This window comes from Rhincodon typus, chromosome 20 (assembly GCF_021869965.1).
Source record: "Rhincodon typus isolate 14 chromosome 20, sRhiTyp1.1, whole genome shotgun sequence".
Lineage (NCBI taxonomy): Eukaryota > Metazoa > Chordata > Chondrichthyes > Orectolobiformes > Rhincodontidae > Rhincodon > Rhincodon typus.
Window position 1 is genome coordinate 18,571,533 of NC_063351.1, and position 61,780 is coordinate 18,633,312.

The 61,780-nt window shown below is 39.6% G+C and overlaps 1 protein-coding gene and 1 long non-coding RNA gene across 2 annotated transcripts; one reads left to right on the forward strand and one right to left on the reverse strand.

The window, feature by feature from the left end:
- Positions 1-28,109: 28,109 nt before the first annotated feature.
- On the forward strand, positions 28,110-30,883 carry nkx6.2 (NK6 homeobox 2). Its single transcript, XM_020517485.2, has 3 exons — positions 28,110-28,700; positions 29,228-29,400; positions 30,155-30,883. Exons 1-3 carry the CDS (start codon positions 28,283-28,285, stop codon positions 30,404-30,406), a joined length of 843 nt encoding a protein of 280 aa, XP_020373074.1. The 5' UTR covers positions 28,110-28,282; the 3' UTR covers positions 30,407-30,883.
- A 3,191-nt stretch (positions 30,884-34,074) lies between these two features.
- On the reverse strand, positions 34,075-58,910 carry LOC125485566. Its single transcript, XR_007264275.1, has 4 exons — positions 58,795-58,910; positions 48,902-48,970; positions 35,774-35,861; positions 34,075-35,616 (listed from the first exon to the last, which is right to left on the reverse strand). It is a non-coding gene; the product is annotated as an uncharacterized LOC125485566 (long non-coding RNA).
- Positions 58,911-61,780: the final 2,870 nt, after the last annotated feature.

Consider the following 61,780-nt stretch of genomic DNA (forward strand, 5'->3'; position numbering starts at 1 on the left):
TCACTGGTCTCAATACACGCAGACAAAGAAGGACACGAATTCGACTGAGACGAAACATCCATAATAGCACAAGCCAAACAGAAACGTGCCAGGGAATTCCTGGAGGCCTGGCATTCCAACCAGAACTCCATGAACAAACACATTGAACTGAACCCGATATACACACCAGTGATAAACAAAACCGGAAGTGATACCAACAACGCCAGCAAACGTATATAAATAACACGCAGGACAGAACATCAATGCTTCACCGGAGGCGCACAGACGATGTTACCTAGCAGGGTGATGAAACATCTGCAATTAAACACACCGGCTCAGTGAGCAAGTCTACAACCTCATCCACAACATGAGCTACAAATCTTGTCAAAAACTTTGAGTTGATATATTATAGTTATTTGGTAACTTGATTGAAAGTAACAATAAATGAGTTTTCCATCTTAGTTTTGTCAGTGTGACTTTTTTTAAAAGGTCAGAATGTCATTTTAACTATGACTTCAAAACAGCATTCCAAGAAAGCCTGTGACTAAAGCTAAATGATTCAATAAGCTACATGGGGAGATAATTTCTGAAGTGTTTACTAGATGGAGTTCTTCCAACCCACAGAAACAGAGGCCACAGGCCAAAAGCAGGTCCCATTCAGAAGAAGAAAGAGACTAGCAGAAGAGTGGTTTACTTTTGGCAGTAGCCAAGTGTTCAGAGATGATAAGAAGTCTTAAGCTCTTTTAACAGTCCAAATAGATAATGCTTGAAAACGCTCTGAGACTTTCTTAGCACTCAGGAAGAAATGTCAGTGAGCTAGCCTGTGTCTGTGTGTCCCTGGGAAAGAATGATAGAATCACATCTGATGAATGTTTACAGTATTACTGAATGGAAGCTGATATAACCTCATCAGTTAAGTGAAAAATGTAAAAAACTGAAGGTAACAATGATGCTTCACCGGGCTCAAGTGTCTGTAAAGGATATTGCTGGGAAAATGAGTTGAATCTCTCTTTCTACTCTTGAGGAAAAAAATCTTTCCATATTGTTTGTTTGAATATATATGTTTGTTTTTCTTTACTTTCTTTTGTGAAGCAATTTTTTTTCTGTTAAAAGTACATTGGCAGCCTATTTCTGAAAATGTTCAGTGTGGACCCTCATGGGAACAAATTTCAAAAAATAAAACTTCTGATCTATCAAACCAGGTTTCATTCTGGAATCTGACTTGATAGCTGTTATAATTAGTTGAACAGGGTTGGTTAGCACAATTGGCTGGACACTGGCTTGCAAAGCAGTGATGCCATTCGGATATGTTCAGTTCCTGTACTGGCAGAGATCCAACATATCATTAATAAATATAACAGCTACTATGAGTGGTGATAGATTGGGAAAATGTGAGGGACAATAAGACCTGGGTGTCGTTGAACATCAGTTTATGAAAGTAAGCATTTAGGTGGTGAAGAAGGCAAATGGCATGTCGGCCTTATAGTGAGAGGATTTGAGTATGGAAGCAGCAATGCTTACTGCAAATGTACAAAGCCTTAGTGACACCATGTGTGGATTACTGTTTGCAGTTTCAGCTTCCTTATCTGAGGAAGGATGTTCTGGTTGTGGAGAGAGTGCAATGAAGGCTTACCAGACTGATTCCTGGGATGGCTTGACTGATATATGAAGAGAGACTGAATTGGTTAGTACTATATTGACTGGAGTCAATAGAAACCTACAAATTTCTAATGGGTTTAGACAGGGTAAACATAGGTAGGATAGGCGTGGGAGTCCAGAACCAGGGGTCGCAGATTAACGATGTGGTGTTGGCCATTTAGGACTGAGATAAGGAAATATTTCTTCATCCAGAGAGTGGTGAGTCTGTGGAATTCTCTGCTACAGAAAGTGATTGAGGCCTAAATAGTGAATATTTTCAAGAAGAGTTAGATATAGTTCTCAGGCCTGACAGGATTATCTCTTATAATAAAAACCTGAGGTACAAGTATAGATCCCTGTCAATGTGATGCATGCACCAAATGGAATTCATTCTCTTTATCCCTACTTTCTCTCATATACAAGAGCAATTACTATCTTATGCCCTTATATGAGGAACAAGAGGATAAAGTGAAAGAGTCAGAGGAGTGAAATAGCATGGTGGACAACCTCCTTCAATTCCATACTGTAATTTTATTTAAAACATCCTGTGTAGAACATTATCAAATGGCTTTTGGAAATTCATAAAGTTGATATCCAAATTAAACTACCTTGACCACATTGTTAATGTCATCAAAAAAAATCAACTTAAATATTATAGCATGACCTACCATCCTCAACCTATATTGACTCTATTTGGTCAGCTCATACTTGTTAAAATTCTTAATCACTATGTCCTGACGGGAAATTCCACTAACTGCACTAAAATAGATTAATGAATATATCCATCAACTTTTGATTTCTACAGTCTCCTGCCTTAAGTAATGGAGTGACAGTTGTAAGTTTCAAATTCAAAGACACAATTTCTGAATGCAGAGGTTTTTAGAAACTGATGACTGACCCCTCTGAAAGTTCCCCAAATTTTACAACTTCAAGCTGGCAACGAACTGATCCTAGAGATAAGTCTTAGGTCACATTATTTTCCCCTTTTTAATTTATGTTAGATCCACATAGTACTTTCCTTGACTTATATTTGGACCCTTGTGAACCAACCATGCTTTGTCCATTTCCAACACTTTGAAAGCAGCTACATGGCATTGATTTAACAAGTCTTCTATGCCTTTTATATCAACCATAATCAAAACCTGTGAAGAAGTTCTCAGCTTTTTTATGAGGAACACAGATTAGCCATGATCGCACTGAATGGCAAGCAGACTTAGTGAGTCAAATGTCTTATTTCTGTTCATTCTTCTCATGGTCTTATGGACTGGTTTGAAAATCATAGCAAAAGACTCAGAAATACCACAATTGAAGGAAAAAGGAGCACATCATTAAGTGTCTGAAGGCAGTGATGTATCAAAAAACTTGAGTCATAAAGAACCAATAACGGTTGGGAAGAACATGGGCATTCCACCAACTTACCAATAACAACAATATATAACATGGCAGGGGCAGATCCTAGCACAAATGCAGAACCACATTTCCCTCATCTGAGAAGAAGACCACATGTTGGAGTGTCAAGAAATCTGTAATCATGATTTCTTCAATAAAGGAATTTATAATGCAATTGAATTAATTACAAGAGAGTCTCATTGCTGCCTACTAAAAGGAAGATCATTGCAAAGATCTTCCACAACCACCTCCTCCCAAAGCTATGATACTGGTTTTTGCTGACTGAGAACTACTAAAGATGCAATTTTCATTGCATGGATAATCTTGGAAGAACAACAGCAAATGTTCTACATTGCCTGTGTGACCTCACGGAAGCCTTTGACTCCATCAATCATGAGAGCCATGGAGCATCCTCCTCAAATTTGACAGTTCTCAGCAATTTGTCACACCCCTTCACCTATCACATGGTTAGATGCAATCCATGATCCTTACTAACACAAGAATAGAAGACCTTATTTCAATGAAGACTCCTGTCAAATGAAGCTGCTTTGTGTCAAACCTTTACTTCACCTTTCCTGTTACAATTCTGCACCTCACCCCCAGCAAGCTCCCCACAGGATAAACAAGAGATTATTTAAGCTTTATCAACTTTACTCCACAACTAAGGTCCCTTCAGCATCACTCATTGAGCTTCAGTATGTAGTTAATGCTTGTGTTTGTATATCACTCAACGACTAGCTCCACGTCATCATTGATTCTTTACTTGAGTCCAAGTCACAGCAGACAACGGGACTTAGTTTAAACAATTGGAAATCTAATTTGCTTTTCCGACATGTTCCACAGCGCAATACCACCCTCTGTTGATCAAGATTCATAGAAAAAATGGATCACTTTCCATATCTTGAGCGAGTATAAAGAACAAAGAAAATTACAGCACAGGAACAGGCCCTTCTGCCCTCCAAACCTGCACCGAAATGCTGCCCGTCACAACTAAAGCCCAATACCCTTCCGGGGACTGTATCCCTCTATTCCCATCCTATTCATGTATTTGTCAAGACGCCCTTTAAAAGTCACTATCATATCTGCTTCCGTTACCTCCCCTGGCAGTGAATTCCAGGCACCCACCACCCTCTGTGTAAAAAACTTGCCTCGTACATCTACTTTAACCTTGCTCCTCACACCTTAAACCTACGCCTCCTAGTAACTGTCTTTTCCACCCTGGGAAAAATCTTCTGACTATCCATGCTCTTCATAATCTTGTAGACCTCTATCGGGTCGCCCCTCAACCTCCAGTGAGAACAACCCAATGATATCTCAATTATATCAATAATGAAATCCACCAAAATATCCAGTGTGCCAGTTTGTCCTTCAGTCAACTGAGGAAAAGAACATTGACTGATCAGAATTTTAAACTCAAGACTAAGGCTACAGCTAACTGTACAGCAGTTATCCCTACAACCCTCTATGCTTCAGTATCTTGGACAACTACGGATGACACCTTCAAGGCATTAGAGTAATACTTAACATTGTCTAAGCATATTCATTCATATTTGTTATCAGTATAAATTATCTACTTTTAGGAATCCCTCCTAAACCAACATTCCTAGCATTACAAGACAAAACCAGCTTCGTTGGGTAAGTTACATTGTTTGCATGTTCGACACCACACTCCTGAAATAACTGCTCCACTCCAAATTTCATTGCACCAGTAGGTTCCCAGGAGGAAAAAAAAGAGATCCAATACCCACATTATGGAAATCCCTGATCCCTGGCCACTTTAAATGGAGAAGAAGCATTCAGAAAGACACCAAAGAACCTCACTAATTAGAACAGTGGAGTCCAAGTCCCAGCATTGCAAGGAACCCATTTACCCATGCTTTCAAATACCACGTGCCCCTCTTGGGTAGAGTCTCCAGGTCACATCATTTTAAAATGGATTGTTCTGCAATGAAAGAGAATCATTCTTGATCATGATGAATTGCCAAAGAGAGATTATTCATGAACTAATTGCATCTGTATTTCATGGGCTGTTTGTTATTCACCCTTATCAATTTCTTTCACCTAAAACATTTCTGAAAATTGTTAGTTTTGAAACCTTTTAAATTTTTTGTTCATATTTTGATTTTGGTCCTCTTTTGCAACCCTTCATTCAGAGTTTTTAGACTGGAGGTCATGATCTTCATTGGGATCACACAATGAGATTTCGAGTTTGCCAATTTCGAGGTGGCAATGGCTATTGTGATAAATGGATTGAATACCAATAGCTGCAAGACCCTTTTAAGCCTTCCCTTGCTTTTTTTAACAGCAGTCATGACTTAAGGGACATGTCTTTGAGGCCCAATTCCTGCTGCAAAAAATGTCTGTGAAGAGTTGGTGTGGTCTTTTTTGTTGCAGTTGAAACACTTCCTGCCATATTCAACCTTATTCCCACCTCTCTTCCGCTCTACAGTTGAATACCACTTGCTCAACAACTCTCATATGCCCCAGATTTTCTCTCCAGGGCCACATGAAATCTGAGGCTATTAAAATGGTGTCACACAGGGGAATGGTTTGGTAAGCATTGCCTTAATTGCTTAACATCTGTTTGAGATAAAATAACAATTTTAAACTTTATACAAAGCTGCTAGCACCCAAACCTCCTGGAGACAGCGAGCAAGTCTATTGCATGTGTAACTTCCACAAGTTACTTCTTTTCAAGCTATCACACATTAAACTGTAATGTGTTGTGTGGGCAGTGACAGGGTAATTTCTTACAGCATGTTATATGTAATGTAAGCGTAAACCTAGTTATAAAAACAGGAATACAATCCTGGCATTCAAACTACTCACACTGCAAATCAATAATTATACTTATAATGGCACAGTAAAGATAGGCACACAGCTAAAACTGCTAAATAAAATTTATCAATGTACTTTATAGTAAAAGCTTGTTTATATGAAACCCATCACCAACCTGTAATTACACCTTACCACAGTGCTGACACTATTGTCCTCAACAGACAGTTGAGCAGGAATGTTCTTTCTACATCTTCTGGCAGCGACTGCATGTATTGCACATTAATATCGTTAACTCAGCCCATTAATGATCTTCGTACACTGTTCATCTTCCAGTTATCGTGCAGTTTGCACATTTTGAGTGAGAGTTAAAATCCGTATTCAATAATTTAGACAGCTATTGAACAATTTAATTCAACAGTAAAAAGCATTCACAGGAAAGAGCTTCTCTCCTCACAAAACACTAGAAAGTCTGGACTTGATGGTTGCTTGGTCAGGGACAAGGTAGCACTGCGTTAGGCTTGCACCCACCTAATTACTTTGATTTCATTTCGACCAAAATCCACCCAGTTCTTGTTAACTTAAAACTGGGCCCATGTTATTTGTACTGAATTTCCTGCTGATTCACATTCACAGAATTAAACTGCTTTAAAAAAGATTCCTTGGTTCAGAAGGAAATTAACTTAACAGATGTGATAAAGCAGGATATTAATCTGATACAGTTGTTTGAAAAAGGGTTCTGATGAAACTTTCAAGAGATCGTTCCAGATTTCCAAGTTTAACTGCTTGTGTGCAGGTGTTGGAAGTTGCTGACCAATTTATCTCATATTCAGTGAGTGCTGATCTGTTAAACTATTAACTTGTTACCTGGTTAATGGTTTAACCATTTAAGCTGGCCATTTCTGGTTAGTTTAGCTCAGTTGGCTGGATGGTTGGTTTGCAAAGGCAATGTGATGCTAAGAGTGTTGGTTCAATCCCCACACAAGCTGATGTTACCATGAAGAACTGTCCTTCTCCCCTCACCTGAGGTATGGTGGACCTCAGGTTAATTTGCCACCAGCCATCTCTCTCTAATCAGAGAACAGCCCTGCAGTGACTTGACTTGGTGGCTCGTGCTAAAACTAAAGCACATCTAACTCAGAATAAGTAGTGTCCTTACAACAACTTTCCAGAAGAGGGTGCTAAGATTCAGCTCAGAATTTTGTATTCTCCAAAATCAACTACTTTTAAATAGTGACAGAGTTGGTTTATGTATGAGTTCAACGTTTTCAATAATTAACCTATTGTGAATCTCTGATGTGGAAATCCAAAGCATTCTGTAAAAGTGTAATATTTCAAATATATTATTTTGATGTGCTTTGTTGCGGTGTGAGTTTGACATAGATTAAAGTGAATTTTCTCACTTCAGTGAAAAGCTAAAGGGGGTGAAATTTAACGTTGGTGGTAACGCAAAACAGACAGTATCTTACTCGCCACCTGTAATTTACTCTGCGCAATGTTCAATCCACTGACTTTGCTCAAACTGAATATTAGGCATAGCATACATTGGTGGCATCCATGATTCCCTTTTGCTTACGTACAATTACTATGGAAATGTCTTCTTGTGAGATGATGGTGAACTGGTAACAGTGAGGTCAACACTGAAACAAAACCAAATCTGGCCTATACAGTAACTATTCAGCTGATGGATCCAGGCACTCCTTCCATAACTAAATTCTTAAATGCCCTATGAAACTGGAGAGAGCTCCACTTCCTCGGACTTCAGCGTTAGATTCAGATCTATTGACCATGAGTCAGCAGGGTGTAAATCTCACGGAGTAACCTAGAAACAAAGTTGAAAGCAGAAAATGTTTGATACACTCAGCAAGTGAAACCACAACTGAGGAGAATGAGTTGGTAGCCAAATCTTGGCTCTTATCAAGATCTGAGCCCGTATTGTGAACCATCTGATATAGCAGGAAGAGTCACCAGCTACTAACTGAGCCACAGCATAATAAAAGGCTATTCAGCCCATCATTGCTGTTCTGGCCCTTTGGACAGGCATTGTTGATAGCCCTAGACCCTGGCTTTGAAAGTACTTTCCTTTCCATTGCTCATCCAATTCCCTTTTTAAAACCACAATTGAATCTGCCTTCATTCTACTTTCAAGCAGCAGATTCCAGATCACAACCAATCATTGTATTCAAAATGTGTTTCCAATTTAATCTCTTTCCTTTTCAACATCTCTGCCAATGGCTACTCAAATCAAATCACTCATTCTCTTGAACATCATATAGAGACTATCCTAAAATTTCTCCTTTCCAAGAACAATCCCAGTTTCTTCAACCTACCCACAAAACTGAAGCCCCTCAAAAATGGAGTCATTCTTGTAATTTTTTTCTGTACACTCTCTAAAGCCATCACACGTTTCCTAAACCCAATATTCCAGTTTAGATAAAACCAGTGTTTTATAAATATTCATCATAAATACTTTGCTTTTGTACACAATGCCCTGTTTATAATTTCCTGTTTGTGGAATCTTCCTGTGCGCTGTTTTATTTGTTTACATTAGATCAATGACTTCTGTTTAAAGAGATATTTCATAGGTTGTGGCATCCATAGGACATTCTGAAAATGTGAAAAGCACTACAATAATTTATCTATTTCTTCTTGGGTAGTTATTGTTTTCTGATATAGCATTATGGCCAATCAATGTGTACAGGAAGAGCTCAAACAGTGGAATCTAATCTTCTACACCAGGATTTCAGGTGCATTTTTATATACCACTAGTTACTTCCAAACAAAACATGGCAATCTATGCTGTGTTAATCATATGCCTGTATCTTTTTAAACCAATGACCATAGGTCAACCGCTTTTGATATCAGAATGACCAATGTTTTCTTGTCCACTCTTATCTGAAGATTAGTTATAATTATTTCTAAGACCATAACTTCCTACTTCCCCAATCATTGCATACTGACGTACAAGTAAGCAAGGTGAGGGGGGAGGAGGGTAGTTGCCCTTTTGATAAGGGAGAACATAACATAATAGAGAGGATATTATTAAGGGGGTCATCAAATGAGGCCATATGGTTAGAACTTAGAAACAAGAAGGGTTGGTCACTCTATTGTGACTGCATTATCGACGCTCAAACAGCCAGCAGGTACCAGAGTAGCAAATGTGTAGAGAGATTGCAGATACCTGCAGGAATAATAGAGTAGTACTGGTTGGAGATTTTAATTTCCCCTGTATTGACTGGGCCACCCAGAGTGTAAAAGGCCAGGACGAGGTGGAATTTGTCAATTGTGTCCAAGAAAGTTTCCTAAATCAATATGTAGAGGGCCCTACTTGGGAGGGTGCAACACTGGACCTCCTCTTAGGAAATGAAGTCGGGCAAGTGACTGAAGTGTCAGTCGGATAGCACTTTGGGTCCAGTGCCAATAACTCTCTCAGTTTTAACATAGTTATGGAAAAAGATCGGACAGGTAAACAGGTTATAGTGCTGAACTGGAGCAGGACCCATTTTGGGGCTATTAGGCAAGATCTAGCAGAGGTCAATTGGGTGAGTCTGTTTGAAGGAAAAGTAATGACTGACAAATGGGAGGCTTTTAAAAGTGTGATATCAAGAGTCCAGGGACATTATGTCCCTGTTAGGGTGAAGGGAAAAGCTGGTTGGTTTAGGGATCCCTGGCTTCCGAAGGATATTGAGGTTCTGGTCAGGAAAAAGAAGAAGGCATACATTGGATTTAAGCAATCAGGCTCAAGTGAATCTGTAGCTGACTATAAAAAGTAGGAGCACATTTAGGAGGGAAATCAGAAGAGCAAAAAGAAGGTATGAGATGAATCTGGCAGAAAAGGTTTAAAATAGGTTCTCTAGCTATATTAGGAGTAAGAGGGTAGCTAGGGACAGAATAGGTCCCCTTAAAGATCAGCATGTCTGTATATGTGTGGAGCCACAGGAGATGGGGGAGATTTTTAATAAATATTTCTCCTTGGTGCTTACTGAGGAGAGAATCAGGGATGCTAAGGAAATAAGGGAAACAAGTGGGGATGTTTTGGACCATATTCACATTACCAGAGAGGAAGTGTTTTCAGCCTTAAAGCACATTAAAGTGGATAAATCCCCTGGGCCTGATCAAGTCATTCTCGGATGTTGTGGGAGACTAGGGAAGAAATTGCAGAGGCCCTTACAGAGATTTTTGCTTCATCTTTAGCCACTGGTGAAGTTCCGAAAGGCTGGAGGGTGGCTAATGTTGTTCTATTGTTTCTGAAAAGTAGCAAAGACAAGCCAAAAAACTACAGGCCAGTGAACCTGACATCAGTAGTAGGCAAGTTATTGGAGAGAATACTGAGAGACAGGATCAACGAACGTTTGAATAGTCAAGTCCTGATTAGGGATAGTCAGCATAGATTTGTGTGTGGGAAGTCATGTCGGACAAATCTTTTAGAGTTTTTCGAAGAGATAGCCAAGATGATGGATGAGGGTAGGGTGGTGGATGTTGTTTATATGGATTTTAGTAAGGCCTTTGACAAGGTCCCTCACAGCAGGCTAGTCATGAAGGTTAGGTCACATGGGATCCAGAGAGAGTTAGCTAATTGGATTCATAATTGGCTCGATGGTAGGAAGTAAACAGCAATGGTTGAAGGTTATTTCTCGGACTGGAGGCTTGTGACTAGTGGTGTGCCACAGGGGTCAGTGCTGGGACTTTTGTTATTCATTATTTATCTAAATGATCTAGATGTGAATGTACAACACATGATTAGTAAGTTTGTGTATGATGAAAAGTTAGGAGGTATCATTGATAGTGAGGAAGATTATCAAAAATTACAGAGAGATCTTGATCAGATGTGTAAGTGGGCTGAGGATTGGCAAATACAATTCAATACAGATAAGTGTGAGGTATTGCACTTTGGAAAGTCAAACCAAGGTAGGACTTATACAGTAAAAGGTGAAGTCCTGAGGAGTGTTGTAGAACGGACAAACTTAACAGTACAAGTATATAGTTCATTGAAAGCAGTGTCACAGGTAGACAGGGTGGTGAAGAAGGCATTTAGCATGCTGGCCTTCATTGGTCGAGGCATTGTGTAGGAGTTGGAGTTGGGACACTATGTTACAGTTATGTAAGTTGTTAGTGAGGCCACACTTGGAGTCCTATGTACAGTTTTGGTCAGCTTGTTATAAGAAAGACATAGTTAAACTGGAAAGTGTGCAAAGAAGATTTACGAGGATGTTGCCAGGACTAATGAACCTGAGTTATAGGGAGAGGTTGGCCAGGATAGGACTTTATTCCTTGGAATGTAGGAGAATGAGGGGTGACTTAATTGAGGTATATAAAATCATTAGGGACATAAATAAGATGAATGCATAGTGTCTTTTTTCCCAAGGATGGGGATTTGAAAACTAGCGGGCAAAGGTTGAAGGTGAGAGGGGAATGATTTAAGAAGGACCTGAGGGGCAACTTCCTCGTGCAGAGACTGGTGCGTATGGAATGGGCTGCCAGAGAAAGTGGTTGAGACATGTACAATAGCAACATTTAAAAAACATTTGGATAGATGCATGGATGGGAAGGGTTTAGAGCAATAAGGACCAAATGCGGGGAATTGAAACTGACTGAGTGGGCACCATGGTCATGGCCTGTTTCCATGCTGTATTACTCTATGTCTCTATGATAAGGGGGTAACCATGTTTTAGATAAATCTTTGATGTCATTTCAATGGTTTTCTTGGGAATTCTTGTGTGCTTTCTTGTACTGTCCTTTGTTCTTTATTTATTAGAAATGTCTTTATGTTTGGGGAAGGCTGGCTACTGCTGTAATAACAGTTAAATAATATCTCACACTTCATAGCAAATACAAAAAAAATCTGTTTACTGGGATCTAATATCCAACAGTTAACAAATGCAAATTTATGGAAACATTTATTTTCAAATTGTTGCCAAGACATTTTAGTACATAATTGCCTATTTGCAATAATTGTTGGTGCTTGAAAAATCCAAATATACTGCACTTGGACTTTTGCTATAAAATTTATCATATTGATATCCTCCATAAATAGCACCCAGATGTTCTGTCTCCCTTTTGGTAAATCAAGTTATTTCTGAAGCTATTTGTCTGGCCACTCTGAAAATTAAGTTAATCCTCCATTTAAAGTCATAAGTGGGATATTTGCTGATGATTTTGTACTGTGCTCATTCATTTTAATCTCCTCAGATACTGAAGCAGATCATGCCCACATCCACAAAGATCTAGACATTATTAGGGTTTGGACGGTTAAATGACCAGAAACATTTGCACCAACCAAGTTGCACATCTCTAACAAAACAGTTTGCAACCACCTCCCCTTGACTTTCAATGACATTATCACCATTAAAACCACCAGCATCAACATCAAGGGGGTCACTATTGAACATAATATGAACCATAAATGAACCAGTGACATAAATACTTTGGCTCTTAGGGATTGGATTTTTTGTAGCAAGTAACCCAGCAACTGGCTCTCCAAAGCCTAACCATCTAAATGGCACTGGTCAGGAGTAAGATGGAATATTTCCCACTTGTCTGGATGCGTACAGCTCCAACAACCCTCAACAAGCTCTTCAACATGCAGTACAATGCAACTCACTTGACTGGCATGTCATCCACCACTTTCAGAATTCATTCCCTTCAACATCAATATACAGTAGCAGCAGACTCTTCCATTTGTGAGATGCACTTCAGCAATTCACCAAGGCTTCTTCAATGTCACTTTGCAAACCTATAATCTCTATAGCCTAAAAGAATAATGGCAGCATTTGCATGAGCACATAATTGCTGGCATACACTCCTCCACATTACACGCCATGCTAACATGGAAATATATCACTGTTCCATCATTATTGCTGGGTCAAAATCCTAGAACTATGATTCAAAGAGCTCTGTTGGTCTACTTACATATTTGATTCCTGAATTATTACGGAGGTGCATGAAGGTGGTTCACCAAACCCTTTCTGAAGGAAAAGTAAAAATGCACAATAAATGCTGACATGACCAGCAACACCAACATCACATGAATTTCTAGAGGGGGCTTCCAGTTTGCTTGATTGATAATCATGAATGGAACAACCAGTACTCCCATTCGGAATATATATCAGAATAGTCAGCAGATGAATCAGCAGTAGCCAAGATGGGTATTGTGGGAGCCAGGAACTGAATGCAGCTCTCACATGTAAGTGCAGAATGGTCTAGCTGTCTGCCCTAGGAAGGAGAGCAGAAAAAAAAGAAGGGCTAACAGTAGCACAAAGATCAGGAGTATACTCACAGTTACCAACACTGGTGGTGACACCAAGTGAATTCCAGAAGACTTCATAGATCAATAAACCAATGGATCTGTGTGATAAACTAAATACCTTCTATGTTGAATATACAGACTTATACTGATCACTACTGTCATGAGGCAAGTGATTTTTATGATGTGGTATGTAGTATATATAGTAATTAGGAGTTTACCATGAAGGTCCTGACTTCTCAACCTTGCCCTCACCTGAGGCATGGTAGCCCTTAGGTTAAACCACTGCCAGTCATCTCTTTCTAATAAGAGAGCAGTTCTATGTGTCTCTGGGACTATGGTGACTTTTCGAATTGAAAGTTAGTCACTCTGTTTCCTGTTAATCCGAAGTGAAATTTGCTTAGCGAATGGACAGCTGACTTGATTTTAAATGAGGCAAGAAAGTTTGGACATTTATAAGTGGTGTCTCTTTTTGCTGATAATATAATCTTTTAAATTCAAAGAAAAGGTGTCAAGATACAAGAAATGCTGTAATGCAGAAGATTATGGACATATGAGCTATATGCCATCAAACATGACCACTTTGTTATTTGCTAATACTTCTGATAGGACAGGAATGCGGGTTTACCAAATGCTGAGGCTAAAAAGGAAAGAACAGGTAGTAATTGACATGCACTTTGTCTGAGGAAAAATAAAAAAGGAGGTATTGCTGTGAGAAATGAATGGAGCCAGCATTGGATATTGGTGACCTCTGAACAATTGAAGGAGCTGGAAGTTAGACACCTTTAAGCAAATGCACATCACTAATTCGATTAAGCTGAAAGAATGACGCAGAAAAGAAATAAGTTGACAAAAAGTTTAAGATGGCGTAAAAAAGTTAAATGCTTATCTAATATACTGCTTATGAAAGAGAAAGAGAACAATCTCACAATTATTGCTCACCAACATGAGCAATAGATAACCCCAACATTACTTTTTGTGACCACTTATTCTGCACATATTAGCTGCTACACTTTCTACATCACAGCACTATCTGCACTTTGAAATTATTGCATTGAGTGTTGTGTACTTTCAGAGGTTTTGAACTCATGAAAGATACTACATCATTTTTTTCTGTGCTGTGTTGAAGACCTCAATGTTTTTTGTTACCTAGGTCAGAGGCTCAAAATCTTAACTAATCTAGCATGATACTCAGTGATGGGAACTTGTAATGGCAAGTTTATCAGATACATCGGGTTGTATTTTAGCAGCCAGCAATAATCACATTTAATATTAAGTGCCCTCTGCATCATGTTATGTCAAGCAAACATTAACATTTTCATATTGAATTTCCCCATTGAGATAGTGTGACATAGTATTTTTCAATGCATTTTGAAGTAGGATGTTGCAACCTATTCATTAAGTTTAATATTGGAGTCAATGAAGATTAGAGGAAAACTCTCAACCATTTGGAGTCATATCTGACACAACGGAAGGTGGTTAAGGTGGTTGGAGATCATTCATCTCAGCTCCAGGACATCTCTGCACGAGTTCATCAAAGTAGTGCCCTTGGCCCAACCATCTTCAGCTGCTTCATCAATGATCTTCCCTCCATCGTAAAGTCATGCTTGTGATGACTGCACAACGTTCAGCACCATCCTAACTCATCACACGCAGAAGCTGTCCATGTCCAAATGCAGCACAGCCTGGCCAACATCCACATTTGAGCAGACATGTGACAGTCATATCTCACAATTGTTAGGCAATGACCATCTTCAACAAGAAATGGTTTTGCCATCGCCCTTTTATATTCAATGGCATCACCACCACTGAATCTCCCACGATCAACATCCTAGGGTTGCCATTGATGAGAAACTGAACTGGACTAGCCATATTATTATAATGGCTACAAAAGCAGGTCAGAGGCTTGGAATCTTGTAGTGTGTAACTCAACTCCTGGCTCCCAAAAGATTATCTATCATACAAAGCACAAGTGAGGGCTGTGAAGGAAAACTCCCCATTTGTCTAGAGTGCAACTCCAACAACACTCAAGAAACTGGACACCATCCCACTTGATTGGCACCACATCCACAAACATTTACTCCTTCCACCATCAATACTCAGTGGCAGCAGCGTGTATCTACTATAAGATGCACTGCAGTAATTCACCAAGGCTCCTTTGAAGTACCTTGCAATCACACGACAAATACCTTCTAGAGGGCCAAGGGTAGTAGATATATGGGAACACCACTGCCTGCAAACTTCCCTCCAAGCTACGCACAATCCTGACTTGGAAATATATCACCGTTCCTTCAGAGTTATTGGTTCAAAATCCTCGAACTCCTTCCTTAGCAGCATTCTGGGTTTATTTACAGCCACTGGTCTGCAATAGTTCAAGCAGGTGGCTCACCATCATCTTCTCAAGGGGAAGTAGGAATGGTGAATAAATGTTGCCAGTGATGCCACTATCCATGAATGAAGGAATTACAAAAATACAATCGATGCCCGTTTACTTTTATTTTTAATTATTTTTTGTAAATCAGTTAATTAGGTTGATTCAAGGAATGAACGTGTTTTCTTATCAAGAGAAGTTGAGTAGTTTGGGCTTGCACTTTTTGGAGTTTAGTGGAATGAGAGAAGACAGCATTGAAAAATGTATGTTTCTAAGGAGCACAATGTGTTAGATCTGAGAGATTGTTTCCACTCTCAGCAAACTGTAGTATCAGAAGGCATAATCTCAGAGAAAGGGATTAACCTTTTAAGACAGAGGTGAGGAGAAATTGTTTACTCTCAGGGATTAGTGAATCTGTAAAACTCTTTACAGCAGAGGGCTGTTGAAGCTGGGTTTTTAAGTATATTAAAGACTGAGATTGACAGATTTTTAATCAGTAAGGCAGTCATGCGTATGGGGAAAAGGCAGGAAAGTGGAGTTAAAGATTATCAAATCAGCCGTAGTCTCAGTGAGTAGCAGAATGGATTCAATGGGCCAAATGGCCTAAAACTGATCCTATGTCTCATGGTTCTCTGGTCTAAATTCCCTGTTGCAAAGCAAAACATGAAGTTTGTTTGAGTTAAATCACAAAATCAAAATTCCTGTGATTGCCATAAGACAGAAAGAAAGAGTTGCTGCGCCTTCAACATGACAGCAACTGACTTGGCTGCTGCCAGAAGTGTGTATTAGACTTACGACCCTAAAGAGAGACTTTCTGAATTGTAGGGACTCTCACTGTAATGCACACATCTAAAAGCATTCACAAATGTTCTGTTCAGATATTCTGTTCAGATTGCTTTTTTACAGATATATATGTTATGTCAATTTTACTGGCAAAAGCACTGAAAATATCGTGTTAGTTTCTCAAGGAAGAAAATTGCAGTTCTTCAAAACAGAATTTGGCTGATTTAGTTGTTCATCTTTTTCTTTCTTTTGTAGGTAGGCTTTTCTTATGCCCAAGCCTGAATTTTTTTTAATTCACTCATAGGAGGCAGATGGTGCTGGCTGCCAGCATTAATTGCCCATCTCTAGTTGCCCTTGAGTAGGTAGTGGCGGCCTGTCTTCTTGAACCTCTACAATCAATGTGCTGTAGGTAAACCCACAATGCCATAAGGCAGGGAGTTCTATAATGTTGGCCCAGCAAGGGAACAATGATATTTTCTCGGATCAGAGTAATGAGTGGTTTGGAGAAGAGCTTACAGCTAGTGGTGTTCCCATGTATCTGCTGCCCTTGACCTCCTGGATGGAAGTGGTTGTGGATTTGGAAGGTGCTCTGGAAGGTGATCTTTCGTGAATTACTGAAGTGTATCTTGCACACACGGCTTCTACTGAGTGTCAGTGTTGAAGGGATTGGATGTTTGAGGTTGCGGTGCCCATCAAGCAGGCTGCTTTTCGCTGGAGGGTGTGAAGCTTCTTGAGTCTTGTTGGAGCTGTATCCATCCAGGCAAGGGGGTCAGTTTCCACATTCCTGACTTGTGCCTTGTAGATTGTGGACAGGCACTGAGGAGTCAGGAGGTGAGTTATTTGCCACAAAATCCCTAGCCTCTGATTTGCTCTTGTAGCCGCTGCTCATGTAAACTCAGAGCTTTTGTTCTATATTCCTCAGTTCAAGTTGTCCATTAGTTACCTCCGCAGATTTATTGCTGTTTTACAAATTTGAGTGAGTCTGCTGCAATAAATCTGCGATATTGAAATATTCAGTTTCATGACACCGAAAATGTGACGCAAAAAGTATGTTGTGATTATGAAAGTATGCACAAGGCACAATGTTTCAATGTACTAATGTCTGGTTGCAAAGGTCCTGTTGATTTGGCGGATATGCTATTTTAAAACAATAAGAGTACAAGAATATTTGTCCAAAGTGGGATGTGCAGATTCTGCCAAGTTGCAGAGCAGATAGTGCTTTAAGGGCCGAATCTGTGTGCCATTTGGAGTTTTATATGCTCCCTTTAACACCTATTGACCTTTGCATGTTCCTGACCAATGTTTATCCAAGAGGTCAATGCCCTTCCAATTGAACTTTCTCCATCTTTGTCAGTCACAGCCAGGGTTCGGCCAAGGTATTTTCTCTGCCTCCTTGTAACCACTTGGAACAGACAGCTTGTTTTTGAAGTCATGTGGATGATATAGCTCGCTCAATGTCTCAATGCTGGGGATGTTGGCCTGAGAGAGGACACTGATAATAGGGCATCTACCCAGCTATTGAATTTGTAGGATTATGAAAAGGAATTGCTAGTGTTCTTTCTCTGGGGATTTGAGATGTCTGCTGTTAGTTGTCCATGTCTCTAATGCTGATAGATCTGCCAGTTAACCCTGCTGCCCTATAGATCATGAGCGTTGTGCTGGGTTTGAGGGCTTTCTCATCAAACACTCTGTTCCTCAGATGGCCAAAGATTATTCTGACTGAGATGTTGTTGGATTTCATCACTGTTGCCTGCCCTCACTGCAAGGACCCTGCCAAGATATGAAAAATAATTCACATTAACCAATGGCTCACCGTTGATCTTGATATTTAGCGTTAGTGTTGTGCGGCAGGAACAGGCTGATAGAGCACCTTCCACTTCTGGATATTTAGCCTAAGATCCATTCTGTTATACACCTTTTTTTTTTCTTTATTCATTCACAGGATGAGGGCATAGCTGGTGAGACAGCATTTATTGCCCATCCCTAATTGCCCAGAGGGCAGTTAAGAGTCAACCACATTGCTGTGGGTCTGGAGTCACACGTAGGCTAGACCAGGTAAGGATGGCAGTTTCCTTCCCAAAAGGATATTAATGAACCAGATGACTTTTTCCTGACAATCAGCAATGGATTTGTGATCATCATTAGATTCTTATTTCCAGATATTGATTGTATTCAAATTTCACCATCTGCCATGGTGGGATTCAAACCTGGCTCTCCAGATTAACAGTCCAGCGATAATACCACGAGGCCATTGCCTCTCCAAGTGTATCAATGATGGTTTGGAGCTTGGCCTCTGAAAATGTGCACAAAGGAGTGTCATTTGCATGCACAAGTTGAGGTGGTGCATTCTGGACTGGAGGTGATACAGGTTGAACAGTTTCCCATTAATTCTGTAGAGAAGCTCTACTCCAGTGGGCACCTTCATGGGTACGTAGTGTAATATTGCTTCAAGGAACATGGCAAAGAATTTTGGTGCAATGACAAAGTCTTTCTTGATCCCAGATTTCGCATGTAATGGGTCTATGGTGGCTCCATTGGTGAAAATCACAACTTGCATGTTGTCATGCAGCAGGTGGAGACTGATAACGAATTTCGGCAGGGCAGTCAAATTTTACAAGTACACTCTTCTGAATTCTCTCCTGGTTTACAGAATCAAAGACTGTTATGAAGTCAAGAAAATCTATGCACAGAGGTTGCTGATCATCTCTGCACTTTTCTTGGGCTAGTCTTGCTGTGAAGATCATGACCACTATGCTTCAGGTTAATGGAATTCACATTGTGATTGAATTAGGAGCTCTTGAGCCACTGGAAAAGAACAGTTGAGGCGGATTTTTGTAATGACATTCCCTGTGATGGAAAGCAATGAGAACCCTCTGTAATTATAACAGTTACTTTTGTCCCCTTTCTTGAAGATAGCCACCACTATAACATCTTGGAAATTTACTAATTTGTTTGTCTCCCTTTTGGACGAGCAACAATGACTAATCGAGGCAGAGGTAGAATTCCTTTTTGGCCTCCTCCATTGATTCTGGGCTTGGGGATGACTGTAGTGTACTGTTTCTGGGTTATGGTGCACAATAGATCATGAGGCATTAATTTATGACATTGTGGTTGGGTGTACATGGGGGTTCACTAATAAGGTCAACTAGTTTGTCTATTATAGTGAAACCAAATCCATGGAAACATCATTCTCCCTCAGATTTACCTTTCCAGAAGAAGGTATATCTGCCGTCTTGTTCTTTGAGCTGACATTCACCTGCTTAATGTATCGCATTTAGGGCAGCAATGTTGTCACAGTACCAGAGTTCCCAAAAAAGATTGTGGTGCAAAGTCCATGTCTTCACATGTGGTCTATGAGGATCCTGATGCTCCAGGGTCAAAATTTCATTTTTATGAGGTGAAAAATGCCTGTACTTGTGGATTATTTTAACGTGGCCTGGCCATTGCACACTGACTACCAGACAGTCCAGGTGGAGCAAGGTCTTTATCCAAAAGCAGGGATAGGCAACGTATTTGGAGACCAGTGTCCACCGCACAGATGATCTTCAACAAATCATGTATTGAATTAGGCAGCAAAGTAATTTCAGAGATTTACAATTTTTTTTTGTAAATCTTCAGTTTAGCACAAACACAAGTTTTCACTTTTCCTTTCTGAATCCATGCCCTGAGCATCACTTGCTCTTCATCAGCTCAGGAGCTATTCTGGTTTGCCATTAACAGGACCTACATTTTTAACTCAAGAGAGGTGGGGCCTAACACATACATGTGGTTGCCCCCAGTAACCCCATTCTAGGAGCTGGCACTCCTGTTTGCTTGTGGGTTGGTATTGAGGCAGAGTGGCTTTTCCATAATCAATCAGCTCCTGTGCGATCAGCAAGGACTTATTGCTGCCTCAGCAGGCTATATGCCTCATAAATGACCAGTCAGATCCTCCCCTTGTGCCAAAACCATATAGCTGCATGAGGATTACCTCTGCCCAGTAAACCATGACCTTGATCTTAGATTTATGATCCTGGTCCCCAAATGCACTATTTTTTCGTTTGGGAAAAGGCTGAGCTGGCACATTGGTAACAATGTTTAATTTTGTCATCTATCTGCTGTCATCAAGAGAAGCCTCTAAAGTTATGGACCTTTTCCAGGAACTTGCCATTGATCTTAATTGATGTGTTGCAGGGATATGTTTTGCTGTCGGAGCTGGTTAGAAGAGGACCTCAGTTTGTTTGGTGATTGTTCCATTTTCTCAAATGCTTAAGACAATAACCTCAGCAAAGTTTCTGAGCACGTGCACTCACAAAAGTCATCTGAATACTGAAGTTCTATGATTGGCGGTGGAGAGGTTTTCATTTTGAACTGAAACCAATAGTATAATCAGGGCCATTGATTTAAGATGAATTTTGCTTGTGCCACACATTTTCTAGGAAATGTTAGGGTTCTGTCAGCTGATACTTTGAATTTCTCCAATTATCAGTGCCATGTTTACAATATGTACAATATTTGACCTGCTCTTAACTTGTATGTGAACACAGGAAGAAGAGTAGGCCATTCAGCCCATTGAGCCTGTTCTACCATTTAGATCATTGCCATCTGTGGCCTGACTCCATATGAAGACCAAGTGTGATAGAGGAATAATAATGATGCAACACCAAAGCATACTACTTCAAGTTGTGGAGTGGCTTTATGTCATGACAGGAGCATTCATTCATTTATACCTCCTCCCACATTCATTAATACGTCAGTCTGGCAGCCTCCAATACCCTCCCACTACCTCCATTACATGCCACCACAGTAATACCCTTTACTGTGGCCTCTGATAGCCCTCCCACAGCCTCCAACACCTGCCAAAGCTTCTGGTATCTCCCCCTAAAATTTTTGACACCACTCTCCCTCCTCCCCAATCCTTAGCTACAGACTGGTGTTGAAGGCTTACCTACCCACAGCCAGTAAGCATTTCAAATTGTCTAACTGCGACTGAGCAGTGACGGAAATAAAACGCTACCCAGTCCCTGCCACAAGATTAGGCAACGCCCTAGGCAAATCCGCTTTTTCCAAGTTTCCTAAGCGCAATACAGCACACTTCCTAAACAAAACACAGAACTGTGAAAACAAAAACAGAAGTTGCTAGAAAAGCTCAGCAGGTCTGGCAGCATCCGTGAGGAGAAATCAGGGTTAACGTTTCGGGTCCAGTGACGCTTCCTCAGAACTGATGGATGCTGGAAACCTGAAACAAATCAGAAATTGTTTGCAAAACTCAACAGGTCTGGCAGCCTCTGTGAGGAAAGGGTAGAATTAACAATTCGGGTCCAGTAACCAGCCTAAAATGTAAACTCTGTTCTGCGGAAGGGTCAGCAGACCCGAAATGTTAACTCTGAATTTTTTCTTCACAAATGTTGCCAGACCTGCTGAACTTTTCCAGCAATTTCTGTTTTTGTAAATGTAAACTCTGCTTTCTCTGCACAGATGCCGGCAGACCTGTTGAGTTTCTCCAGTGCTTTTGTTACAGCACACTTCTGACAGCTTACATCAACCCCGCTATCACCTCTTTAGTAAAAATCCTGCCCATAAGTATCCATTATTTACTCGGGTTTACGTAGTTTTTGTTTGGTTTTATTATTTTAAATCAACCTGTACATATCAAACATGATATGATACACCTTCGGGGCAAGGGGAACATCAACCTTTTAGCCCAGACTCGGAAAACTACCACGGCGCCGCCAGAAGCAGTTTGTTTTAGCTGGGTCCATATGAGGCAACAAAGTCTAATTGTTGCAAGCCCTAAGTTCAATTGGAGGTTAGCTGCTTTTCATGAATACTGATTGGCAGTTGCTTGTAAATTTCTCGCAGCAAGTCTGAAAACAACGTGAAATGACTTTCTTAATCCACTTTTGGTACACCGGTGTGTTGCAAATGCGACGTACAACATTTTATTTTATAAAAGCTAACTTAACGCTTTACTCCAACTTTTTCTTGTGAAAATGATGACGATTGTGGAGGTGAAAATGAATGTTGAAATAAGACATCAATTTGGAACTATTGAAACCCACTGTTGTAGATTTACTGTGCATTTTAATACATAGATCTTGCACGTCTTTATTTTTCTAAGGGCTGGGAAGCAGATTTCCTCATGAAAAATGTTTTATTGAATGGAAAGCGAAAATTACTTCAGGAAACCTGCATGACATGAACTTGCAGAAATCGTCAAAATTGTGTATGGTAGACGAAAGTAAACAAACTACTAATCGAATTCACTTACATTTTAAATCATTTATTATTTTAATGAAAACCTAAATAACGCAAGATCCAACCAATGCATAACAATAATTAGTGTGCATTTTAAATGGTCGCCACACATTTCGAAATATAAACTAGCACCTGTAGAGCCCCCCATTAGTGCAGAGTCTAATTGTAAGTCTAGCGTCAAAAAGCAAAGTCCGTGTAACATCGAATATCTCAGCTCAGTATGCTGTTGCTTTGCAAAATGCTTGCCTATTAAATTCTCTTTCAAATATATCGACTTGGTATTTCAACTCCTGGTTTTAATCAAAGATACATTTTATTCCGCAATAATTTAATATGTTCATTAAAACCATCCCAATTGCAACTCCAGGTAGCTTTAAGCTGTCCTTTTAGCCGGGTTCTCCTCGCCCGCTGATAAATCTTCATCGTAACCAAAAGACATGGTTTTCAGTTTTAAACATCCGATAGCAAACTACCACTTTAACCAGAAAATCATGTCGCGAAAGGCAGGACACGTACTTTTTTTTTAACATATGATGTCATTCAAGTGACTTTTCAGACCCGATTGAGCGCTTTCTTCAGCATTTAAGTCAACGCTTAAGCATCTGTCACTACGTGCCTGTGTTCCTCTCATCCAGATCTGAGGAAAGTACCTCAGGAACTGGAGTGCGTGCATTTTTCGGCGCTGTTCTCGAGAAAAGTATTTGTAATGCTATGGTAACTGTGACAGAAGCGCCGTGCGGTAGCTCTGTTGCAACTGCCTGGGAACTTAGAGCTCAAAACCTTAACAGGAATTTGAGCGAGTTATGGAAGCTTCGCTAAATTATGTTTAATTTGATGAGGATGCTTTTTGCAGGAATATATCTATTTCCGTTTGGGATTGCATTTGGAGTTCAATGAAAACGTTGGTTTAAATAGCCAATTAAATGTATTTAAAATCTCAATTCAACTCAAAATAAAATACACATTTAATTTGAGTCAAAAGCCTCAAAGGTTTCTTCTTGTAAAAACAAAATTGGCAAAATCCAAACATATGTTTCTAAGATGCATGGTCCCTATGTAACAATTACAAGGAGCTATATATTTTCCAGAGAATTTCTGCACATACGGCTGGAACATTCAATGTTACCCAGGTCTGATCAGTCGGCGGTCAGATCCTCAGTATTTTGCTTTGGAGCTGAATATTGAAGCTGATTCGGATCGAAGGGCTCAACGTTTTTGAGTGAGCTGCCATTAGTGGAACTCAATATGTTACCATCTACCATCCCCGGAGACATCCAGATGAATGAGATTAAATATCTGGATGCAGCAGTTTTGTTACTCGTGCTCTGTAAGTTGGTAACTTAGTATTTTGCCACTGGGAGCCTATTCCTATTTGTCACAGTTTAGAGCACTCATGCCGCATATAAAACAAAGACATCACGCAGTTTGCAACCGTTTATTGTTTTTAAAGTTCTCCACTTCCAGAGGGAAAAAAAGCAAAATCTAGGAACCTGTACACATCTTGGGAAGCACCTCTAGATGATATACATTTCTGACTTATTTACTTGAATAACCAAGTGTTAACAATTAGGTTGAATCCATCATGTAGAAACTGTTCTTAAAAGTCCGATATAAAAAGTCTCGTTAAAACCAATATTTTGAGTATCGTTAACATGCAGCAAATGCCTCCCCGGCTGTTTTAAACTTCCTACATCTTTTTAAGGGGCCGTTTGTTTTTGTTTCAAAATTAACTCTAGCGCAACAGGTTGTAGCAATCTGTTTAAATAAGCGGCATTGTGTTCATTTATTCCGATATCACATAGTTTTTTTTTCATACAACATTTAATCTAAGAATGGGAATGATAATTCATTCTCCTTAAACGAGTGAGGTCTGTCCAATAGAGAAGCTCCTTTAACGACCACTTCTATCTCAACTCATTTGGAGAGTCTGACTGCGCGATTTACCTTTTGAGGATCGAATGGATTTATGGTCCTACCGGGGTGTTATCTTCTTGCTAATTTGTGTCACGTTTAAAAAAAAAGACAGCAACCATTTATTTCCACGTGGAAGCCATTCAAACCAAGTCTGTATCCAATCCTCCAACTCAGGCATCAATGGGAATTAAACTGAGATCTGACGATTTTGAGCGTTGATGTGGGTTTTTGGTTTGTGGTGGGGTGCTGTTTGAACATACAAAAGTAAAACGTAAAGACGCTGTGGTGTCGGAGGATCACAAGGTTGCTGTCTTGTTACAGACCGATGGTGATTTAACCTGAGGGTGTCCTCCACACCTCATGCAAGGGGAGAGGTAGAGAAGAAGGGATCCTTCATGTTACCTTGTTGTATATGTAAGCAAGTGTTTTATCGAAAAGTGAAGAAGTGGGCTAAAATTATCAATGAAACTAACAGAATGCTAAACAAAAATGTTGCCAGTAATAATCAACCCAGTTAATGGTTCATTTCAATTCACATTCTGAACACTAGAAATTAAAAAAAAACTTGTTTTTCTTCATTGGTGGAACGTGAGCAGCGCCGGTTGGTCAGCATTTATTCCCCGTCCCTAGTTGCCCAATTTGGATATGTGCAGTACATGTACATGTGCAGTGTCAATGCCAATTTACGGTTTAACTTAATTCTAAACTAGAAGATGTGTGATCACTTCAGAACAGCAAATACCCGAATAATGTACTATAATGGCATCAACTATACAGGAACATCCAAACTAAAATAATTTGTTCTTTGTTTTTTACAACAAAAATCTATCTCTGAAAGGAGTTCTTGTCAGAGTGGAAGTTGTAGGTCATTTAGATGAAGCCATATTGCATTCATAATGGAAGATATTATCGTTTCATGCCAATTGTCCAGTTGATTGTTTTGGTGACAGACATGGTGTAACCGGATGGAACAGATTAGATTTGCCAATTTTATAAGATCGATTCCAGGTATCTGCTAATTCCTACATTTCAAAAATTATTCTTTTTAAAGAAAAGAAAGCTCAATTTCAGCTAGAAAGAGGCGGTGAGTCATACCTGTTTGGAAACTTTCGAAATGACCCAGACGAACCATTTAAACGCGCTCGGACTGTTCAACAAGAAAGTGAAAATTCCACAGACACCGAATAGCAGAAATATGGGGTGGGAGACATTGCATAAACAGGGGTTTCTTTCAGGAAAATATCGGAATGAAAACCAGCATCAAGAGATAAAGTTGGTAATTAGCTGGTCTCGTCTCGGACTGTCCTCATTAAAGAGAACGCATTAATTCCTCGTTTAAATACCTTGTGCATTGGGAATCAATAGGTGCCGGGGCAATGAGTGTCCCATTCATCAACTTCCTGTTATCCGACATTAATCTGCACCGTTCTTTCGATTTGATGTGAAGTTACTTTGTTCAGTACTTGATGCTTGATAGTGGTTTTGGGTACATCACGTAACCCTGCTTGATTATACAGAGAGCTCATTCGCAAATGTTGATCTTAAACCAAATGCTTCCAATTAAACCGCTGTCGATTTTATTAGCCCTGCATCTCATTGCCAAACGAGTGGACTTTTACCAAGTAAAACTGCTGTGTATCATTTGAAATTTTCAGGGTAAATTTTCTGATAACTCTGGCCGGGATCCCTGCTCTAACCCCATGTGCTCACTAGAGGTCTCACGCTGCGTTCTCAAGACAAGGTCCAGGTCTCGATCATTTCTTAAAATAAAGCGATTCACCCCCACTGAAAACTTTCCAATCATTGCAGATAACTAGTTGGAGCTTATTAAAAATGATATTCATTGCTTAAAGCCCCGTTAGGATTTAGCACACTCCTGTTCTGTTCATGAACTTGCGAATTAAGGGCGGTAGAGCGTTGCCAGTGGCTGATTCTTCAAAAGTTTCATTTGTAAATGAATAAAGCTCAGAAAGGGACATCTCGTGTTCATTTATCTTACGTGATCGGAATAGGCGCCATATTTGGATAGTTAATTATTAGTACTCCAAAATGGATGGGACCTGCTGTGGGGTGACAATGATGTTTTGGCTGATGTCTCCTGTTAAAAGACACTGGAAGCTCATGCATGAAGATATTCTCTCAAGGAATACACTCGCCCATTAAACTGAACTGATGGCGTTAAAAATACTCTCTTATTTAATTTCAAAACAAATAATTCAATTTAAAGTCATTTTTATGCAAGTGTATATCACGATATTCCATTTCTATTTAAACAAGTTATTAACGTGGAACACGTATTTAAAGACTTATCAATGAGGTCCGTTTGTGTATTCCCTGTCCCCTTGGTTGGTTGATCATTTTAATGGTTCAATTCTGAACTCGTTTAGAAGATCAACTTTTAAAAACAAAATCTCCTCAAACAGAAAGTAAATAAGTAGAATATTGAATCGGGTTGAACGTGTTTAGATATTTCCATTATTATATAAACTGTGTATTTGAAACCAATAAATAGCATGAACATAGTGATGAGTGCGTGTGTCCCACATATGAGAGGCACTTTCACACACTCAAACACCTATTGAGAATGGGGAATTCACTCACGCTCTAAATTGTGTAACCAGTCTTTGCCCCTCTTATCACCATTGGAATAACTGATCCAAATCGGTTCCTTTAATTTCGGACCAACTGAAATAAAGCGAGTTTCCTGTCGTAGCTATAAGTTGATAAAGTGGAGCGTCTCCTGCATTTGCAGATAATTGACAATGACAAGCGGTATTGAAACATATTTGTGCGTCAGCGGCACTTAGGTATTTAAAAATTGAAGTGGGCTGTGCTTGGCTACAAACAACAGTGCTACTGGTTTTGTATTCGAGATCTTCGTGTCCTTATTTAATAGAGAGCGGGCTTTTGTTTTGAATATTAACTGTACGCGCCTAACCATGCATTTAACAGAAACAAACATTATAACGCAAACCCTTGAATTAAAAGGGTTTTAGCTCATCTTACAGCCACTTTCCATATTTTAAAAATTTGAGATGCTAATAAAATAGGATAATTTCGTTAAAGTCTAGGGGAAAACCTACTGCTGTACACATGTGCAGTACATGGTATGAATTGTATAGACGTATGCAGGATATAATAGTCATACAGTTCAGATCAGCTTTTATTTGTAACTTTTTTATTGCATGTTACTATTTCATTCATAAATTCGCTGTAGCTCGTTGAACTGTTTAGAAGAACTCGACTGGAATGAAAATTTGTTTAAGAAGTTACTTTTAAATGAAGCATTTTCTGAATGATAAAAAATAAAGTTTAACCACCCAATTCCTCGCACAGGCAGAATATAGCAATGACAACAAAGAGAAACAGACGGAAAACAAGCTTTATTGCTGAGGTTGTTTGGTGATTTGGATCGTCTCATGGACAAGGGGTTTGTTGTGTTGAAGTGGGACTGAAACTGGTAGCAATCTTGGCTGAGATTTGCCTCATCTTCCGGCCGCTCCGACCGAACTCCGACTCTGAGCTGACGCGCGTTCAGGAACTGCAGGCGTGTGGCCAATCACAGAGTGAGGGTGTCGGTCCTGGACCAATGGCAAGGGGGGAATGGCAGGTTTATCAGCGCATCTCCCGCGCCCGGCCCTTGACTCGCCTCAATTTCCGCGGGAAGCCCAGGATAGTGGCTGGTGACCGGGCCACAGAACACAGCGTCCTGCCTCCCCCCCCTCCTCCGCCTCCCACCCCACTGCACCCCTTTCCCTTCCCCTCCCCCCCCACCCCCAGCCTGGAGATCTCCCCGGACTGGACAGCCTCCTCTGGATCAACCCAACTTGTCATTAGGGGCACAGTCTCCCTCTGTCATACACCCGATAGATCTGTACCAGCGACAACAGGACGATCCACAGAGCTCTCGCAGCATTTACCAGGGGGTCCTGTCAACTCTATGAGCTGATCAAATGTTAGCCGTCGGGCAGATGGATACCCGCCAGAGTGCATTCGTCCTGAGCAGTACGCCGCTGGCTGCGCTTCATAACATGACTGAGATGAAGGCGTCTATATTTCCCTACTCCCTGCAGAATCCGTCCAGCTTCAAAGCGCCGACCCTGGCGAGTTTGAACGCACAGATCCCGCTGGGAACGCCGCACGGGATCAACGACATTCTAGGCCGCCCGGTCACTACCGCTGGCAATCTACTCTCTGGACTCCCTCGACTCAACGGACTTGCCACGACGGCGGGAATGTATTTCAACCCGACAGCAGCCAGCGTCTCCAGGTACCCCAAGCCCCTTGCTGAATTGCCGGGGAGACCTCCCATCTTCTGGCCGGGAATGATGCAGGGATCCCCATGGAGAGATCCCAGGGTGGCCTGCCCAAGTACGTACTCTCTAAACGCATTGCTGTTTTTAAATGCATATATACACATATTCACTTATATACACTTATATCTACATATGTATATATATAAATGTATATACACACGTTCGAATCTGTTTTTGACATTACTAGCTAAAACATTGTCTCCGAGAAAACTTTGCTTTTTGCTCTGAATTTTTGTACAAATGCTTTCACTTCAGCCTTACAAACTTTCCTTGAATTCCAGCTGCTGTAACGTTAATACTATCATTGCGATAAACATTGATTCAACTGGTGAGGCAAATTAACAATTTGTTGCTTATTTCTGTGCGGTCAGCGCTGACCATACAGCCACTTGCTGTTTTGGTTTTAATTTTATGAAACTCCCAAAATACAACAGAACACGAGCATTAATTGCAGCCAATTTAACTTCTTCACGTGTGCACTTTTAACTTGCAAAGAATTGAGTTCTTTTTTTTATGCGGTGAGTCGACATATTTACAGACAATATTTCCCTGTTTGATTTTTTTTCGTTTTTCCTCCAACAGCGCAGGGCAGTTTGGTCCTTGATAAAGACGGAAAGAAGAAACATTCCAGGCCAACATTTTCAGGTCAACAGATTTTTGCTCTGGAAAAAACGTTTGAACAGACCAAATATTTAGCTGGACCAGAAAGAGCCCGGTTAGCCTACTCGCTGGGAATGACAGAGAGTCAAGTCAAGGTAAAATATCTCTCTTAGTTGCTTCGTGGAATTCATCCAGCAAACACAGATCGTACCTGAGTGTTAAACATTAGGAAACATTCTACTGAGAAATTCCTATCGCAATAACCTCATTTAACACACAGCAAAATTGTACATTCAAATTGTGCTGTTAATGCCAAAGTTTTGTAGATTTTTTTGTTGTTGTAAATCTGTTGTGTCCGCATTTCGCAATGATTTCGACACTTCTACTAGGCCGGGATTGACTGGAAGGCTTGGTCTCAATCCTAAAGTGACTGGAAGCAGCTACTGTTGACTAATAGTTTCCACGTAACTATTTTGATAATGTTGGTCTCAGAAATAGGAGCACTGTTGTACAAGCACCAACAATTGGATTGTCCATTTCCTCTGCCCTTTTCTAAATCCATATGTTTCATTTTGAGTGTCGGATACACTAAACTGAAATTTGACATTGCCAGCTCATGTAAAATACCAGTAACAACAATGTAAACTGCAATGCCCGTTCACTGAGGCAAAATATTTCACAATTACCCTGTTACACACTGTTGTGTTGAACTTAAAACATGTGATGGGGGTAAATAGGCAAAGCTCGGCCTCCCTTCCTCTATATCATTTCGGATAATGGTTTAAGGTGAGTTAACTGCATTGCTGAATACAAGGCAGGAATGGCTGAGACAGCTATGCTTTTCGGATAGTGAACTGGAATGCACCGAAGCACACCGCACTGACACGTTGAATTTTCCGTTCGCAACAGGTGTGGTTTCAGAACAGACGGACCAAGTGGAGGAAGAAACACGCGGCTGAAATGGCCACAGCCAAGAAAAAGCACGATTCAGAGACTGAAAAACTCAAGGAAACGTCGGAAAACGAAGAGGACGAAGACGAGTACAACAGACCCCTTGATCCCAACTCAGACGACGAGAAAATCACACGGTTATTAAAAAAGCACAAAAGCGCCGGCTCGCTCACCATCCTGGACCCACACAACAGCCCGGAGATCTTGTGACAAACTTTTTTTTTAAAAAAGAGAAATGATTATATGAACAGCTTGAAAGGCTGAATTAACCAGGGTATATATAAAAAGAAGTTTAAAATAAATCGATGTTCCAGCGAATGGTGATATGTGTTGTACAGCTTAATGTATGTGAGATGTATATATTTTTTACAGAATAAGTTATGGAAATATCTTACAGCTCGATTATATAAATAACTTGGACTGAATCTGGCGGAAGTTTGAAAGGAGATTTGGAGATCACAGTTCACCCTCAAATGTCCATAGAACCAGGGGTCTTTTTCTTAGAATTTTCAATGTTAAGGAATAACAATCAGAGCTCATCCTTTTGTATAAATTACAGATTAAAACTGTAGCTGTACATACTAAGATGCACGTTTGTGTTGTAAAAAAATTAAATGTAAACTTTTTTGTGCATTTACATTCAAAAGGCTAATATTTTGCTTTCGCCTGTGTTGGTGACTTCCTTCGGAGGAGTTTTTTTTCCCGCGTTTTAGCGCCATTAAATCCTAAGGAATCTCTGAACATTGCTGGAGATGATTTGAAGGAAATATTATTGCGTCCACGATAGTTGGAAAAAGAAACTTTGTATTGCCAATAAATTATTTAACAATATGAAACCCCGTGGTCGGAATCCGGTTGATTTTGTGCCCTGAAGTGAGAGTTCACGAATTACGCGGAGATCATAGAACGGCACTTACTAAGTATTTAATTTGTGACTGTCACACTCAAATCATCTCAGTGATGACTCGAACCAAGGCGGTCTGGTAACCAGGCGTATGCGCTGATAACGTAGAATTGATTCCGAGTTATTTCAAGGATAGACAGTAAAACGCATTTTGCATGTTATCACTTTACCAACGGGCTCTGTACCAAACCGAACTTGCAGACCTAATTTGATAACATTTGGGCGAATTTGTTCTGAATTTTATATTCAACGCTGGGGTCGAATCAACAGGTCTGTGCAATTGGGAGTGTTTAGAGTCACTGTTGCAATCAGTGCCTGGATATTTCATAATACTGTAGCAGTTATATTGCGTACTGATGAAATTGGAGGGTTTAGAATCACCGTTGCAATCAGTGCCTGGATATTTTATAATATTGTAGCAATTGTATTATGTAGCTTACAAGTAAGCCAGTGTGAATCTCAAACGCGGCAACAGGGTCTCTCAAAGTTCTCAATAGTAGCTGCTTTGGAACAAAACTCGTAGTTACTGTAAACGTAACTGACATGTTAAATTTGTCAAGACATTTTGACAAGTTTCTCAACTTTTCGATTGAAATTGCATTTACTACTTATGTGAGTATCGCACTCATGTTTATACGGGTTTTGTTTTGCAGCGGACAGATTCCGTTATCATTTCAGAAATCAGACTGGTCGAAAATGAGTCAGTGAGGTTTTTCTTGTTATTCAGTCTTTGATTTTTGAGAGAGTGGATGACCGCGTCTCTGAGCCAGGCCTGCGGTCCTGCTGCTCAGAATGTGCTGTGGGGCGCGATGAATGATCAATCCAGACCACCTGATAAGTAGGTCAAATTCTGCCGAATTTACAGACTCACTCATAGTTTGAGGGAATAATTTATATCAGCCAACGGGAGCAGTTTCTTGCCAGTTCAAAAACACTCGTGCGTGTGTGCAGTCGAATGTGGGGACACAATGGTTTTAGTTATTGTTGAAAAAAAAGTCACACCGACATATCAAATGCTTTGAAACAACTAAAATTAACTTTTCGAATATTTACCAAAAATCACAGGAAGTTGATGTATCAATCCTTCCAACCACTTGCGTACCAGTGCAGTGTGCCTCCCTATTGGAGATCAGAAGTCATATCCCAGCTCGTCTGTTGATGAAGAGGCATCTTTCTACCTCACTTTCCAGTCCTCATCTATACAGAGTCATAGATGGTCATATAGATTGAACTAACGAAATATCTCACTGCAAACACATTTCAGTCGCTCATTTCTTAAACAGAATTACCGGCCGCTCTCGCAAACTTTGAGAACTCGCGGGGTGCTGTGTGCGGGATATATCTTGCGCGGATATTGTCGGGGTGGGAGTGGAATCCGTTCTTAAATGGCAACAGATTCCCAGTGAAGAGCTGAACTATGATATTGGGGGGCACGTTCTGGGAAAGGGCAGGCATATAAGGGAAGAAATCTGCGTGAGAGAGTTTGGGAGCTGCCATAACGGCAGGCTGGCCCGTTCTCTGTTCTTTCTTAGTTTACGTTCCAAAATCGGTCAACATGTTGTCTGAGAGGAAAACGATTTCTGGATAGAAATAGAACCTTACCACTCGATATAGTTAGTGAGGTTCGTTACGGCTTGCCAAGTTTAGACCGGGGAACAGAAATCAGAGAGCCAGTTAAGCATATGAAACTGACAATCATGAGCGAGAAAACGGCAAATAATGATTACTGAAAGATTTTTGTATTGCAGATGCAGGGCGAAACCGCATGTGTGTTTGGGGGATGGACCCATATCACTTTTTTGTGTTTTTTTTTCTACCGTGTCCGTGTAAAATACAATGTTGCTACTTTATTTTAAAGAAAAAGGTTTATTGATCTTAAATCCCTCGTCCACAAGTAACATATTAACAATTTTAAAATACATTTACACCTGGTGCAAAATCTTCTGGATTTTTCGTCAATTTAGATGAGATTATTTCTGATCTTCACAAATTAACTCAAGCACTTTTGAACACATCCATTTTCAAGCAGTTTGGATTAATTTTAAACGGACTGATCACAGACTTTGTAGTTACGTCGAGAATACATTCTGCTTAAAAAGGCGATAGAGAATTGTAATTATCTGGCGTATTTAAGTGGCGCTGGGTGGGATATTGTCGGAAACCTACACCATAACCAGCCCATGCCGAGAGAACTCGGTTACTTGGTGAGACCGTCAAAGAGTAAACCGTAACAAATTCGCGTGTTAACCTGAGAAGATTCTCGCTAATGGTGAATTAAATTTGCTATCACTTTGATCTATGTTTGATAAAGCTCCTCTGATGGGGTGTGTGCCGAAATGTTTCACTTGTTCCTTTCCCTCCGAGGGATGCTGCCTCATTGTGTGGACTGTCCCCAGCGAATCTTACTGCTGCTACTGGAAACACCAGCCTGCAACAGGAGATCGAGGCACCTGCAGTGAATGGGAACTTTAAACCCGCACAAATGAGTGCAACATCTGGTTTGAAAGAAGGGTCACTGGACTCGAAACGTCAATTCTTGCTTTCTCTCCACAGATGCTGCTAAACCTGCTGAATTTCTCCAGCAATTTTTTTGTTTCAGATTTTCAGCATCCGCGTTGTTGTTTTAACAGCTCACCCCCACCACCCCCAGCCCCCACAAAATACTCGTTTCTTATATTGCTTTACGTGTTACTAATGCCCCTTCGATCTTCAAAAGACAGCCCATTCTCGCCTCAGCTCGGCGTGTGAGAGTCTAGCGGCTGAAGCTCTTGAGCCTGGAGATTTTAAAGAACCTCTTCCTTTGCACGTCTTCAGCACTTCGGGAGGACATTGTGCATATTGCCTTAAGGAAAAGTTTGAGGAACTAAGTTCTAGAAACGGTAAAAGGCGCGTCTCAGTTACAAATCAAAAAGATATCTGACAGAAGAGTAGGTAGCACGCGAGAGGAAACAAAAAGCGAATCGTGACACTTGAATTGTTTGAGAAACAAAGAATTTTATTTCTATAGCCCATAAACGTCACTTAAGTTGAATCCTTGATTTAATAAAATAGTTTACAGTGTGTGGCTATTGATACATGGACACATCGGTACAGTTTGTCTGCATCCTGCTTGTTACACTTGGTCTACAAACGAGAATGATCTCACGGTCACGGCCACATAAATTCTGCCGGCAGACACAAAATCATTTCCAATCGTAGTGATTTATACGAAAACACGCATCAATCCACCGCTATCAAGTAGCTAGTGAACTTTGTAGTGTAGTAAATTAAATCGATAAGAGGAAACGTTTCGGCATTGGCTGTGTTTCCCATTTTCGGACCTAATCATCTTTTAATGCTGTAAAGAAGGCAGCATGTAAAATTTGCAATATTAGCGCTGGAGATTAAATATTCGCGGTACAATACGAAATTGGCAACTTCAGGTTTCAGGGCTTTATATACAATCCATTGAAGCACATTTAGCAAGCGATTATCAGGAGACATTCCCACTAAACTCTGTCCATAGATACTTGGCACTATATGCAGTAACAAAAATAGACAGAAATAGTTTACAAAAAATCTTATGATACCCATCCTATTAATTTTCACATTCTGAAAACTTGGCATTATTCAGGAATAAGTTACAATAGAAGTACGTAACACAGAAAGACTTTTGTGGTGCTTATAGCAAATTCGATTATTTCATCAACAATGGCACTGTATAAGCTATCTACAGTATAACTTGGTCGAGGACTTGTACTTTTTATCTATTCAATCTGCTATACGTACTAACTAATCGTTGATATGTCAGAGCAGTCAGTCTTTACGAAAGGAATTTCACGTAGGCTTGTGGAAAGATTATATTATAAATTAGTTTCCTTTTAAAAGTGAATATAAAAATGAGAAGGGCTAAATTGTGATTCAAAACCAGATATGTAAAATGTAGTATCTAATATGAGGAATCACCAAAATGAAAATGCCTAACTAGCCTACCACAGACGTAAAAAGATGAAGGGAATATCAATAAAACCATCACTGGAAGTAATTCCACGATCTATACAATCCAATGTACAAAAAAAAACCTCTCTAATACAGTATCGATATACAATTTTCGCATTGCACTTCATGAAACTTTACATAAGGAAACGGTTTCTCCTTTTTAGAAGACAATGTTTTCAGCTAAACATTATAAACGTGAGATATTTAAAAGATGTAGTAAGTTCTACTGTTAGTGTTTGGCAACAAATCTGTGACACATTTTAAAACTGTCCCACATTTAATTCTCAAGTGTCACAGGAATGTCTGAAATGGCGAGGTATGTGTGGCCGTCTTGTGCAAGACTTCAGACGTCAAAGCAAAATGGATGATGAGCAGCCTGAGGTGCGGCCCTAAGAAATACAGCATCAACATGAATCGAATGAGAGAGATGTGCGCGAACGTTCTGATGTCCGTGTTCCTCCTCTTCTTATTTGCTTGTTGCAAACAGACTAGAGGGCAGTTTCTCGAAAGATTTTCTCAGTCCGCTGATACCGTTTAGCTGCAAAGTCGCAGGGGGAGAGAGATAAAGCAACAACGAAAACGCAGTTAATATTGGTCAACAATAATAGCCAAAGTGTTAAAAGTGCCAACAAATTAGTTCAGTGCCCAAAATGAAAATGAATGAATAGTAAAAAAAATAAAACATTAATATTTACCACCACATCACTGCACCACACAACAGTTGCGCATATTTCTATTAGGTTTACCTGCCCCAGCAGCTATTCGAAAGAACAGGAAGACAGGCTGTGAAAAAAAAACACACACATACAATCACATTACTGGATCAGTGTGACATTTCAAACTGCAATGTCTGACTCATGAAAGAATTTGAGAGTCCAGGCATCTAAATTATTCTGCCTTCTTTTCCAAGAAGAAACGTCTGGTGGGTTAAAAGGGTAAAATGTTTATTCATGTTGCATTAATGATACTGGAGGCGAGTTAGGACACTTTTCGGGTCAGTGTGAGATGTATTTATTTGAGGGGTTAAATGGTTTATTGATGTCACATTTATCTTATCGTGCTGTGTTTGTTTGCCCTTCTTGTCCTTAGAGAGAAATCCAGCATTTTTTTTCTTTAAGGTTGTAAAGGCTGGCTGTTATAATGAAGAACATCGCGTGTTCCGGTTATTGCATTCTGCCACCTGCTGATTCTGCGTCTATCCACTCACTTCGACCCACTGAAAGTCAACTATCAGTCAAGGCAGCGTCCCAAAAGTTACAGCCAGAAACTCAGATCGGAGTCAGGCGAATGTGCCTCTCAGTAACGCAGATCGGAGTTATAGCAACAGGGATGGATGGCCCTAACAACAGAAGGAGAAGAGTAGTAGAGATTTGCGGCGAACAATGACACATGGGGCGGAAGTAGCAAGGTGGTAATGGGACTGGACTAGTAATCCAGAGCCCCAGGTCAATGTTCTAAAGCTAGAGCTCATTGGTGAATTTAGGCCTGCACATGACTCCAAACCCACAACAATACGAGGACTTTTGAAGAAAGTTGAGACCCAACCAATCCAAGGGCAACAAATGCTGGCCTGCCAATGATGCTCAATCCCTAAACAAGAATAATGGAGGGAAAAATGTGAAGCCTTTTCTCCTCCCTTGCTGTTTATAAAGTCCTGATTCATCACAATAATCTTTTAGATTCTTTCTCTGCTGTGCACCTGATAGAACACCTCTATTGCTGTAGAAAGTCAACAGACTAACTGCTAAAGAGAGAAAAAGATAGAGAGAAAAGAAAAGGTAAGAGGAAATGAAAAGAGGAGAAATGTCAGGCAGGGAGAGCTGAATGCAAACTGACGTGGAGAAATAAAAGTGAGAGAAAGTAAAGGTTTTAAAATAGTACATGAAAAGGAAATGCTAGAGGCCCAGTACTGAAGTGGTAAAAATGAAGGAAGAGGAAAAGATCCAGAAGAGAAAGCCTTGAGAGAAGAAAACCAAAGTGGAACTTCACAATGAGAGCTGATTAGTGGAGGTGATGGTACAAGCAAGTTTCTTTTTGAAAATGTATCACTACCAGAACACCTCATTAGAATGGTGCAAGATTTTATGAGATTTGTTAGTGGGGCCTAACCTTTAAAAGTTTGATAACCACTGAATCATAAAGTTTTATTATAATTTTTTTTTGCGAGTGGTTTTCAGACTTTCTACAGCAATAGAGGTGTTCTATCAGGTGCACAGCAGAGAAAGGATCTAAAAGAGTATTGTGATGAATCAGGACTTTATAAAGAGCAAGGGAGGAGAAAAGGCTTCACATTTTGAGATCATGACTGTTCTGGGCTTCAGGTTTCAAATCATATTGCTCACTTGGTGATATTGCTGTACACTCCTGCAACCAGTTCATATCACCTTACATACAGCACCGAAACTACTCATACTTCAACTATAAAAATGTGATGTGCTTTCTTATTATAACAATCAGAGCTTTTCACAAAGGAGGTTGGGTTAAAATGGCCCCAGAATTTTTATGGTATTTTGTTTTTCCCATTCTCAGAATGCAGGCATCACTCACAAGTTATTTATTACCACCTTAATTGCAGTTAAATAGATGATGAGTCACTGTTTTTGAATACAACTGAGCGGTTGACTAGGACATTGCACAGGGCAGTTCTGAGAATGGGTCACTGAACCTGAAATGTTAACTCTGATTTCTCTTCACAGATACTGCCTGACCTGCTGAACCTTTCCAGCAACTTCTGTTTTTGTTGCAATTGAGAGTCAGCCACATTGCTGACTAACCTAGATCAGTATGATGAAATCCTCTTTTTGTATCTATTTTATGCAATGCACACCAGCAATCTGTGAATATTATAACATTCAGGGAAAATGGGGAGTTCCGAGGAGTTACTACATTTGACTGATCCAAAATATTTGGTTACATTCAGGATTACAGAGCAAGAAAGGCAAGGCCTATTGAAACATTGTCAAGTGGTGATCCAAAACAGTTCATGCTTACTGACCAGTCAGTTTATTCAAATAGATAGAGGCTGTCAGAGGTGGTCGCTACTTTCAGGCTGCTAGTCATTCCAGTACCTAGCAGCAGGGAGAACAGAGTCCATTCTAAAAAAGATTCTGTTACAGCATGCTCCAAGCTATTGGGACTCAGGAGAAGTCTGAGGGGTTGTGGGGCTCTGAAGAAGCAATGTGTCCTTCATAGTTGTGTGCAGCTGAGGGCAAGGGAGAAAGATGCCTACCAAAGCCACACTTGCTTTCTGCAACTGAATGAGAGAGCTCAGAGAAACACAGAAACAGTACCAGCTCAGTGAAGCCAACCCTAACCCTAACCCTATCTGTGGACAGGCTGAAATTGTGCCTGTAAGTAGACACAAATACCTGTATCCTGGGAGCATAGTCCCAGTTGGGAGAATAAATTACTGTGAGCTGTTGTAGAGACAGTCCATTATGAAGCAGTTTTTGAGGGAGTACACCAGCTAGTTCTTCAACTGTGACGAACTGGAATCCCGTGTACAGTTTTAATTGGATTTGGTGACCTCTGGTGTCACTAACATCAAGAAGTTGCTGAGATATACATAGGATTTGTCTTGTTTGGACTTGCTATGATTTTCAGGGCCAATGAGATTGTTCAGAAGTATTATGAACTTAGCATATAAATAAAAATCTAGTTACGCCTCATTAAAAAGACAGCAACTTTTTAGAACACTATACTATGGATATTACTTTTTATAAGGGCAAATTTCATTGATATCAAATTGTAGTCTTCCAACAGTTCACCATGTTAACTACAACCACTTTTTTGGAAGTGTTAACTACAACTCCTAAATTTTCACATTTAGTTGAACATGTATGAACAACAGAAGTTGCTGTTGGTTTCATAGGAGTAACGATAATAAATACCATATTTTGTCGATATTATTAATGCCAAATCCTGACCATTGATTTCACTGGTCACTGTCACTTTTGTTGACAGAGGAGAACTATGCTGACAGTTATGGCAGGGGCTTCTTGTTCTGCCTTGTTCCTTGGGAAGTAAATATAAACTGTGGAACTGGTGGAATGGTATCAACTGTTCAAAATACCAGCAAATTCATTGAATTGCTTCTGACACAATGCACTTCATGCAAAAGTTAAAAGCACAATTAAGACTTGAACCTGGCTTGCAGCAGTTGATAAATGTGAAATGTGAACTTTTGTAATGATTTCGAAATACTTAAGATGGCCCTTTTATATTTGAGTAAGATACTGCCACCATATGTTCAATAATGTCAGCAATTGCCTGAAGCTTACATTTGGAATGAGATGAAAGGCATATTCACAGACTGGGCAAAAGGTTCAGCTCTGGTCTATGAAATGAGAAAAGGAATTTTTATCCTTAGCACATTTTTACTTTGGAGCCGGCTTGTTCTTAACAAGAATTGACTGAGTTCTTTCCGCACGTGGAGCCAGCCATCTCCTTCTATCAATGACAAGCCAACAACTAAGCAAACATATTGGTTCTAATTATGGCTTTGCATAATGGAGATTTCTCACTTTTTAACATGCATGGTATAAAATCCCTTACTTAAGTTATCAGGCCATTAGAAGACAAGAGAACATTGTGCCTAAATGACTTTATTTTCAGCAAGCTCTCCCTTATTCTAAGCCATAATCAAACTTTTCTCAATATAAGCATGAACTAAACATTTACTTCTATCTCTCATGTAACTGTACTTGTACAATCAGACTGTTGATTTTTACTTTTGACTTGCATGTTCCTGACAGCCGCACAGGATCCAAGGGTAAAAAAAAGGTCATTGGTATAAATAAGCATGTAATGACATTTTTTAGGTATTAAAATATTAAAATAGATTACTAATGTTGCATACAATCTTGATTGAAGTATAAAGATTTAATTTTTCCCTATACTTCAGAAGAGTTTAATCATTGGTTTGCTATGTCAGTTGCACATCTAGATACAGATTCAAAGACAAATATATTAGCAGATGTGCAGATCTTGTGAAACAATGGTTTACTTGCAAAGTATGCAGCTCTAATTTATTCAAGAAAAGGATAGGTTGAAAGTCCCTTCCAGTCCTGACAGTTGAGTTGAATGATGTTGTGACACTATATCCTATAAACACATGAAACATTTTGCAATGAGTTTCACACATATTAAAAATAAGATAAAATAAATTGCAATGTGTTTAACTATGTGCTCATGAAACTGTTACCTGTAATCTAAGAGGAAGATTCACAATTAAAATAATTCAATTATGTTAAAATGAGTACATGTGTAGATATATACACATATACATGTCAGTTTTTTCCCAGCTGCAATCAGCTCCGATGAAGCGTCACTGGAGTTGAAATGTTAACTTTGCTTTCTTCCCACAGGTGCTGCGGAGTTTCACCAGCAATTTGTGTTCTTGTTTTAGATATACACACAACCTAGTTATTAATATTAGAATCTGTTCATTTGGATATTTAGGTTGAAAATTAATTGCAATTTTAACACTATTTTAACTTATTTAAAAAAAAGAGGATATGGCAAATGTTTTATACAACTCCAGAGATTTATTGCAAGCTTTTAATTGAGTAAAATGCAAATCAGTAACATAAGGATTGTGGAGCTATCTCTCTTGTGAAGTCCATTGATACTGGGTGGTACAAGAATATTCTGACTGCAATCTGCTTAACTTACAGCTATTAGACTGACCACGTTTCACAAGGTTCATCTAAGTTCTTTCTCTTAGCATGTGTATGTGAGAAGATGGCATCACAATTTCATATATGGAAAGTCAGACCACAAAATTAGTGAATAGTTTCAACAGCTTTCTCTAGAGCCTAGTTGTAGCCCACTTCGAATGATAAATCTACTATAATCTATGGAAAAGTAGAATAGTTGAAGTGATAAAGGAACATACTCTGAACAGATATTGTAGAACAAAATATTTTGCAACTTATAAAGAACAAGCCACAATGGATTTAGTGCTGGGTAACTAATGAGAATTAAATAAAAGATATGATTGTATCTTGAAAATAGGAATCAAAATAACAATTGAATCTGATGTTAGGATTGAGAGGCAAAACTAAGGTTTTATATTTAAGTAACAAAACTGGAAATTAATTGACCACAGCAAACTTGGCTGAACTGTTGAAAGGTAAACTGTGACAAGTCATCAAAGAAGTATTTAATAAGACAGCATATTGTCCTCATCGAAACAAGGTTCATTTATAAAGTTCAGCAACCATGGTTGACAAATGAAGTATGACATAGTGCCATGTTAAATGCAAAAAGAATGTAAGGAAATCTGCTGGAGTGGGAGAGCTACAAAAAACAAAGAAAGAGTGAAAGGGAGAAAGGATCAGGAGTTTAATATACAAAAAAAAATCCTCAATACAAACATAATCGGACAATAGGAAGTCTCCAGGTCCTGATCGTTTCTATCCCAGAATACTAAAAAGAAAGTGAAACAATTTCAGATGCAATAGACATAATTTACAAAGCACTCCAGATTCAAGAATTAAGCTGTGCATTGGTAAACTGTAAGTGTCATTCCATTGTTGAAGGATGTCAGAAAACATCCATTGTGGAAACCTCACTGGAACCTACTACAAGAAACAGACTATCGAGCGCTTGGTAGACACAAGCTGATTGGTGATATTCAGAATGGATTAATCTTTTTGAATTTCTTGAGGAATTAGCTATCACAGTAGAGGACAGGAATTTTGGAAGTTATCTATGTGAACTTCCAGAATCTACCCAGTAAAGCTCTGCACAATTCACAGGAAAAGAAGTGAAATGAAACGATATGGAATGGAAGGTAAACTGGTGAAACCTAATGTTAATTGGCTGGAAGACTAGACACAGATAACAAAAATAAAAGGATCAAACTCTGATTCTGAAAGGATTTTTCTTTTTAGTAGAGACTAGAAGGACACAGATTAAGAATAAGAGGTGAGATGAGATGAGGAGAATTAATTTCTCCCAGAGGTAATTCGTTGGTGGAATGATCTTCCCCAGAAAACATTGCAGGCTGAGTAGATGTATTTATTCAAGCCTAAGTTAGATAGAATTTTTGATAGACAAGGGTTTCATGGATTATGGGGGTGACTGATAGCAAAGTGGAGTTGCAGCCACAACTACATCCTCCATGATCTTATTGAATGGTGGAGGAGGCTCAAAAGGGCCAAAAATCCTACTCTTAAGTTCTACGTAAAATAATATAACAATTGGCCTTCTCTGAAATAAAAAAACATCTGACCGGAGCGTTAACTTTCATCTTGTATATTACTGACTTGAATGAAGGAACAGAGAGCTGCACATCCAATTTGTTTGTTGGGACATGGAGTTACAAAATAAAAGCCGGCAGACATACTAAGTTAGAACGTAAAGCTATGGCAGATGGCGTTCAATGCAGAGAAGTGTAAAGTCATCTACTTTGGAACTGAGAAAGAAGATCAGAATATTTTCTTCATGGTGAGAGATCAGGAGCTGTTGAGGAGTAAGGAAATTTTGGTATGTACAGAATTTGCATAGAACTATGTACAAAGAATGATCAGATAGGCTCATGGGATGTTGGCTTTTATGTCTGGGGAGTGGACTGTACAAGTCAGAAAGTTATGCTTCAATTTTAAAGTCAGCAGTGCAATGTTCAGTTTTGGACACTGATTACATCAGAGGAAAGGTGCACTGGCTGTGGAGCAGTTTGCTGCACAAATTCACCAAAATAATATTATACAGTTAAATTAAGTTAACTTGTTGCATGAACTTGGTTATAATTTCTTGATTTTAAAAAGTGATGATCTCATCAAAGTATTTAAAATGATAAAGATGTTGGATAAGGTTGATATAGAGAAACAATTTTTTCTAATACAAAAATCCAGAATTAGGGCAGTTAACCTTAAATTTATAGCCAGCCCTTTTAGCTCTGAAATCACAAAATATGTTCCTAAGTAAAAGGCAAAAGGAAGTTTGGAATTTTCTTCTGTAAGCAGAATACTCTCCACCTACCTGGATGAATGAGAAGCTCCAACAATACTCAAGAAGCTAGATATTATCCAGAGCAAAACAGCCCACTTGATTGACACGACGTCTACAAATATTCACTCCCTTCACCAGTGAAGCTTGGTAACATATACAAGATGCACCACAAAATCTCACCAAGGCACCTCAGACAACACTTTCCAAACCCAGAACAACTACCACGTAGATTAACAAGTGCCACAGATGCACAAGAACACTACCCCTTGCAAGTTCCCCTTCGAGTCACTAACCATCCCAACTTGAACTACGTTTTCTCTCCTTCACAATCACTGTGTCAAAATCCTGGAACTCCCTCCCTAATACTACTGTGACTGTACCTACAGTAAATGGACTTCAGTGTATCAAGAAGACAGCCTACATATATCTTCTCATGGGCTATTACAGAAGGTTTAAGTCCAGCCAGTGAAGCCCATGTTCCCTGAATGAATAAAGACTATGGGTGCTGAGTAAATTGGAAATTTCCAAGTCTGAGATCAACAGACATTTGTTAGGGAATGTTACCAAAGAATATGAAGCCAAAGTGGCTAAGTAAATTTGAGGTACTGACATTATGCTGAAAAAATTATACAATATAGCCTTGTAGAAGTGCCTCAACAACTCACACTGCGGGCTCTTGGTAAGAGCTTAAAGGCCAGTGGAAAATAAATGTATGGCAAGGGGTAGGTAAAAGAGAAGAGTTTCTTTTGTCAGATTTGTAATCATTAGAGTGTGCTGTATTAATCGGAAAATATGAATCATCATCACATTTTTACTTGGCTGAACAGCGCACTACAGCCAGTTGAATAATGCAGGGAAGCATCATAGCAGTGGATTTTGATGAAAAGGGTCTCTAATTAAATGAAACTTGTGCACTGGATATAAAACCAGAATAGATTCTATACAAGCAAATTCACTTTAATAAAAAAACCCTGTACCTATAACTAAAAGTTATAACTGTCATATAAACTATTTATAGATTTAGAAGAAGCAGACTGTTGAAAGGGACAGTTATATTGATCATCCTGATCGTGTAAGTAGTGTAACTGCTACACTAATAGAAATTTGAAAAATATCCATGAGTCCTCCATATAAATACAATTTATGGAAAATGCTCATATGCATTTTATAAAAATATATCCTCACGTCAATAGGAATTATCCAGCATTATCTATGTCCAGTTTATGAACATTTTTGAAGTTTTTACGAAGGCCAGTTCACTACTACTACTTTTGTTTCCGAATGAGAAAATTTCATGCAGTTTCACTTATTCTCATAACATTTTCAGCCAATTTTGTTAGCACCTTGCAGCAATGAACAGCTGATTAGAATGTAATAGTGAAGGGAAGGGAAGTTCAAGAGACTACAGTGGAGAGGGTGTTGGTGAAGGGTGAAAAAGAGTGACAGAGAGAATTTCAATTCAATGCAGTACTGAAGGAGTGCTACCCGGTTGGAGATAGTGGGGTAGAAATTCATCTCAAGTAGTAGCAAAATTGGATAAGCTGTCTGTTCTACAAAGCACCTGATAATAGGTTCCATTGCAGTTAATACATTTAATTATCATCTGTGTGCAACAGACAATTGCCTGGGATGATTAGCTATCCCATCACCCTTCACATGACATTAAACCAAGATACCAACTCTGCTTTTTATGGATATAAAAGATTGCATGGCAACAAGTGCAAGGGAAAGTTCACCTGGCATCCTGGCCAATAATCACATTTCAACCAATGCTGCTAAAACAAATTAATTGGTGATTATTTCATTACTGTTTATGGGACCTTGCCATGAACAAATTCAATGTCATGTTTGATTACATGGCTGCACTGACTTTACATCAAAGGTACTTTGTGAAGCATGTAGACATCACAAAAATAGAAATTGAGTTCTTTTTCTCTTCTTTCAATTATATTGGAGCAGATTTTGATGTATGAAGACCTCTAACATATGATATTAGTTGAACTGGTCTTTGCATTCTTCAGCTCAGAGAATGTTTGCCCACTAAGTTGCTGGAGGTATGAGCTGGAAACATTACAGTGTGTTAAACAGGCTGTCCAGAGCCTAAGTACAGCTGGATATCTCCTTAACCAACTGAAGGATTGAAAAATAAACAGTGATCAGATGTATCTACTGTGTAAACCACAGCAACTTCACAACATTCAATGGATTTCAACGGTGAGCAAAAATTCTTCCTTTGAGAGCTAGTAGTGTAATGGTAAAACCTGGACAGCTACCTTTGGATTTTGAGATTTAACCATGCATTCCCATTCACTGAAAGTTGCTGTAACATTTTGGCACAAGTAATGGTGAGTGTTATTAGCGTTAGTATCGTTTTGACACCAAATCTGCCTGACAGATAGAGAATTAAGAATGGCAAAAAATAGTGTTACTGATATCTTGTCATTAAAATAATTTCTGTCCCCATAGTACTCACAATGAGCAGTACCTAGCCTTGTTTATATTGATGGCATAAATCTTTGAGGTGCTGTTAAACAGCTATCATACATAAGGAAATCAACAGATTAGTCTTAAAATGTCCTTTCCAACCGATCAGCTGTTAATACCAGAGAATTAAATTTTAAAGTTGGACTTTATTCATTAAAGATTTGAGAAAAAAACCCCTCAGATTTCATGAGTTGAATCCTAATGCATTGTACTCAAGATTTTAATAATGTTATCCTCCAATATCAACAGCTTACCAGACATTATAGTGAATTTAATGCCTTTTTAATATATATAATTGATTTAAAAAATTATTGTTTTGACTCAACTTTTAATTTATAGAAATTCTAAGTCTGATATTGATGGGAATCCACTGTCTTCTTTCAGTCAGTCAGATGTCTTTCCTTACTCATATAAACGTTTTTAAAACAACCAATATTAAAACAAAGAAAAGTACAACATAGTAACAATGAACAAGTATCACAAAGGAGTGAAGAGGAGAAGAAGGGCCAGGAATTCAGAGAAAGGGCAAGGTTGCACAGAGGAGCCAACAGGGGTGGTCAGGAAGGGGATAGTTAGGAACATGGGGTTATAGGAACATGGCAAGCAGGCATTGAGGAGCTTCAAGAGTCAGCGAGCAGTAGAAAGTCAGTGAAGGGTGAATAGTTGGGAGGTGGGTAGGAGTCAAAGGAGAGGGCAGCAAATACAGGGGGCAGGAAGTCAGGGAGTGGTGCAGTGTGTCAGTGAAGGTATTAGTGAGACATGGCTGGGATGCAGCACGCAGTCAGAGATGGGGTGGGCAGTGAGATTTGGGCTGGAAATATCAAATGATTGCAAAGTGCTGGACAGAGTGGGAAATCTCAGAGATGTTAGGCAGTCAGCAGGGGCACTGGATGTCAGAGAGGGGAGAAGGAGAGAGAGAGTGGTTAGGTTGACAGAGAAGCGTTAGTGAGTCAGAGCGGGACTTGGGGTCAGAGGTGTTAGGAAGTCAGTGGGTTTGGAATTGGGGCTGGAGTTAGATGCTGGGGTCTCAGTTAGTGGTGGAGTCAGGGCAGAATCAGACATTGAATTTGAGGAGGGTTGGAGAGAGGGGCAGATTCTGATACTGGAGTCTTATTAAGAGGTGTGGTGACTCAGACATCAAGTAGGGTCAGGAATTAAAGACGGTTTGGGTCTCAAAGAGAATCAGACAGGCACTGAGAAATGCACAGGCCAGTTCTAATTCTGATAGCAGAAAAGTAAAATGATCAGAAATACAAAGCAGCTTCTTCAGCACCCAAAAGAAAATGTTTAATGGTGCAAGTTTGGATCTGTGTCAGAACTGAATTCAGACCCAATGAATGGCCATGCTTAAAATATTAGCTTCCCCAGATCCTATGTATATCCAGCACTTTAAGGTGAGAATTCCTAATTTCACATGTCATAGTTTCTTGTTTCATCCCTTATAAAGTTTCCTTGACTGTGACCTGAGCTAACAGAATGAAACAAGAAGAACTGAATGTAAATTCTGGAATATAAGCACAACATTGCTATCACATTCTTAAAACAGACTTTATCACACTCTTAGTTATATATCCAATACCTTTCAAAATGACTCCTGCATGGTCTGCACACTGTTCAACTTTAGTGGCCATCTTATTCAGTTCTACAGCTAATCTCAGATATTTTACTCATAAAAATGACCCAGTGGGAAGGTTGATATACCCAAGGGGAACAGGGGTATCAGGTCTAAAATTTGAAGCATCGGACAATAACAACGGTATTGTATTGTGAGCAAAAACAGAAATTGCTGGAGAAACTCAGCAGGTTTCTCCAGAATTTTCTGTTTTAGTTTCAGATTTCCAGCATCCGCAGTTCTTTGTCTTTTTGTTTAGTACTGTACTGGGCATGCACAAAAATCTACAATGAATGATAACTCGAAAAATCTGACTTTCAGATGGTACGTAGTTGCTAATTGAGTTTTGATACCATAGAATCCCTACAGTGTCGAAACCCATCAAGTCACACTGACCATCCGAAGAGCATCCCGCCCAGACTCGTCCTTACTTTGTCCCTGTAACCCTGCATTCCCCATGGATAACCCACCTAGCCTGCACATCCCTAGACACTAGTGGGAGGAAACCGGAGCACACAGACACGGGGAAAATGCGAAAACTCCACACAAACAGTTGCCGGATAGTGGAATTGAGCCTGGGTTCCTGGTGCTGCGAGGCAGCAGTGCTAACTGCTGAGCTACTGTGCTGCCTAATTCCAATCCCTGGACTGACCTATCCCCTTCCTAACTCTCTACCTACACTCACCTTTCCTGGCCCCATCCCCGCCTCTTCGACCTGTTTGTTTCCTCTCCTCTATCCCCCTCCCACTCTCTCCCTATTTATTTCAAAACCCCCTTCCCCTCCCCCTTTTCTGATGAAGGGTCTAGGCCCGAAACGTCAGCCTCTCTGCTCCTATGATGCTGCTTGGCCTGCTGTGTTCATCCAGCCCTGCACCTTGTTGTCTCCAATTTAGTAGAGGTGGCTTGTCAGGTGAGAAAGAATTGCACCTATGAGTGAGTAAAATGAATCAAATACAATGAGTCTGATTCCATGGTAATACGCTGTCTACATTAGGCATTTGTGGGTTTGCTTCCCCTCTGAAGAAAATTACCAATAACCTAGTCCTGATGCAATTGGTTCTTAAAATCTGCATTAGCCTGCCAAAAATAATAATGAAGTGTATTGTTCTATGGTGATGATTTGAGAGCACAGTGCAACCAAAACTTCCAGCAGACTTTGACACTTTTGATACCTAGCCTATGCATTTAGGAATGATTTCAAAGAATCTAAGAAACATAAGTTAAAAACTTTATGTATTATATCAATGTATTAGCATCAATATATTCAATGCACCAGCTATGGACAGTTTCAACTGAATTAGTAACCATGTTTAGAATACCGGAGGATTTGTTACAGATAATCTTGGGGGGAAAATTGGATTTAAAGAAATAGGAATCAAACCATTTCTGCTTGGACTGAGCAATTCATAGCCTATAAAATTGCAGCCAAGGAATGAGATCATTACATCATTTAAATTCTAAATACGTTGAAAGCAGATTACCAAGCAATTTGAATTTATGCTGTTTAGTCCATGTGGTTTTTCCAGAGTTGCAGTCTCTGACCACAGAAGTTGATTGAGTAGTGCTCCCAACTAAATTATAATTCAATAGTTACTCATTACAACATTAGAGTCAATTAGTATATAACCTTTTGGGAAATAAACTATAAGTAAAAGAAAAATAAAAATAATTAGCATGCAACATGCCATACAGTAATGTTACCAATAAAAGAGACAATAGCATTCATTGCATTCAACAAAACTGTTGAATTTAGCAACAAAGTACTCTTTACCTTGTGGTCCCCCATGCAAACATTTGGTCCAATGTTGTCATAGATAACTGACTTCTCATCATTTTCTGCCTGTAAAACAGAGATCACTTTCTTTAGAGACAGAGTGGCTATTCACAGCAAAGATCTTTTCACAATTGCTCTGCTGCAAAGGCAAATATTTAGAGGCAGTGAGAAAGCAATCTACAAGAGTTTTAACAAACAAGTAGAGCTGGAAGGCCACCCCTGCATAGATTTGTTAAAACTGTTCAGAATGTCAGTGAACCATTTGCTCCAGCAATTACAAATCAAAACCAATATACTGTATGGGGGTGGGGAAAGGTAGCAGAGAGAAGACCATCATTCTCAAAGTGGGTGAATAAAGTTGCTGAACAATAATTAGACCTCCGAGATGGTCTTTGTGTTATTACTATGTGGCAGTTTCTAATATTGATAATTTTGTTATTACTGGCACCTTCAAACAAGGCAAGTTTTCCCATATAACAGTTTGATTATTTTACACTCGACTCAAGTACTCAGGGTAGTTGCCACAGTTGTTGAAAGACTGTATTAGTCGTCATTAAGACATAATCATTAAAGGTTTTGTATTAATCTGCACTCAAAGCCACAGAGAATAAGCAGATGACTGAGTAATAAACATTGGTTTTGAAAGCATTTATGGCTTCAAGTAGTTTAAGGCATCAGTTTGTTTCTACTTAAGAGCCAGTCTTTATTTTAGTTAGTAACCAACTGTGTATTTCAAAAGAAGTTGAACTTAAGATTAGTTCTGGTGGAGAGTGTCCTACTTATGTTGAATTTTTATTCATACGAAGAGCCTTAATTTCTGTGTCATTTGTGGATAATCGCAGTTATCTAATTATATCAATCTGATTTTTGAGGGCAATGATTTTTCTGTCGTTCATTCTACAGCGTGTTATTAACACCTGCACTTGAAAGTTTCGATTCTTAGCATTTGTAACTTTGCATCACAATTATTTGATAGCCTAATTCCCTTAATTCTGTTTTGTCCCATTAATAGGAGAACAGGATTTCTATTTTGTGCTGTGCCGTGTGAAAGGGCAGAAGAGTGGGTCAGGGTTAAATACACATTTATGTGGTGTCTCCAGGACTGCCATCAGCACTCTGCGTCCTCTGCACTGTTGCATGAGCTTCAACCTGATGAAGTTACTATGACAACCCTGAATAGGGCCCAGTGGAGGGTCTTCACAATTTTTTTTTAATAAGTTGCAAGAAGTTTTACTGTGTAATACTCCTGTCTCTGACAAGGCCAAATTCTGAATGACATTTAGAGAACTGCTTTGTGAAGAAAGAGTTTTGGGATTGGACAGGCAATGTTTCTCGCAGACCTATGAATGCCTAGTGAAATTTATGACCAGACAAAAGAAAGTAAGTGAGACCAATTGCTAAGTGTCTTAATACTAGGAATAGAGTTACCTTTCAAAGTGAGACACTATTAAAGTTTACTGTTTAAACTAACATTAATGAGACTTGAAAGGTCAGTTTTACATCTGATATAAAGTATGGGAAATTTTCACTGATGTTTTTGGTCTAAAATGCACTGAAAGCTTCTGCAAGGATATCTGAATGGTAGATCATCTGCTTCTGGGGACGAACTGAATGGTTTTGGATGAATGAGAATCAGGTTCCTATTATGGTCTTATTCCTGACGTAATATGAGTGGTAACCTTTTCCATGAGTTTTCTCTGCAAGCTATTTTCATTTGTTTAAAAATGCTGAAACATTTTTCATTTGATAAAATAATGATGGGTTTGCAAAAGGGAAACACAATTTGAATAGAGGGATCAGCAAAATGAATCAGCTGACCCTGATCAATCTGTAATAATACACAGAATCTCAGTGAGACCTTGCTGCAGAGCCAGTACAAGAGCAAAGCCGCGTCTTTATGGGTTGGCTCCGAATCAACCTGATAATGCTGGGACCAGCGATAGGCCTTCCCCTGAGATCATGAGCCAGGGTGTGGAAGTCTCAACAACTGCCAGTCAGTCCATCAGAGGCTGGTAAGTCTGCTGCTCAGCAGAACAACAGACAGGTTCTGGAATCCCAGGGTCACACAGTGACATGGGCCACAGGTAAATAATGTCGAGATGGGTTCCCTGGCTCGTGAATCACGGGACAGGGGTATGGGGGTTGGGGTGGGGGTGGTGGCAGCAGACTGAGGATGGGTTTCAGCCTAAGTGCCTTTCACACTGTGATCGATTGAGGGACATCCCCCTCGAGCAAACAAACCTCATCTCCCCACCAGCTCCCACCCTGGAAACCATCAAGCTGGTTACATTGTTGGAACTACTGTGCACACCATGTGGTGACAGGCCTTTTGACACCGATGGCAGGATGAGGCTCTTAAATGGTCATTAATTAGTGATGTGGATGACTTTTAACTCTGAAATAGTCTAAAAATACATTTTTTTTCAAAAAGAACTGCCTACTTAAGAGCCTCATTTGGAGGTGAAGCAGAGAGAATGACCATGTGCCTTCTGCCCAGAACTGAATTCTGGCAGAGGGAGAAATGTGGTTGGGTTCAGCTATGCCATCATCCAGCCAGATAAAACATCCTTCCCAGCTCCAAGCTCAGCACCATGGAAAGCAGAAGATTCTGCTAATTGTCCTTCAAAACTTCTCAAGTAGTTAATGAATAATTGGCAGATACGGTTAAAAGTTTATGAAACTAACAACGGAGTGCACTGTACTTTTCAGACATGACTGAGGTACAAGGATATAAAGTTCACTTCTTACTGTCTAAATGAACTATAGAATGGAGAAGCTCCCCTAAAAAAAGGCAAGCTATGTGGATATATATCTCAGACCGTACGTACTTGGCACCTCATACTCAAAGTTCTAGTAGGAGTTTTTGAAGACATGTGTCAACATGAATGAAGGTTGTAGTTTTTTATGAGATACAGAAAAGTCTCACTCCCACCTATTAGCAAGTTAAACAAATCAATATTCTGTTCAGTTATGGAAATATAGGAATCACCCATGAACTGGAACTCCATACCTGCATGATGCTGATCTCTGAGAAATCAACTGAGGGCGATCAGGCAGGCAGTCCCATTTTACAAATGATGATTGCTGTATAAATGGTGGCTTGAACACTGGGATATCTCCAATCTATTATTCAAGAAGGTATCATCCACTTGAAGAGGTGGATGTGGGGTTTTGATTTAAGAATGTGCCAGCCAAGATTATGCACTCAAATGCTGGGCTAGACTTAGGTCAAGCATAGGAGAGGGATTTGAACTGTAAAGACAAAGGTCCTCGCAAATGAGCCATGCAGACGCTTGAACTGATGGAAAAATAACAGGCAAACTGAATGTTCTGAAGAAGGGTCACTGCACCCAAAACGTTAACTCTGCTTTCCCTCCACAGATGCTGCCAGACCTGCTGAATTTTTCCAGCAATTTGTGTTTTTGTTTCTGACTTCCAGCACATCTCGTTCTTTGGTTTTTTTTGTTTAATGATATTATTTAAGTTAGCTTAGAATAAAATCATCGCACTTTCACTGTATTACTTTTCTTTGGAAAGCATGCACAAATATTTATCCTTTGTGAATTAAATATATCACAGGGTTAGACACAGTTGCATGACCTGTGATACCTTGCATCTCAGAAGTTGGCACACAAGCAAATCTACCCGAGGTTTAATGATCACAAGATTTCTTATTTGCTGGAAAGTACAGGGTGCTCCCTCCTGGGCAGAATCTGGAACCAGTGGTCATTATTTAAAAATAAGGAGTCGCCGATTTAAGAAAGAGATGAGGAAACAGTTTTTTTTACTTAGAAGGTTGTGAGTCTTTTGAATTCCCTTCCTCAAAAGGCAGTGGATGCAAAATCTTTAAACATTTTTAAAGCAGGGGTGGATAGACTCTTGATTATCTGGGGATGAAAGATTATCGGGGATATGCAGGAATGTAGAGATAAGGTTAAAATCAGTTCAGCCATGATCTTATTGAATGGCAGAATAGGTTCGAAGTGCTGAGTAGCCTACCATGTTCCTGTTATACCCCACTTAAAACAGGTCTTAATAGCACATTTTAATTTCTTTGCTCAACTGGTAAATTAGATATGTTCCCCAACTAACTTCCTCTATTCCAATTTTAGTGCAATTATTGAGCACGTTCAGATTCTTTTAACAATAACAAACTGCTGCTTTGCCAATTCCTTGCTGCCACCTCTGTCTGGCCCTCCTGCTCACCACTTTTCTTCCCAAGCTTCCTGCTTTCTGCTCCTTTTGGCCTAGCCATTATAAAGGCCACACTGTATCATAGGTTAAAGCTTTGGGAAGGGTCTTGTGGTGCAGTAATAGTGTCGCTACTTCTGGGCCAGAACTTCCAGGTTCAAGTCCCAGCTGCCCTGGCGGTGTGTCGTAACATGTACAAAAAGGTTGATTAATAGAAGTACAACTGAAGCTTTGGGAAATACACCTGAGCAGGCAGCCAGATTACAAAGTCCCACTTCCAACAATGTTGCACTCCTCAAATACTGCATTTAAGCATCAGCCCAGTTCAGGTGCTCAGGTACTGCAGTAGGGCTGTAAGCAAAGTCTGCTGACTCAGAAATAAGAGAGCTACCAGTGACTCAAAAATGTTTACAACTTACTTTTATGAAGGCCTCTAACAGTTATGTTAAAACATACACATCATTGTACAACAAAGATGCAAAATGCCATCCATATGTATGGCTAGACAAAACATATGACATTTGAAAGAATTTGGCAGGACAGATTTTCATTTGTCCTTCGGCAGTATCCTGGCCAATCCCAATTAATGTGGTTCTGCGCTAACAGTATGGATGAGGGATTGGTGAACACATGACAGTGGGTAAAACAAGAGGTATTGCTGCCATGTGCACAGTTAGTTCAAGTTTCATTTTAACTCTACTGGTGAGCTATCAGCACCTGTAAAACCACTAGAGGCAGCTCGTTGTGCTGAGGATTTCTAGTTTCAGTTGGCTACATTGTAGTATTGGTTCTCAGGTAGATCATTTGCAGAGTTGTAATGGGGAGAACAGAAAGTGTTAGTGGTGTGAGTAGCCAGTGATAGTCTAAAGTGCTGCAGGAGCTGGCTCCTAATCGCTTTATGTGAAGTTGCATTATTTAAAAAAATGCAAACTGGCCAACATTGTAAAAGCTTGAGAAGTGCAAGTCTTCACTTGTTCTGCTCAGTGCTGCCCAGTTCCTTGAAGGAATCAACATTTTCCATTTTAACAATCAGATCAGGGGATTATTATGGAGAACATGCTTATTGGCATATCATGTTAACTCCACCCAGTGCTCAAGTAAGTACAGCAAAGCACCATAACTTTAATTCCAAACGTTGCACACGTTCAAAAATTTACTATTGTAGTCAGCTTGGAGTATAAATCTGTTTGCACTGCATTCCATGGGGAGATTAGCTTCACAGTATTTAAAAGAAAAGTGGTCTATTCATCTATCAGGTATTCATTGAAAGTAAAGAGGAGGTACAAAGATTGTTGAAATAAAAGTATCAATTTATTGTTATTCAGCATTAATGCCAATGGTTCATTCTCTCACTTGATTTTACAGAGGCATAAACATAACTTGGCTTAGTCCATAAGACTGGGGAAAGGTCAGGATCAAGCTAAGACTACACTCCCACCTATTAGCAAGTTAAACAAATCAATATTCTGTTCAGTTATGGAAATATAGGAATCACCCATGATATTTTGTGATGCTTGAAACTGTGTAAATAGAATAGGACAGTAAATAGCAAGTATAAGCTCTGTGCATCATGCTTCAATTAAACGTCATCCAAGTCCACAGTCTCTGCAGCCAGCTTTAATGTTCATTCATGCCCTACAAATCCACAGCATCCAACTTCAATTCAGCCACCTGCTCTCATTATAGTGTCTGTCCTTCTTCAGTTATAAATTAAGTATCAGATCATCTTAAGATCAGTTAAATTGTGCAAAACTCTCAGGATCAAATTTTATTTGTGTGATGTACCTTATAAAAAAAAATGACCAGTACTTCACCCATCCACTTTTGGCTCCACTGCAAGCGGAGTTGCACATAAAGCATTAGGAAAGCCGGCAATCCATTTAGTCACCCACGACTAACAGGGAATGCATGGAGACAAGCAGCTGCCATGGAAGCAATGGATTCAAATGGGAAAACTGGGTTTGAATAAAGTCTCATTTATGAAAGGATTTGCAAAAAAGCTCTTGTGACTCTGTTACTTCATGCTTGTGATGTACAGTCAAATGGATAGCACAGAAATTAAATAAAGTCACAACATAAAACACAAGAAATCAACAATCTTCTAATTAACTTTGAATGCAATGAGCTGCTTTAAGGTCAGACACATTATTATAAAGCACTATTCCCTACAATCAAAATGTAACCTTTTATATGTATGCATGGACACTTTCAATGTTCTGGAATCATCATGTAGTCATAGCAGGAAGTTCAAGTGCATTCATCAAATTCAAGATGATAATTTTCAAGTGCAGCTTAAAATTGTAGATTTTCGGCTGCATAATCTTAAGACAGATAAACAAATTACAGCAGCACACAAGCAGAAACAAAACTACACTTCACTGAGCATTCATTATCACATGCTATCAAGCAGTTATGCAGCTCTGTAGCAGTGGCCAACCTTTGGTGTGTTAGGGCTCAGAAAGCATAAAATAACATGATGGTGAGTTAACGGACCATGGCATGATAGATGATGTTGCACAGTGGCTGTTTACAGCTCCATGTCTGTACAATCTGTAACGCCTAGTGCATTGTGCTCAACATGCCGTTTGCTAATATGAGATGATTCACACATTAGCTAGGCCACCATCTCCAGTATTCTAAAGTGAGCTCTCTATCTGTACGATTATGTATCTGAGCAATCACGAGAGGCAATAAAATAAATGTGGAAAGTGATACAATCTAATTATAATGCAAAATCATTTTACGGATCAGATGCTTTATTTATAATTCTGAATCAGGGAAGATCAATGAAGTTGAGGGGGAAGAGTTTGCCACGGCAGCAACATCAAAGTGATGAAAATGAACAGCAGAAACCAGTCAAAAAACAATATGGTTCAATTAGCTAAAAAGTACATACACTGAAAGTGATAGTCACTGAACTACAAATACCCTGAAAATTTTCAATTGCTAATCTTTTATAAAGTAAATGATCAGCTTGATGTCTACATAAACATAATGCAACATTTCAAGCAGTAATAGAGTTTAGAAGCCAACTTACATAAACCCTGAACGCTATACTGTCACTAACAAAACCACAATATCAAACATTAAAATAGATCAATTAATTCAGCAATCAGCCCTGATTTGCAATATTGTAGCAACTGCACTTAAATTTTACACAATGTCATTTGCAGACAACAAAAGCAGTTTTGCCTTCAATCTCCAAAAGAAATCACCATTCAATGAATCTTTTGAGAATCTGTTAGGTTCTAAAGATGTGTCTATTTAATACTCCGAACACACACTGAAGTCCATGGACTACTGCAACTATTCTGTCTGAAGCAGTTCAAAACAGAAAGAAAAATGAGGGGAAAATCAATGTCAATAATTTTAATCAGTATTCAAAAAATCCAGCACTAAGCTTCTGGTATCTTAGAAGGAGGAATACAAAATGCAAAGTTTTCATGAAAATTCACCTTTATGCAGGTAAAAATCAAATATTTAGTTTTTGTCTAGATATGTGAAGAGGAGTTAAGCTTTTATAATACTGCGAATATGATATAGTTAAGGTTACTTGACAGTACACACGGTAATAAAGCTAATACGCACGAAACGATGGTGGTGAATCTGATTTGCATCAAGTGGATGGTTTATTTTTGCTGCATAGCAGTATAGTGATAAGGGCCTCTGACTGAATTTGCCTGGTCAAAGAATCAAGAAGATGGTACTACTGTTGGGGTGTGAGTGACATTAAGAGAGGCAGAGACAGACCAGATTGACTGAGTCATACATGCAAAGAGACAGAGAATTGGATCGAGGAAAAATGCTTATTTTGAGATTATTTTATTTGATGGCCATTATTAAAACCAAGCTTAGAATTTTTTTTCTTTACTGCCTACTGCAAGGAAGTGTGGATAATTAAATAACTTTGTAATTATATATTTAATTTTTTCAAAATGGCCTTGATACAATCAAAGAGATACAATCATGCTTCATCAAAGGACAAAGTTACAGTAGGTAATATTTTTGTGTTTTGGATTTACTCAGAAATGAACATTTTTATGCAAAATTACAGTATGTGAACAGTAGCTCAGGCTACTTGTATTGTGTATAAATTCATGGGATTTGTTGTGGATGCTATGTAGCACCAAAACATCTGCCTCCCTGTTACATGATGATGGAACAATCTAGAGTCACAGAGATGTCTTGTGAATGGATAGGTAATATAAATTGGAAATTAAAATTTTGAGGGATACTAATATATAAACTAAAGCCTTTGTATGCAGTTTTCCCCACTCTGAAGGTGGTGAGAGAGGCAGCGAAAAGGGTAAATAATTCAGCAAGTTGGCCCTAGGCAGACATTTGACCATTTTTTGCTACTTCACCAATTTAAAGCTTAGCAAGAGCATCCATTGCGGACTTTCCTAAGTAACCTGCAATTAAGGCACATAAGTGGTTAATTAAGGGCCATCTAAGGGCCTCAGTTCACCCCCTTCTTTGTTATTTACCTTCCTACCAAGTGAAAAAAGTAGCTGGTTTCCCAAATGGGTAATAAGGTCAACCTGCCTGCTGGGTTGATGGGTGTGCTTCATTTACCCTAATCTTGGGCAATTAGAAACATGGATGGGTGCAAAGCCACACCCATGTCTTTGCCACTGAACCCCCTACTGTTCCCCACCCCGACCCCGATTCTCCTCCCATTCATAATCCTTACACCGTGAGAAGCAGAAGAAAAATACCTATCTACTCAGGGTTAGATCCCATCAAGCAGAGGCCTCAACTGATGGTTTTAAGTAACCAGAAGATACAGACTTCTGATTGGACAGCAGCGTCTTTTGAGCCAGGATGTCACAGCTGAGGCCTGACAATAGACTGAGAAGCTCTTAGCAAGCTGAATGGCATATAGTCTGGTGAGCTTTCTTGATAGTAGGGTGGCCAATTAATTGACACCTCATTTACCTACACAACACTTAGTCTGCAGAAGGGAAAAATGCTGCCTTAGCCTTCATGGTTATTGTACAGTGGTGCATTGAGTGCAGTTTTTTAATAGAAGCTGTTAGTCATGACAAGTGTAGCTTTTCAATTTCATAACCTAGTGAGATGACCAGACATTGCTGCTTAAGTAAAGGAAAGATGGTGCAATGGACAAATTGTACAAGAGAAGCAACAGTTTCTGGTAGAATGAAAGGAAACCAAATGATGAACGCGAATTCAGCATCCAGGGAGCACAGAATTGACAAGAAAAATGAACATTTCAATATTCATCATACATAGCAAAAAAAAATCTTGTTCCTGTTTCTATCCTTGTAGCCAGCTATATGAATCTTCTGAGGCCTAAAGGTTGTAAGTATAGGGCCGTTGATGCCTGATTAACTTTGCACCAGATTTTTTTTCATCTCCAGTTGATGTGGAAGAGAAAGTTATACATAATTTTAAATAAGCAATTCCTGATTTCCATTCACCGGTACTTTCCAGTTGATTAATTTTATTTTTAAACTCAAGGAGTTTGAGGATTAAACAATTTCATATCAGTTCTGCAAAGATTTGCTTACGTGGAATGCACATTATGACTAAGACACGATAAAGACCGAAATAGCTATTGAACTTTAAACTGCAAGCCTTACATGTAGGGCAGTATGGCACATTTACTGTTTTGACTAAACATTCACTCTTATATTTGCTTTAGCTTAAAGGAACTAAATTGTGTCTGAACTGCTTACCTTATGAATAAGGTCCCGTGCTGAATGAGACAAAAGGATACGATCACACCATGAGGGGCACCTTGTATTCATGTACTGCCTTCCCTGATTTGAGTCCTCACTGTATGGATAACTGGAAAAGAGAAGTCAGACTAAGTAATCCTTTCTTCAACAGGAAGAATCATAAGATTTGACATATTTTTGTTACCACTAGACTTGACTGCTTCCAGCCAAACTCTTACATTCTATCCTTTGTAAACTTGGGGTCACCCAGAACCTTGCTTTCCATGCACTAACTTGCACCAAGTTCCATTCACCCATCACACAGACATGCATCAGTTTCCAGTTATGTGGCACTTAGATTCATAAAGATGTATAGTACGGAAACAGGCCCTTTGGTCCAACTCATCCATGCCAACCAAATATCCTAAATTAATCTAGTCCCATCATAATCCCAGCATTTGGCCCATATCCCTCCAAACTCTTCATATTCATATACTCATCCAGATACCTTTTAAATGTAGTGATTGTACCCATCTCCACCACTTCCTTTGGCAGCTCGTTAGAACATAGAACATAGAACTGTACAGCACAGTACAGGCCCTTCGGCCCACGATGTTGTGCCGAACTTTTACCCTAAACCTAAGTTCTATCTAACCTCCACCCCTACCTTATACTATCATCCATATGCCTTTCTAATAGCCGCTTAAATGCCGCTAATGAGGCTGACTCCACTACCCTCTCCGGCAATGCATTCCACGCCCCTACCACTCTCTGAGTAAACAACCTACCTCTGATGTCTCTCTTATATCTACCTCCACTCACTTTAAAACTATGCCCCCTCATAATAGCTACCTCCACCCTTGGAAAAAGTCTCTGGCTGTCCACTCTATCTATACCTCTGATCATTTTGTACACCTCTATCAAGCCACTTCTCATCCTTCGTAGTTCTAAAGAGAAAAGCCCTCGCTCTCTCAACCTTTCCTCCTAAGACCTTCCCTCCATTCCAGGCAACATCCTGGTAAATCTCCTCTGCACCTTTTCCAACGCTTCCACATCTTTCGTTCTATACATGCATCACCCTCTGCATGAAAAAGTTACTCCTCAGGTCCTTTTGAAATCTTTCCCCTCTCACCTTAAACTTATGCCCTCTAGTTTTGGACTCTCCTTCCCAGGAAGAAAGATCTTCACTATTCAACCTATTCATGCCCCTCATGATTTTATAAACCTCTATAAGGTCACCCCTCAGCCTCCTATGCTCCAGCAAACAAAAGCCCCATCCTATTCAGCATCTCTCTATAACTCAAACCCTCCAGTTCCAGGAACACTCTTGTAAATCTTTTCTGCACCTTTCAAGTTTAACTACAATGTTCCTAGAGAAGGTGACCATAATTGTACACTGTATTCTAAAAGTGGCCTCACCAATGTCCTGTATAGCCGCAACATGATGTCCTAACTCCTATACTCAGTGCACCGGCCAATGAAGGCAAGTGTGCCAAATGCCTTTTTCACCACTCTGACTGGCTGCGATTCCACTTTCAAGAAATTGTACACCTTCAATTCCAAACCTCTTGGTGCTCTCACCTCTCCCTATCTCTGTAATCTTTTTCAGCCTAACAACACTCCAAGATACCTGTGCTTGTCTAACATTGACTCCCTGAGTGTCCCTGATTGTAATTCTGCAGTGCCTTCAGCTGCCAAGCTTCCAAACTCTGGAATTCCCTCCCTAAACCTCTGCAATTCTCTTATTCAATATCCTTCTCCAAGGTGCTCCTGAAAACCTGTCTCTTCAAGATCGATATTAATAGCTTATTATTTAATTTGATAACAGTCCTGTGAACCATCTCAGCATGTTTTACAACATTGAAAGTGAGATATATGATATATTTAGGTTGAATTTTATCAGCCTGAGACAGGAAGGCTGGCAAAATGGCACAGAAAGATGTGTGTTGTGTACCTGATCAGGATTGACAAAGTGCTGCCATTAACAGTATTGACAAATAGAGGGCAAGCAACATTTCCATTAGCATGGCTGGAGGTTGTTGTACTTGGCTTTGGTACATCAACCACTGACCGCTTGTGATTGGGGTAGTTTGCTACCATTAACTGAATCTCAATGCGAAGAGGGTCTTATCTTAAAAGTTTATTGCATGATAGCAATTAAGCACAAGTTACATTATTGATAATAACAGTGTTACCAACATTATAAGGAGACCTGTGGATATAAGTCTACAGTCCTAAGATGCTTTGCCTTATTCCCACCCAAGCTCGTACGTCATATTCAATTGAGTGAAGCTTAAGACAGTCTCTAACGTTAATCCTTACAGAACTAATATGGCTTACATCTTCCTGTCAGCTTTTTCCCCTTTGTTTATACATCTATGTATCCATGTTTATAATTAGATTTATCACTACCCCATTCTCCCTAGCTTTTTGCTAGGCCTCCTTGATGCCACATTCAATTGAATGTAGTCTTGGTGTCACAGCTATCGCTCTGACCTCACCTCTGGAATTCAGCTGTTTTGTCCATTTTTGAACCAATGCTGTAACGAGGTCAGGAGCTGAGTGGCCCTGGCAGAACCCAAACTGGGTGTCACTGAGCAGGTTATTGCTGAGCAGGCGCTGCTTGATAGCACTGTTGATGACACTTTCCATCACTTTACTGATGATTGAGAGTAGACTGATGGGGCGGTAATTGACTGAGTTGGATTTGTCCTGCTTTTTGTGTACAGGTCACATGTGGGCAATTTTACAAATTGTTGAGCAATGTTGTAACTGTACTGGAACAGATTGGTTAGGGGAGTGGCAAGTTCTGGAGCACAGGTCTTCAATTCTATTTCTGGAATATTTTCAGGGCCCATACGCTTTGCAGTATCCAGTGCACCTAACTATTTCTTGATATCACACGGAGTGAATTGAATAGGCTGAAGACTGGTATCTGTAATGCTGGGGACCACCGGAGGAGGCTGAGATGGATCATCCATTCGGCACCTCTGGCTGAAGATTA

Bases quoted from the DNA above. Each gene is read 5' to 3' on its own strand.
- nkx6.2 (XM_020517485.2), top strand. From the start codon at position 28,283: ATGTTAGCCGTCGGGCAGATGGATACCCGCCAGAGTGCATTCGTCCTG. The intron at 28,701-29,227 runs GTACGTACTCTC...TTCCTCCAACAG, and splicing joins TCCCAGGGTGGCCTGCCCAA to CGCAGGGCAGTTTGGTCCTT. The intron at 29,401-30,154 runs GTAAAATATCTC...CGTTCGCAACAG, and splicing joins TGACAGAGAGTCAAGTCAAG to GTGTGGTTTCAGAACAGACG.